The sequence below is a fragment of the Hemiscyllium ocellatum genome, assembly GCF_020745735.1.
Source record: "Hemiscyllium ocellatum isolate sHemOce1 chromosome 41 unlocalized genomic scaffold, sHemOce1.pat.X.cur. SUPER_41_unloc_9, whole genome shotgun sequence".
NCBI classification, from domain to species: Eukaryota; Metazoa; Chordata; class Chondrichthyes; order Orectolobiformes; family Hemiscylliidae; genus Hemiscyllium; species Hemiscyllium ocellatum.
In genome coordinates this window covers 412-72500 of record NW_026867579.1, presented here as the reverse complement: position 1 = coordinate 72500, position 72089 = coordinate 412, and the positions used below count along the sequence as shown (strand labels likewise).

The 72089-nt window shown below is 42.8% G+C and overlaps 1 protein-coding gene across 1 annotated transcript; it reads left to right on the top strand.

The window, feature by feature from the left end:
• Nucleotides 1-17601: 17601 nt before the first annotated feature.
• LOC132808904 (histone-lysine N-methyltransferase SETD1A-like) lies at nucleotides 17602-71661 on the top strand (the record flags this gene model as incomplete). Its single annotated transcript, XM_060822322.1, has 5 exons — nucleotides 17602-17614; nucleotides 64725-65029; nucleotides 66822-66968; nucleotides 67101-67199; nucleotides 71391-71661. Coding segments are annotated over exons 3-5 (508 nt in total), but the record flags the coding sequence as incomplete, so codon positions are not given.
• Nucleotides 71662-72089: the final 428 nt, after the last annotated feature.

Genomic DNA, 72089 nt, shown 5'->3' with positions numbered 1-72089 from the left:
ATAGTGTTACAGTGTGTAATATCACCGTACGGTGTGTTACAGTGTAGAGAGACCCCGATAGAGAGAGAGAGAGAGAGAGAGAGCCCGGTAATATTTATATATAATATAGTGTTACAGTGTGTAATATCACCGTACGGTGTGTTACAGTGTAGAGAGACCCCGATAGAGAGAGAGAGAGAGAGAGAGCCCGGTAATATTTATATATAATATAGTGTTACAGTGTGTAATATCACCGTACGGTGTGTTACAGTGTAGAGAGACCCCGAGAGAGAGAGAGAGCCCGGTAATATTTATATATAATATAGTGTTACAGTGTGTAATATCACCGTACGGTGTGTTACAGTGTAGAGAGACCCCGATAGAGAGAGAGAGAGAGAGAGCCCGGTAATATTTATATATAATATAGTGTTACAGTGTGTAATATCACCGTACGGTGTGTTACAGTGTAGAGAGACCCCGATAGAGAGAGAGAGAGAGAGAGAGAGCCCGGTAATATTTATATATAATATAGTGTTACAGTGTGTAATATCACCGTACGGTGTGTTACAGTGTAGAGAGACCCCGATAGAGAGAGAGAGAGAGAGAGAGAGAGCCCGGTAATATTTATATATAATATAGTGTTACAGTGTGTAATATCACCGTACGGTGTGTTACAGTGTAGAGAGACCCCGATAGAGAGAGAGAGAGAGAGAGAGCCCGGTAATATTTATATATAATATAGTGTTACAGTGTGTAATATCACCGTACGGTGTGTTACAGTGTAGAGAGACCCCGATATAGAGAGAGAGAGAGAGAGAGCCCGGTAATATTTATATATAATATAGTGTTACAGTGTGTAATATCACCGTACGGTGTGTTACAGTGTAGAGAGACCCCGATAGAGAGAGAGAGAGAGAGAGAGAGAGCCCGGTAATATTTATATATAATATAGTGTTACAGTGTGTAATATCACCGTACGGTGTGTTACAGTGTAGAGAGACCCCGATAGAGAGAGAGAGAGAGAGAGAGAGAGCCCGGTAATATTTATATATAATATAGTGTTACAGTGTGTAATATCACCGTACGGTGTGTTACAGTGTAGAGAGACCCCGATAGAGAGAGAGAGAGAGAGAGAGAGAGCCCGGTAATATTTATATATAATATAGTGTTACAGTGTGTAATATCACCGTACGGTGTGTTACAGTGTAGAGAGACCCCGATAGAGAGAGAGAGAGAGAGAGCCCGGTAATATTTATATATAATATAGTGTTACAGTGTGTAATATCACCGTACGGTGTGTTACAGTGTAGAGAGACCCCGATAGAGAGAGAGAGAGAGAGAGAGAGCCCGGTAATATTTATATATAATATAGTGTTACAGTGTGTAATATCACCGTACGGTGTGTTACAGTGTAGAGAGACCCCGATAGAGAGAGAGAGAGAGAGAGAGAGAGCCCGGTAATATTTATATATAATATAGTGTTACAGTGTGTAATATCACCGTACGGTGTGTTACAGTGTAGAGAGACCCCGATAGAGAGAGAGAGAGAGAGAGAGCCCGGTAATATTTATATATAATATAGTGTTACAGTGTGTAATATCACCGTACGGTGTGTTACAGTGTAGAGAGACCCCGATAGAGAGAGAGAGAGAGAGAGAGCCCGGTAATATTTATATATAATATAGTGTTACAGTGTGTAATATCACCGTACGGTGTGTTACAGTGTAGAGAGACCCCGATAGAGAGAGAGAGAGAGAGAGAGAGCCCGGTAATATTTATATATAATATAGTGTTACAGTGTGTAATATCACCGTACGGTGTGTTACAGTGTAGAGAGACCCCGATAGAGAGAGAGAGAGAGAGAGAGCCCGGTAATATTTATATATAATATAGTGTTACAGTGTGTAATATCACCGTACGGTGTGTTACAGTGTAGAGAGACCCCGATAGAGAGAGAGAGAGAGAGAGAGCCCGGTAATATTTATATATAATATAGTGTTACAGTGTGTAATATCACCGTACGGTGTGTTACAGTGTAGAGAGACCCCGATAGAGAGAGAGAGAGAGCCCGGTAATATTTATATATAATATAGTGTTACAGTGTGTAATATCACCGTACGGTGTGTTACAGTGTAGAGAGACCCCGATAGAGAGAGAGAGAGAGAGAGAGAGAGCCCGGTAATATTTATATATAATATAGTGTTACAGTGTGTAATATCACCGTACGGTGTGTTACAGTGTAGAGAGACCCCGATAGAGAGAGAGAGAGAGAGAGAGAGCCCGGTAATATTTATATATAATATAGTGTTACAGTGTGTAATATCACCGTACGGTGTGTTACAGTGTAGAGAGACCCCGATAGAGAGAGAGAGAGAGAGAGAGAGCCCGGTAATATTTATATATAATATAGTGTTACAGTGTGTAATATCACCGTACGGTGTGTTACAGTGTAGAGAGACCCCGATAGAGAGAGAGAGAGAGAGAGAGAGCCCGGTAATATTTATATATAATATAGTGTTACAGTGTGTAATATCACCGTACGGTGTGTTACAGTGTAGAGAGACCCCGATAGAGAGAGAGAGAGAGAGCCCGGTATTATTTATATATAATATAGTGTTACAGTGTGTAATATCACCGTACGGTGTGTTACAGTGTAGAGAGACCCCGATAGAGAGAGAGAGAGAGAGAGAGCCCGGTAATATTTATATATAATATAGTGTTACAGTGTGTAATATCACCGTACGGTGTGTTACAGTGTAGAGAGACCCCGATAGAGAGAGAGAGAGAGAGAGAGCCCGGTAATATTTATATATAATATAGTGTTACAGTGTGTAATATCACCGTACGGTGTGTTACAGTGTAGAGAGACCCCGATAGAGAGAGAGAGAGAGAGAGAGAGCCCGGTAATATTTATATATAATATAGTGTTACAGTGTGTAATATCACCGTACGGTGTGTTACAGTGTAGAGAGACCCCGATAGAGAGAGAGAGAGAGAGAGAGCCCGGTAATATTTATATATAATATAGTGTTACAGTGTGTAATATCACCGTACGGTGTGTTACAGTGTAGAGAGACCCCGATAGAGAGAGAGAGAGAGAGAGAGCCCGGTAATATTTATATATAATATAGTGTTACAGTGTGTAATATCACCGTACGGTGTGTTACAGTGTAGAGAGACCCCGATAGAGAGAGAGAGAGAGAGAGAGAGAGCCCGGTAATATTTATATATAATATAGTGTTACAGTGTGTAATATCACCGTACGGTGTGTTACAGTGTAGAGAGACCCCGATAGAGAGAGAGAGAGAGAGAGAGCCCGGTAATATTTATATATAATATAGTGTTACAGTGTGTAATATCACCGTACGGTGTGTTACAGTGTAGAGAGACCCCGATAGAGAGAGAGAGAGAGAGAGAGCCCGGTAATATTTATATATAATATAGTGTTACAGTGTGTAATATCACCGTACGGTGTGTTACAGTGTAGAGAGACCCCGATAGAGAGAGAGAGCCCGGTAATATTTATATATAATATAGTGTTACAGTGTGTAATATCACCGTACGGTGTGTTACAGTGTAGAGAGACCCCGATAGAGAGAGAGAGAGAGAGAGCCCGGTAATATTTATATATAATATAGTGTTACAGTGTGTAATATCACCGTACGGTGTGTTACAGTGTAGAGAGACCCCGATAGAGAGAGAGAGAGAGAGAGAGAGCCCGGTAATATATATATATAATATAGTGTTACAGTGTGTAATATCACCGTACGGTGTGTTACAGTGTAGAGAGACCCCGATAGAGAGAGAGAGAGAGAGCCCGGTAATATTTATATATAATATAGTGTTACAGTGTGTAATATCACCGTACGGTGTGTTACAGTGTAGAGAGACCCCGATAGAGAGAGAGAGAGAGAGAGCCCGGTAATATTTATATATAATATAGTGTTACAGTGTGTAATATCACCGTACGGTGTGTTACAGTGTAGAGAGACCCCGAGAGAGAGAGAGAGAGAGAGAGAGAGCCCGGTAATATTTATATATAATATAGTGTTACAGTGTGTAATATCACCGTACGGTGTGTTACAGTGTAGAGAGACCCCGATAGAGAGAGAGAGAGAGAGAGAGAGAGCCCGGTAATATTTATATATAATATAGTGTTACAGTGTGTAATATCACCGTACGGTGTGTTACAGTGTAGAGAGACCCCGATAGAGAGAGAGAGAGAGAGAGAGCCCGGTAATATTTATATATAATATAGTGTTACAGTGTGTAATATCACCGTACGGTGTGTTACAGTGTAGAGAGACCCCGATAGAGAGAGAGAGAGAGAGCCCGGTAATATTTATATATAATATAGTGTTACAGTGTGTAATATCACCGTACGGTGTGTTACAGTGTAGAGAGACCCCGATAGAGAGAGAGAGAGAGAGAGAGCCCGGTAATATTTATATATAATATAGTGTTACAGTGTGTAATATCACCGTACGGTGTGTTACAGTGTAGAGAGACCCCGATAGAGAGAGAGAGAGAGAGAGAGAGAGCCCGGTAATATTTATATATAATATAGTGTTACAGTGTGTAATATCACCGTACGGTGTGTTACAGTGTAGAGAGACCCCGATAGAGAGAGAGAGAGAGAGAGAGAGCCCGGTAATATTTATATATAATATAGTGTTACAGTGTGTAATATCACCGTACGGTGTGTTACAGTGTAGAGAGACCCCGATAGAGAGAGAGAGAGAGAGAGAGAGAGCCCGGTTATATTTATATATAATATAGTGTTACAGTGTGTAATATCACCGTACGGTGTGTTACAGTGTAGAGAGACCCCGATAGAGAGAGAGAGAGAGAGAGAGAGAGAGCCCGGTAATATTTATATATAATATAGTGTTACAGTGTGTAATATCACCGTACGGTGTGTTACAGTGTAGAGAGACCCCGATAGAGAGAGAGAGAGAGAGAGAGAGAGCCCGGTAATATTTATATATAATATAGTGTTACAGTGTGTAATATCACCGTACGGTGTGTTACAGTGTAGAGAGACCCCGATAGAGAGAGAGAGAGAGAGAGAGAGCCCGGTAATATTTATATATAATATAGTGTTACAGTGTGTAATATCACCGTACGGTGTGTTACAGTGTAGAGAGACCCCGATAGAGAGAGAGAGAGAGAGAGAGAGCCCGGTAATATTTATATATAATATAGTGTTACAGTGTGTAATATCACCGTACGGTGTGTTACAGTGTAGAGAGACCCGATAGAGAGAGAGAGAGAGAGAGAGAGCCCGGTAATATTTATATATAATATAGTGTTACAGTGTGTAATATCACCGTACGGTGTGTTACAGTGTAGAGAGACCCCGATAGAGAGAGAGAGAGAGAGAGCCCGGTAATATTTATATATAATATAGTGTTACAGTGTGTAATATCACCGTACGGTGTGTTACAGTGTAGAGAGACCCCGATAGAGAGAGAGAGAGAGAGAGAGCCCGGTAATATTTATATATAATATAGTGTTACAGTGTGTAATATCACCGTACGGTGTGTTACAGTGTAGAGAGACCCCGATAGAGAGAGAGAGAGAGAGAGAGAGCCCGGTAATATTTATATATAATATAGTGTTACAGTGTGTAATATCACCGTACGGTGTGTTACAGTGTAGAGAGACCCCGATAGAGAGAGAGAGAGAGAGAGCACGGTAATATTTATATATAATATAGTGTTACAGTGTGTAATATCACCGTACGGTGTGTTACAGTGTAGAGAGACCCCGATAGAGAGAGAGAGAGAGAGAGAGCCCGGTAATATTTATATATAATATAGTGTTACAGTGTGTAATATCACCGTACGGTGTGTTACAGTGTAGAGAGACCCCGATAGAGAGAGAGAGAGAGCCCGGTAATATTTATATATAATATAGTGTTACAGTGTGTAATATCACCGTACGGTGTGTTACAGTGTAGAGAGACCCCGATAGAGAGAGAGAGAGAGCCCGGTAATATTTATATATAATATAGTGTTACAGTGTGTAATATCACCGTACGGTGTGTTACAGTGTAGAGAGACCCCGATAGAGAGAGAGAGAGAGAGAGCCCGGTAATATTTATATATAATATAGTGTTACAGTGTGTAATATCACCGTACGGTGTGTTACAGTGTAGAGAGACCCCGATAGAGAGAGAGAGAGAGAGCCCGGTAATATTTATATATAATATAGTGTTACAGTGTGTAATATCACCGTACGGTGTGTTACAGTGTAGAGAGACCCCGATAGAGAGAGAGAGAGAGAGAGAGAGCCCGGTAATATTTATATATAATATAGTGTTACAGTGTGTAATATCACCGTACGGTGTGTTACAGTGTAGAGAGACCCCGATAGAGAGAGAGAGAGAGAGAGAGAGAGAGCCCGGTAATATTTATATATAATATAGTGTTACAGTGTGTAATATCACCGTACGGTGTGTTACAGTGTAGAGAGACCCCGATAGAGAGAGAGAGAGAGAGAGCCCGGTAATATTTATATATAATATAGTGTTACAGTGTGTAATATCACCGTACGGTGTGTTACAGTGTAGAGAGACCCCGATAGAGAGAGAGAGCCCGGTAATATTTATATATAATATAGTGTTACAGTGTGTAATATCACCGTACGGTGTGTTACAGTGTAGAGAGACCCCGATAGAGAGAGAGAGAGAGCCCGGTAATATTTATATATAATATAGTGTTACAGTGTGTAATATCACCGTACGGTGTGTTACAGTGTAGAGAGACCCCGATAGAGAGAGAGAGAGAGAGAGAGAGCCCGGTAATATTTATATATAATATAGTGTTACAGTGTGTAATATCACCGTACGGTGTGTTACAGTGTAGAGAGACCCCGATAGAGAGAGAGAGAGAGAGAGAGAGAGAGCCCGGTAATATTTATATATAATATAGTGTTACAGTGTGTAATATCACCGTACGGTGTGTTACAGTGTAGAGAGACCCCGATAGAGAGAGAGAGAGAGAGAGAGAGCCCGGTAATATTTATATATAATATAGTGTTACAGTGTGTAATATCACCGTACGGTGTGTTACAGTGTAGAGAGACCCCGATAGAGAGAGAGAGAGAGAGAGAGAGCCCGGTAATATTTATATATAATATAGTGTTACAGTGTGTAATATCACCGTACGGTGTGTTACAGTGTAGAGAGACCCCGATAGAGAGAGAGAGAGAGAGAGAGAGCCCGGTAATATTTATATATAATATAGTGTTACAGTGTGTAATATCACCGTACGGTGTGTTACAGTGTAGAGAGACCCCGATAGAGAGAGAGAGAGAGAGAGAGCCCGGTAATATTTATATATAATATAGTGTTACAGTGTGTAATATCACCGTACGGTGTGTTACAGTGTAGAGAGACCCCGAGAGAGAGAGAGAGAGAGAGAGAGAGCCCGGTAATATTTATATATAATATAGTGTTACAGTGTGTAATATCACCGTACGGTGTGTTACAGTGTAGAGAGACCCCGATAGAGAGAGAGAGAGAGAGAGAGAGAGCCCGGTAATATTTATATATAATATAGTGTTACAGTGTGTAATATCACCGTACGGTGTGTTACAGTGTAGAGAGACCCCGATAGAGAGAGAGAGAGAGAGAGAGCCCGGTAATATTTATATATAATATAGTGTTACAGTGTGTAATATCACCGTACGGTGTGTTACAGTGTAGAGAGACCCCGATAGAGAGAGAGAGAGAGAGAGAGAGCCCGGTAATATTTATATATAATATAGTGTTACAGTGTGTAATATCACCGTACGGTGTGTTACAGTGTAGAGAGACCCCGATAGAGAGAGAGAGAGAGAGAGCCCGGTAATATTTATATATAATATAGTGTTACAGTGTGTAATATCACCGTACGGTGTGTTACAGTGTAGAGAGACCCCGATAGAGAGAGAGAGAGAGAGAGAGAGCCCGGTAATATTTATATATAATATAGTGTTACAGTGTGTAATATCACCGTACGGTGTGTTACAGTGTAGAGAGACCCCGATAGAGAGAGAGAGAGAGAGAGAGGCCCGGTAATATTTATATATAATATAGTGTTACAGTGTGTAATATCACCGTACGGTGTGTTACAGTGTAGAGAGACCCCGATAGAGAGAGAGAGAGAGAGAGAGCCCGGTAATATTTATATATAATATAGTGTTACAGTGTGTAATATCACCGTACGGTGTGTTACAGTGTAGAGAGACCCCGATAGAGAGAGAGAGAGAGAGAGAGCCCGGTAATATTTATATATATATAGTGTTACAGTGTGTAATATCACCGTACGGTGTGTTACAGTGTAGAGAGACCCCGATAGAGAGAGAGAGAGAGATAGCCCGGTAATATTTATATATAATATAGTGTTACAGTGTGTAATATCACCGTACGGTGTGTTACAGTGTAGAGAGACCCCGATAGGAGAGAGAGAGAGAGAGAGAGAGCCCGGTAATATTTATATATAATATAGTGTTACAGTGTGTAATATCACCGTACGGTGTGTTACAGTGTAGAGAGACCCCGATAGAGAGAGAGAGAGAGAGAGCCCGGTAATATTTATATATAATATAGTGTTACAGTGTGTAATATCACCGTACGGTGTGTTACAGTGTAGAGAGACCCCGATAGAGAGAGAGAGAGAGAGAGCCCGGTAATATTTATATATATATAGTGTTACAGTGTGTAATATCACCGTACGGTGTGTTACAGTGTAGAGAGACCCCGATAGAGAGAGAGAGAGAGAGAGAGCCCGGTAATATTTATATATAATATAGTGTTACAGTGTGTAATATCACCGTACGGTGTGTTACAGTGTAGAGAGACCCCGATAGAGAGAGAGAGAGAGAGAGAGAGAGCCCGGTAATATTTATATATAATATAGTGTTACAGTGTGTAATATCACCGTACGGTGTGTTACAGTGTAGAGAGACCCCGATAGAGAGAGAGAGAGAGAGAGAGAGCCCGGTAATATTATATATAATATAGTGTTACAGTGTGTAATATCACCGTACGGTGTGTTACAGTGTAGAGAGACCCCCGAGAGAGAGAGAGAGAGAGAGAGAGCCCGGTAATATTTATATATAATATAGTGTTACAGTGTGTAATATCACCGTACGGTGTGTTACAGTGTAGAGAGACCCCGATAGAGAGAGAGAGAGAGAGCCCGGTAATATTTATATATAATATAGTGTTACAGTGTGTAATATCACCGTACGGTGTGTTACAGTGTAGAGAGACCCCGATAGAGAGAGAGAGAGAGAGAGAGCCCGGTAATATTTATATATAATATAGTGTTACAGTGTGTAATATCACCGTACGGTGTGTTACAGTGTAGAGAGACCCCGATAGAGAGAGAGAGAGAGAGAGAGAGAGCCCGGTAATATTTATATATAATATAGTGTTACAGTGTGTAATATCACCGTACGGTGTGTTACAGTGTAGAGAGACCCCGATAGAGAGAGAGAGAGAGAGAGAGAGAGCCCGGTAATATTTATATATAATATAGTGTTACAGTGTGTAATATCACCGTACGGTGTGTTACAGTGTAGAGAGACCCCGATAGAGAGAGAGAGAGAGAGCCCGGTAATATTTATATATAATATAGTGTTACAGTGTGTAATATCACCGTACGGTGTGTTACAGTGTAGAGAGACCCCGATAGAGAGAGAGAGAGAGAGAGAGAGAGCCCGGTAATATTTATATATAATATAGTGTTACAGTGTGTAATATCACCGTACGGTGTGTTACAGTGTAGAGAGACCCCGATAGAGAGAGAGAGAGAGAGAGAGAGCCCGGTAATATTTATATATAATATAGTGTTACAGTGTGTAATATCACCGTACGGTGTGTTACAGTGTAGAGAGACCCCGATAGAGAGAGAGAGAGAGAGAGAGAGCCCGGTAATATTTATATATAATATAGTGTTACAGTGTGTAATATCACCGTACGGTGTGTTACAGTGTAGAGAGACCCCGATAGAGAGAGAGAGAGAGAGAGAGCCCGGTAATATTTATATATAATATAGTGTTACAGTGTGTAATATCACCGTACGGTGTGTTACAGTGTAGAGAGACCCCGATAGAGAGAGAGAGAGAGAGAGCCCGGTAATATTTATATATAATATAGTGTTACAGTGTGTAATATCACCGTACGGTGTGTTACAGTGTAGAGAGACCCAGATAGAGAGAGAGAGAGAGAGAGAGCCCGGTAATATTTATATATAATATAGTGTTACAGTGTGTAATATCACCGTACGGTGTGTTACAGTGTAGAGAGACCCCGATAGAGAGAGAGAGAGAGAGAGAGAGCCCGGTAATATTTATATATAATATAGTGTTACAGTGTGTAATATCACCGTACGGTGTGTTACAGTGTAGAGAGACCCCGATAGAGAGAGAGAGAGAGAGAGCCCGGTAATATTTATATATAATATAGTGTTACAGTGTGTAATATCACCGTACGGTGTGTTACAGTGTAGAGAGACCGCGATAGAGAGAGAGAGAGAGAGAGAGCCCGGTAATATTTATATATAATATAGTGTTACAGTGTGTAATATCACCGTACGGTGTGTTACAGTGTAGAGAGACCCCGATAGAGAGAGAGAGAGCCCGGTAATATTTATATATAATATAGTGTTACAGTGTGTAATATCACCGTACGGTGTGTTACAGTGTAGAGAGACCCCGATAGAGATAGAGAGAGAGAGAGAGCCCGGTAATATTTATATATAATATAGTGTTACAGTGAGTAATATCACCGTACGGTGTGATACAGTGTAGAGAGACCCCGATAGAGAGAGAGAGAGAGAGAGAGCCCGGTAATATTTATATATAATATAGTGTTACAGTGTGTAATATCACCGTACGGTGTGTTACAGTGTAGAGAGACCCCGATAGAGAGAGAGAGAGAGAGCCCGGTAATATTTATATATAATATAGTGTTACAGTGTGTAATATCACCGTACGGTGTGTTACAGTGTAGAGAGACCCCGATAGAGAGAGAGAGGAGAGAGAGAGGAGAGCCCGGTAATATTTATATATAATATAGTGTTTCAGTGTGTAATATCACCGTACGGTGTGTTACAGTGTAGAGAGACCCCGATAGAGAGAGAGAGAGAGCGGTAATATTTATATATAATATAGTGTTACAGTGTGTAATATCACCGTACGGTGTGTTACAGTGTAGAGAGACCCCGATAGAGAGAGAGAGAGAGAGAGCCCGGTAATATTTATATATAATATAGTGTTACAGTGTGTAATATCACCGTACGGTGTGTTACAGTGTAGAGAGACCCCGATAGAGAGAGAGAGAGAGAGAGAGACCCGGTAATATTTATATATAATATAGTGTTACAGTGTGTAATATCACCGTACGGTGTGTTACAGTGTAGAGAGACCCCGATAGAGAGAGAGAGAGAGAGAGAGAGAGCCCGGTAATATTTATATATAATATAGTGTTACAGTGTGTAATATCACCGTACGGTGTGTTACAGTGTAGAGAGACCCCGATAGAGAGAGAGAGCCCGGTAATATTTATATATAATATAGTGTTACAGTGTGTAATATCACCGTACGGTGTGTTACAGTGTAGAGAGACCCCGATAGAGAGAGAGAGAGAGCCCGGTAATATTTATATATAATATAGTGTTACAGTGTGTAATATCACCGTACGGTGTGTTACAGTGTAGAGAGACCCCGATAGAGAGAGAGAGAGAGAGAGAGAGAGCCCGGTAATATTTATATATAATATAGTGTTACAGTGTGTAATATCACCGTACGGTGTGTTACAGTGTAGAGAGACCCCGATAGAGAGAGAGAGAGAGAGAGAGAGAGAGAGCCCGGTAATATTTATATATAATATAGTGTTACAGTGTGTAATATCACCGTACGGTGTGTTACAGTGTAGAGAGACCCCGATAGAGAGAGAGAGAGAGAGAGAGCCCGGTAATATTTATATATAATATAGTGTTACAGTGTGTAATATCACCGTACGGTGTGTTACAGTGTAGAGAGACCCCGATAGAGAGAGAGAGAGAGAGAGAGAGCCCGGTAATATTTATATATAATATAGTGTTACAGTGTGTAATATCACCGTACGGTGTGTTACAGTGTAGAGAGACCCCGATAGAGAGAGAGAGAGAGAGAGAGAGCCCGGTAATATTTATATATAATATAGTGTTACAGTGTGTAATATCACCGTACGGTGTGTTACAGTGTAGAGAGACCCCGATAGAGAGAGAGAGAGAGAGAGAGCCCGGTAATATTTATATATAATATAGTGTTACAGTGTGTAATATCACCGTACGGTGTGTTACAGTGTAGAGAGACCCCGATAGAGAGAGAGAGAGAGAGAGAGAGAGAGCCCGGTAATATTTATATATAATATAGTGTTACAGTGTGTAATATCACCGTACGGTGTGTTACAGTGTAGAGAGACCCCGATAGAGAGAGAGAGAGAGAGAGAGAGCCCGGTAATATTTATATATAATATAGTGTTACAGTGTGTAATATCACCGTACGGTGTGTTACAGTGTAGAGAGACCCCGATAGAGAGAGAGAGAGAGAGAGAGCCCGGTAATATTTATATATAATATAGTGTTACAGTGTGTAATATCACCGTACGGTGTGTTACAGTGTAGAGAGACCCCGATAGAGAGAGAGAGAGAGAGAGAGCCCGGTAATATTTATATATAATATAGTGTTACAGTGTGTAATATCACCGTACGGTGTGTTACAGTGTAGAGAGACCCAGATAGAGAGAGAGAGAGAGAGAGAGCCCGGTAATATTTATATATAATATAGTGTTACAGTGTGTAATATCACCGTACGGTGTGTTACAGTGTAGAGAGACCCCGATAGAGAGAGAGAGAGAGCCCGGTAATATTTATATATAATATAGTGTTACAGTGTGTAATATCACCGTACGGTGTGTTACAGTGTAGAGAGACCCCGATAGAGAGAGAGAGAGAGAGAGAGAGCCCGGTAATATTTATATATAATATAGTGTTACAGTGTGTAATATCACCGTACGGTGTGTTACAGTGTAGAGAGACCCCGATAGAGAGAGAGAGAGAGAGAGAGAGCCCGGTAATATTTATATATAATATAGTGTTACAGTGTGTAATATCACCGTACGGTGTGTTACAGTGTAGAGAGACCCCGATAGAGAGAGAGAGAGAGAGAGCCCGGTAATATTTATATATAATATAGTGTTACAGTGTGTAATATCACCGTACGGTGTGTTACAGTGTAGAGAGACCCCGATAGAGAGAGAGAGAGAGAGAGAGAGCCCGGTAATATTTATATATAATATAGTGTTACAGTGTGTAATATCACCGTACGGTGTGTTACAGTGTAGAGAGACCCCGATAGAGAGAGAGAGAGAGAGAGAGAGCCCGGTAATATTTATATATAATATAGTGTTACAGTGTGTAATATCACCGTACGGTGTGTTACAGTGTAGAGAGACCCCGATGAGAGAGAGAGAGAGAGAGAGCCCGGTAATATTTATATATAATATAGTGTTACAGTGTGTAATATCACCGTACGGTGTGTTACAGTGTAGAGAGACCCCGATAGAGAGAGAGAGAGAGAGAGAGAGCCCGGTAATATTTATATATAATATAGTGTTACAGTGTGTAATATCACCGTACGGTGTGTTACAGTGTAGAGAGACCCCGATAGAGAGAGAGAGAGCCCGGTAATATTTATATATAATATAGTGTTACAGTGTGTAATATCACCGTACGGTGTGTTACAGTGTAGAGAGACCCCGATAGAGAGAGAGAGAGAGAGCCCGGTAATATTTATATATAATATAGTGTTACAGTGTGTAATATCACCGTACGGTGTGTTACAGTGTAGAGAGACCCCGATAGAGAGAGAGAGAGAGAGAGAGAGCCCGGTAATATTTATATATAATATAGTGTTACAGTGTGTAATATCACCGTACGGTGTGTTACAGTGTAGAGAGACCCCGATAGAGAGAGAGAGAGAGAGAGCCCGGTAATATTTATATATAATATAGTGTTACAGTGTGTAATATCACCGTACGGTGTGTTACAGTGTAGAGAGACCCCGATAGAGAGAGAGAGAGAGAGAGAGCCCGGTAATATTTATATATAATATAGTGTTACAGTGTGTAATATCACCGTACGGTGTGTTACAGTGTAGAGAGACCCCGATAGAGAGAGAGAGAGAGAGAGAGAGCCCGGTAATATTTATATATAAAATAGTGTTACAGTGTGTAATATCACCGTACGGTGTGTTACAGTGTAGAGAGACCCCGATAGAGAGAGAGAGAGAGAGAGGAGAGCCCGGTAATATTTATATATAATATAGTGTTACAGTGTGTAATATCACCGTACGGTGTGTTACAGTGTAGAGAGACCCCGATAGAGAGAGAGAGAGAGAGAGAGAGCCCGGTAATATTTATATATAATATAGTGTTACAGTGTGTAATATCACCGTACGGTGTGTTACAGTGTAGAGAGACCCCGATAGAGAGAGAGAGAGAGAGAGAGAGCCCGGTAATATTTATATATAATATAGTGTTACAGTGTGTAATATCACCGTACGGTGTGTTACAGTGTAGAGAGACCCCGATAGAGAGAGAGAGAGAGAGAGAGAGAGCCCGGTAATATTTATATATAATATAGTGTTACAGTGTGTAATATCACCGTACGGTGTGTTACAGTGTAGAGAGACCCCGATAGAGAGAGAGAGAGAGAGAGAGAGAGAGCCCGGTAATATTTATATATAATATAGTGTTACAGTGTGTAATATCACCGTACGGTGTGTTACAGTGTAGAGAGACCCCGATAGAGAGAGAGAGAGAGAGAGAGAGCCCGGTAATATTTATATATAATATAGTGTTACAGTGTGTAAAATCACCGTACGGTGTGTTACAGTGTAGAGAGACCCCGATAGAGAGAGAGAGAGAGAGAGAGAGAGCCCGGTAATATTTATATATAATATAGTGTTACAGTGTGTAATATCACCGTACGGTGTGTTACAGTGTAGAGAGACCCCGATAGAGAGAGAGAGAGAGGAGCCCGGTAATATTTATATATAATATAGTGTTACAGTGTGTAATATCACCGTACGGTGTGTTACAGTGTAGAGAGACCCCGATAGAGAGAGAGAGAGCCCGGTAATATTTATATATAATATAGTGTTACAGTGTGTAATATCACCGTACGGTGTGTTACAGTGTAGAGAGACCCCGATAGAGAGAGAGAGAGAGAGAGAGCCCGGTAATATTTATATATAATATAGTGTTACAGTGTGTAATATCACCGTACGGTGTGTTACAGTGTAGAGAGACCCCGATAGAGAGAGAGAGAGAGAGAGCCCGGTAATATTTATATATAATATAGTGTTACAGTGTGTAATATCACCGTACGGTGTGTTACAGTGTAGAGAGACCCCGATAGAGAGAGAGAGAGAGAGAGAGCCCGGTAATATTTATATATAATATAGTGTTACAGTGTGTAATATCACCGTACGGTGTGTTACAGTGTAGAGAGACCCCGATAGAGAGAGAGAGAGAGAGAGAGCCCGGTAATATTTATATATAATATAGTGTTACAGTGTGTAATATCACCGTACGGTGTGATACAGTGTAGAGAGACCCCGATAGAGAGAGAGAGAGAGAGAGAGAGCCCGGTAATATTTATATATAATATAGTGTTACAGTGTGTAATATCACCGTACGGTGTGTTACAGTGTAGAGAGACCCCGATAGAGAGAGAGAGAGAGAGAGAGCCCGGTAATATTTATATATAATATAGTGTTACAGTGTGTAATATCACCGTACGGTGTGTTACAGTGTAGAGAGACCCCGATAGAGAGAGAGAGAGAGAGAGAGCGCCCGGTAATATTTATATATAATATAGTGTTACAGTGTGTAATATCACCGTACGGTGTGTTACAGTGTAGAGAGACCCCGATAGAGAGAGAGAGAGAGAGCCCGGTAATATTTATATATAATATAGTGTTACAGTGTGTAATATCACCGTACGGTGTGTTACAGTGTAGAGAGACCCCGATAGAGAGAGAGAGAGAGAGAGCCCGGTAATATTTATATATAATATAGTGTTACAGTGTGTAATATCACCGTACGGTGTGTTACAGTGTAGAGAGACCCCGATAGAGAGAGAGAGAGAGAGAGCCCGGTAATATTTATATATAATATAGTGTTACAGTGTGTAATATCACCGTACGGTGTGTTACAGTGTAGAGAGACCCCGATAGAGAGAGAGAGAGAGAGAGAGAGCCCGGTAATATTTATATATAATATAGTGTTACAGTGTGTAATATCACCGTACGGTGTGTTACAGTGTAGAGAGACCCCGATAGAGAGAGAGAGAGAGAGAGAGAGAGCCCGGTAATATTTATATATAATATAGTGTTACAGTGTGTAATATCACCGTACGGTGTGTTACAGTGTAGAGAGACCCCGATAGAGAGAGAGAGAGAGAGAGAGAGAGAGCCCGGTAATATTTATATATAATATAGTGTTACAGTGTGTAATATCACCGTACGGTGTGTTACAGTGTAGAGAGACCCCGATAGAGAGAGAGAGAGAGAGAGAGAGCCCGGTAATATTTATATATAATATAGTGTTACAGTGTGTAATATCACCGTACGGTGTGTTACAGTGTAGAGAGACCCCGATAGAGAGAGAGAGAGAGAGAGAGAGCCCGGTAATATTTATATATAATATAGTGTTACAGTGTGTAATATCACCGTACGGTGTGTTACAGTGTAGAGAGACCCCGAGAGAGAGAGAGAGAGAGAGAGAGAGAGCCCGGTAATATTTATATATAATATAGTGTTACAGTGTGTAATATCACCGTACGGTGTGTTACAGTGTAGAGAGACCCCGATAGAGAGAGAGAGAGAGAGAGAGAGAGCCCGGTAATATATATATATAATATAGTGTTACAGTGTGTAATATCACCGTACGGTGTGTTACAGTGTAGAGAGACCCCGATAGAGAGAGAGAGAGAGAGAGAGCCCGGTAATATTTATATATAATATAGTGTTACAGTGTGTAATATCACCGTACGGTGTGTTACAGTGTAGAGAGACCCCGATAGAGAGAGAGAGAGACAGAGCCCGGTAATATTTATATATAATATAGTGTTACAGTGTGTAATATCACCGTACGGTGTGTTACAGTGTAGAGAGACCCCGATAGAGAGAGAGAGAGAGAGAGAGCCCGGTAATATTTATATATAATATAGTGTTACAGTGTGTAATATCACCGTACGGTGTGTTACAGTGTAGAGAGACCCCGATAGAGAGAGAGAGAGAGAGAGCCCGGTAATATTTATATATAATATAGTGTTACAGTGTGTAATATCACCGTACGGTGTGTTACAGTGTAGAGAGACCCCGATAGAGAGAGAGAGAGAGAGAGAGCCCGGTAATATTTATATATAATATAGTGTTACAGTGTGTAATATCACCGTACGGTGTGTTACAGTGTAGAGAGACCCCGATAGAGAGAGAGAGAGAGAGAGAGAGCCCGGTAATATTTATATATAATATAGTGTTACAGTGTGTAATATCACCGTACGGTGTGTTACAGTGTAGAGAGAGCCCGGTAATATTTATATATAATATAGTGTTACAGTGTGTAATATCACCGTACGGTGTGTTACAGTGTAGAGAGACCCCGATAGAGAGAGAGAGAGCCCGGTAATATTTATATATAATATAGTGTTACAGTGTGTAATATCACCGTACGGTGTGTTACAGTGTAGAGAGACCCGATAGAGAGAGAGGGAGAGAGAGAGCCCGGTAATATTTATATATAATATAGTGTTACAGTGTGTAATATCACCGTACGGTGTGTTACAGTGTAGAGAGACCCCGATAGAGAGAGAGAGAGAGAGAGAGAGAGCCCGGTAATATTTATATATAATATAGTGTTACAGTGTTTAATATCACCGTACGGTGTGTTACAGTGTAGAGAGACCCCGATAGAGAGAGAGAGAGAGCGCCCGGTAATATTTATATATAATATAGTGTTACAGTGTGTATTATCACCGTACGGTGTGTTACAGTGTAGAGAGACCCCGATAGAGAGAGAGAGAGAGAGAGAGAGCCCGGTAATATTTATATATAATATAGTGTTACAGTGTGTAATATCACCGTACGGTGTGTTACAGTGTAGAGAGACCCCGATATAGAGAGAGAGAGAGAGAGAGAGAGCCCGGTAATATTTATATATAATATAGTGTTACAGTGTGTAATATCACCGTACGGTGTGTTACAGTGTAGAGAGACCCCGATAGAGAGAGAGAGAGAGAGCCCGGTAATATTTATATATAATATAGTGTTACAGTGTGTAATATCACCGTACGGTGTGTTACAGTGTAGAGAGACCCCGATAGAGAGAGAGAGAGAGAGAGAGCCCGGTAATATTTATATATAATATAGTGTTACAGTGTGTAATATCACCGTACGGTGTGTTACAGTGTAGAGAGACCCCGATAGAGAGAGAGAGAGAGAGAGAGAGCCCGGTAATATTTATATATAATATAGTGTTACAGTGTGTAATATCACCGTACGGTGTGTTACAGTGTAGAGAGACCCCGATAGAGAGAGAGAGAGAGAGAGAGAGCCCGGTAATATTTATATATAATATAGTGTTACAGTGTGTAATATCACCGTACGGTGTGTTACAGTGTAGAGAGACCCCGATAGAGAGAGAGAGAGAGAGAGAGAGAGCCCGGTAATATTTATATATAATATAGTGTTACAGTGTGTAATATCACCGTACGGTGTGTTACAGTGTAGAGAGACCCCGATAGAGAGAGAGAGAGAGAGAGAGAGAGCCCGGTAATATTTATATATATATAGTGTTACAGTGTGTAATATCACCGTACGGTGTGTTACAGTGTAGAGAGACCCCGATAGAGAGAGAGAGAGAGAGAGAGAGAGCCCGGTAATATTTATATATAATATAGTGTTACAGTGTGTAATATCACCGTACGGTGTGTTACAGTGTAGAGAGACCCCGATAGAGAGAGAGAGAGAGAGAGAGAGAGCCCGGTAATATTTATATATAATATAGTGTTACAGTGTGTAATATCACCGTACGGTGTGTTACAGTGTAGAGAGACCCCGATAGAGAGAGAGAGAGAGAGAGAGCCCGGTAATATTTATATATAATATAGTGTTACAGTGTGTAATATCACCGTACGGTGTGTTACAGTGTAGAGAGACCCCGATAGAGAGAGAGAGAGAGAGAGAGAGCCCGGTAATATTTATATATAATATAGTGTTACAGTGTGTAATATCACCGTACGGTGTGTTACAGTGTAGAGAGACCCCGATAGAGAGAGAGAGCCCGGTAATATTTATATATAATATAGTGTTACAGTGTGTAATATCACCGTACGGTGTGTTACAGTGTAGAGAGACCCCGATAGAGAGAGAGAGAGAGAGAGCCCGGTAATATTTATATATATATAGTGTTACAGTGTGTAATATCACCGTACGGTGTGTTACAGTGTAGAGAGACCCCGATAGAGAGAGAGAGAGAGAGAGAGAGCCCGGTAATATTTATATATAATATAGTGTTACAGTGTGTAATATCACCGTACGGTGTGTTACAGTGTAGAGAGACCCCGATAGAGAGAGAGAGAGAGAGCCCGGTAATATTTATATATAATATAGTGTTACAGTGTGTAATATCACCGTACGGTGAGTTACAGTGTAGAGAGACCCAGATAGAGAGAGAGAGAGAGAGAGCCCGGTAATATTTATATATAATATAGTGTTACAGTGTGTAATATCACCGTACGGTGTGTTACAGTGTAGAGAGACCCCGAGAGAGAGAGAGAGAGAGAGAGAGAGAGCCCGGTAATATTTATTTATAATATAGTGTTACAGTGTGTAATATCACCGTACGGTGTGTTACAGTGTAGAGAGACCCGATAGAGAGAGAGAGCGAGAGAGAGAGCCCGGTAATATTTATATATAATATAGTGTTACAGTGTGTAATATCACCGTACGGTGTGTTACAGTGTAGAGAGACCCCGATAGAGAGAGAGAGAGAGGAGAGAGAGCCCGGTAATATTTATATATAAGATAGTGTTACAGTGTGTAATATCACCGTACGGTGTGTTACAGTGGAGAGAGACCCCGATAGAGAGAGAGAGAGAGAGAGCCCGGTAATATTTATATATAATATAGTGTTACAGTGTGTAATATCACCGTACGGTGTGTTACAGTGTAGAGAGACCCCGATAGAGAGAGAGAGAGAGAGAGAGCCCGGTAATATTTATATATAATATAGTGTTACAGTGTGTAATATCACCGTACGGTGTGTTACAGTGTAGAGAGACCCCGATAGAGAGAGAGAGAGAGCCCGGTAATATTTATATATAATATAGTGTTACAGTGTGTAATATCACCGTACGGTGTGTTACAGTGTAGAGAGACCCGATAGAGAGAGAGAGAGAGAGAGAGAGAGCCCGGTAATATTTATATATAATATAGTGTTACAGTGTGTAATATCACCGTACGGTGTGTTACAGTGTAGAGAGACCCCGATAGAGAGAGAGAGAGAGAGAGAGCCCGGTAATATTTATATATAATATAGTGTTACAGTGTGTAATATCACCGTACGGTGTGTTACAGTGTAGAGAGACCCCGATAGAGAGAGAGAGAGAGAGAGAGCCCGGTAATATTTATATATAATATAGTGTTACAGTGTGTAATATCACCGTACGGTGTGTTACAGTGTAGAGAGACCCCGATAGAGAGAGAGAGAGAGAGAGCCCGGTAATATTTATATATAATATAGTGTTACAGTGTGTAATATCACCGTACGGTGTGTTACAGTGTAGAGAGACCCCGATAGAGAGAGAGAGAGAGAGAGAGCCCGGTAATATTTATATATAATATAGTGTTACAGTGTGTAATATCACCGTACGGTGTGTTACAGTGTAGAGAGACCCCGATAGAGAGAGAGAGAGAGAGAGAGAGCCCGGTAATATTTATATATAATATAGTGTTACAGTGTGTAATATCACCGTACGGTGTGTTACAGTGTAGAGAGACCCCGATAGAGAGAGAGAGAGAGAGCCCGGTAATATTTATATATAATATAGTGTTACAGTGTGTAATATCACCGTACGGTGTGTTACAGTGTAGAGAGACCCCGATAGAGAGAGAGAGAGAGAGAGCCCGGTAATATTTATATATAATATAGTGTTACAGTGTGTAATATCACCGTACGGTGTGTTACAGTGTAGAGAGACCCCGATAGAGAGAGAGAGAGAGAGAGCCCGGTAATATTTATATATAATATAGTGTTACAGTGTGTAATATCACCGTACGGTGTGTTACAGTGTAGAGAGACCCCGATAGAGAGAGAGAGAGAGAGCCCGGTAATATTTATATATAATATAGTGTTACAGTGTGTAATATCACCGTACGGTGTGTTACAGTGTAGAGAGACCCCGATAGAGAGAGAGAGAGAGAGAGAGAGAGCCCGGTAATATTTATATATAATATAGTGTTACAGTGTGTAATATCACCGTACGGTGTGTTACAGTGTAGAGAGACCCCGATAGAGAGAGAGAGAGAGAGAGAGCCCGGTAATATTTATATATAATATAGTGTTACAGTGTGTAATATCACCGTACGGTGTGTTACAGTGTAGAGAGACCCCGATAGAGAGAGAGAGAGAGAGCCCGGTAATATTTATATATAATATAGTGTTACAGTGTGTAATATCACCGTACGGTGTGTTACAGTGTAGAGAGACCCCGAGAGAGAGAGAGAGAGAGAGAGCCCGGTAATATTTATATATAATATAGTGTTACAGTGTGTAATATCACCGTACGGTGTGTTACAGTGTAGAGAGACCCCGATAGAGAGAGAGAGAGAGAGCCCGGTAATATTTATATATAATATAGTGTTACAGTGTGTAATATCACCGTACGGTGTGTTACAGTGTAGAGAGACCCCGATAGAGAGAGAGAGAGAGAGAGCCCGGTAATATTTATATATAATATAGTGTTACAGTGTGTAATATCACCGTACGGTGTGTTACAGTGTAGAGAGACCCCGATAGAGAGAGAGAGAGAGAGAGAGAGCCCGGTAATATTTATATATAATATAGTGTTACAGTGTGTAATATCACCGTACGGTGTGTTACAGTGTAGAGAGACCCCGATAGAGAGAGAGAGAGAGAGAGCCCGGTAATATTTATATATAATATAGTGTTACAGTGTGTAATATCACCGTACGGTGTGTTACAGTGTAGAGAGACCCCGATAGAGAGAGAGAGAGAGAGAGAGAGAGCCAGGTAATATTTATATATAATATAGTGTTACAGTGTGTAATATCACCGTACGGTGTGTTACAGTGTAGAGAGACCCCGATAGAGAGAGAGAGAGAGAGAGAGAGCCCGGTAATATTTATATATAATATAGTGTTACAGTGTGTAATATCACCGTACGGTGTGTTACAGTGTAGAGAGACCCCGATAGAGAGAGAGAGAGAGAGAGCCCGGTAATATTTATATATAATATAGTGTTACAGTGTGTAATATCACCGTACGGTGTGTTACAGTGTAGAGAGACCCCGATAGAGAGAGAGAGAGAGAGAGCCCGGTAATATTTATATATAATATAGTGTTACAGTGTGTAATATCACCGTACGGTGTGTTACAGTGTAGAGAGACCCCGATAGAGAGAGAGAGAGAGAGAGCCCGGTAATATTTATATATAATATAGTGTTACAGTGTGTAATATCACCGTACGGTGTGTTACAGTGTAGAGAGACCCCGATAGAGAGAGAGAGAGAGAGAGCCCGGTAATATTTATATATAATATAGTGTTACAGTGTGTAATATCACCGTACGGTGTGTTACAGTGTAGAGAGACCCCGATAGAGAGAGAGAGAGAGAGAGAGCCCGGTAATATTTATATATAATATAGTGTTACAGTGTGTAATATCACCGTACGGTGTGTTACAGTGTAGAGAGACCCCGAGAGAGAGAGAGAGAGAGAGAGCCCGGTAATATTTATATATAATATAGTGTTACAGTGTGTAATATCACCGTACGGTGTGTTACAGTGTAGAGAGACCCCGATAGAGAGAGAGAGAGAGAGAGAGAGCCCGGTAATATTTATATATAATATAGTGTTACAGTGTGTAATATCACCGTACGGTGTGTTACAGTGTAGAGAGACCCCGATAGAGAGAGAGAGAGAGAGAGAGCCCGGTAATATTTATATATAATATAGTGTTACAGTGTGTATATCACCGTACGGTGTGTTACAGTGTAGAGAGACCCCGATAGAGAGAGAGAGAGAGAGAGAGAGCCCGGTAATATTTATATATAATATAGTGTTACAGTGTGTAATATCACCGTACGGTGTGTTACAGTGTAGAGAGACCCCGATAGAGAGAGAGAGAGAGAGAGAGAGCCCGGTAATATTTATATATAATATAGTGTTACAGTGTGTAATATCACCGTACGGTGTGTTACAGTGTAGAGAGACCCCGATAGAGAGAGAGAGAGAGAGAGAGCCCGGTAATATTTATATATAATATAGTGTTACAGTGTGTAATATCACCGTACGGTGTGTTACAGTGTAGAGAGACCCCGATAGAGAGAGAGAGAGAGAGAGAGCCCGGTAATATTTATATATAATATAGTGTTACAGTGTGTAATATCACCGTACGGTGTGTTACAGTGTAGAGAGACCCCGATAGAGAGAGAGAGAGAGAGAGAGCCCGGTAATATGTATATATAATATAGTGTTACAGTGTGTAATATCACCGTACGGTGTGTTACAGTGTAGAGAGACCCCGATAGAGAGAGAGAGAGAGAGAGAGAGAGAGCCCGGTAATATTTATATATAATATAGTGTTACAGTGTGTAATATCACCGTACGGTGTGTTACAGTGTAGAGAGACCCCGATAGAGAGAGAGAGAGAGAGAGAGCCCGGTAATATTTATATATAATATAGTGTTACAGTGTGTAATATCACCGTACGGTGTGTTACAGTGTAGAGAGACCCCGATAGAGAGAGAGAGAGAGAGAGAGAGCCCGGTAATATTTATATATAATATAGTGTTACAGTGTGTAATATCACCGTACGGTGTGTTACAGTGTAGAGAGACCCCCCGAGAGAGAGAGAGAGAGAGCCCGGTAATATTTATATATAATATAGTGTTACAGTGTGTAATATCACCGTACGGTGTGTTACAGTGTAGAGAGACCCCGATAGAGAGAGAGAGAGAGAGAGGAGAGCCCGGTAATATTTATATATAATATAGTGTTACAGTGTGTAATATCACCGTACGGTGTGTTACAGTGTAGAGAGACCCCGATAGAGAGAGAGAGAGAGAGAGCCCGGTAATATTTATATATAATATAGTGTTACAGTGTGTAATATCACCGTACGGTGTGTTACAGTGTAGAGAGACCCCGATAGAGAGAGAGAGAGAGAGAGAGAGCCCGGTAATATTTATATATAATATAGTGTTACAGTGTGTAATATCACCGTTCGGTGTGTTACAGTGTAGAGAGACCCCGATAGAGAGAGAGAGAGAGAGAGAGAGAGCCCGGTAATATTTATATATAATATAGTGTTACAGTGTGTAATATCACCGTACGGTGTGTTACAGTGTAGAGAGACCCCGATAGAGAGAGAGAGAGAGAGAGCCCGGTAATATTTATATATAATATAGTGTTACAGTGTGTAATATCACCGTACGGTGTGTTACAGTGTAGAGAGACCCCGATAGAGAGAGAGAGAGAGAGAGAGCCCGGTAATATTTATATATAATATAGTGTTACAGTGTGTAATATCACCGTACGGTGTGTTACAGTGTAGAGAGACCCCGATAGAGAGAGAGAGAGAGAGAGCCCGGTAATATTTATATATAATATAGTGTTACAGTGTGTAATATCACCGTACGGTGTGTTACAGTGTAGAGAGACCCCGATAGAGAGAGAGAGAGAGAGAGAGAGCCCGGTAATATTTATATATAATATAGTGTTACAGTGTGTAATATCACCGTACGGTGTGTTACAGTGTAGAGAGACCCCGATAGAGAGAGAGAGAGAGAGAGAGAGCCCGGTAATATTTATATATAATATAGTGTTACAGTGTGTAATATCACCGTACGGTGTGTTACAGTGTAGAGAGACCCCGATAGAGAGAGAGAGAGAGAGAGCCCGGTAATATTTATATATAATATAGTGTTACAGTGTGTAATATCACCGTACGGTGTGTTACAGTGTAGAGAGACCCCGATAGAGAGAGAGAGAGAGAGAGAGGCCGGTAATATTTATATATAATATAGTGTTACAGTGTGTAATATCACCGTACGGTGTGTTACAGTGTAGAGAGACCCGATAGAGAGAGAGAGAGAGAGAGAGAGAGCCCGGTAATATTTATATATAATATAGTGTTACAGTGTGTATTATCACCGTACGGTGTGTTACAGTGTAGAGAGACCCCGATAGAGAGAGAGAGAGAGAGAGAGAGAGCCCGGTAATATTTATATATAATATAGTGTTACAGTGTGTAATATCACCGTACGGTGTGTTACAGTGTAGAGAGACCCCGATAGAGAGAGAGAGAGAGAGAGAGAGCCCGGTAATATTTATATATAATATAGTGTTACAGTGTGTAATATCACCGTACGGTGTGTTACAGTGTAGAGAGACCCCGATAGAGAGAGAGAGAGAGAGAGAGCCCGGTAATATTTATATAATATAGTGTTACAGTGTGTAATATCACCGTACGGTGTGTTACAGTGTAGAGAGACCCCGATAGAGAGAGGGAGAGAGAGAGAGAGCCCGGTAATATTTATATATAATATAGTGTTACAGTGTGTAATATCACCGTACGGTGTGTTACAGTGTAGAGAGACCCCGATAGAGAGAGAGAGAGAGAGAGAGCCCGGTAATATTTATATATAATATAGTGTTACAGTGTGTAATATCACCGTACGGTGTGTTACAGTGTAGAGAGACCCCGATAGAGAGAGAGAGAGAGAGAGAGAGAGCCCGGTAATATTTATATATAATATAGTGTTACAGTGTGTAATATCACCGTACGGTGTGTTACAGTGTAGAGAGACCCCCGATAGAGAGAGAGAGAGAGCCCGGTAATATTTATATATAATATAGTGTTACAGTGTGTAATATCACCGTACGGTGTGTTACAGTGTAGAGAGACCCCGATAGAGAGAGAGAGAGAGCCCGGTAATATTTATATATAATATAGTGTTACAGTGTGTAATATCACCGTACGGTGTGTTACAGTGTAGAGAGACCCCGATAGAGAGAGAGAGAGAGAGAGCCCGGTAATATTTATATATAATATAGTGTTACAGTGTGTAATATCACCGTACGGTGTGTTACAGTGTAGAGAGACCCCGATAGAGAGAGAGAGAGAGCCCGGTAATATTTATATATAATATAGTGTTACAGTGTGTAATATCACCGTACGGTGTGTTACAGTGTAGAGAGACCCCGATAGAGAGAGAGAGAGAGAGAGCCCGGTAATATTTATATATAATATAGTGTTACAGTGTGTAATATCACCGTACGGTGTGTTACAGTGTAGAGAGACCCCGATAGAGAGAGAGAGAGAGAGAGAGAGCCCGGTAATATTTATATATAATATAGTGTTACAGTGTGTAATATCACCGTACGGTGTGTTACAGTGTAGAGAGACCCCGATAGAGAGAGGAGAGAGAGAGCCCGGTAATATTTATATATAATATAGTGTTACAGTGTGTAATATCACCGTACGGTGTGTTACAGTGTAGAGAGACCCCGATGAGAGAGAGAGAGAGAGCCCGGTAATATTTATATATAATATAGTGTTACAGTGTGTAATATCACCGTACGGTGTGTTACAGTGTAGAGAGACCCCGATAGAGAGAGAGAGAGAGAGAGAGAGAGCCCGGTAATATTTATATATAATATAGTGTTACAGTGTGTAATATCACCGTACGGTGTGTTACAGTGTAGAGAGACCCCGATAGAGAGAGAGAGAGAGAGAGAGCCCGGTAATATTTATATATAATATAGTGTTACAGTGTGTAATATCACCGTACGGTGTGTTACAGTGTAGAGAGACCCCGATAGAGAGAGAGAGAGAGAGAGCCCGGTAATATTTATATATAATATAGTGTTACAGTGTGTAATATCACCGTACGGTGTGTTACAGTGTAGAGAGACCCCGATAGAGAGAGAGAGGAGAGAGAGAGCCCGGTAATATTATATATAATATAGTGTTACAGTGTGTAATATCACCGTACGGTGTGTTACAGTGTAGAGAGACCCCGATAGAGAGAGAGAGAGAGAGAGAGAGCCCGGTAATATTTATATATAATATAGTGTTACAGTGTGTAATATCACCGTACGGTGTGTTACAGTGTAGAGAGACCCCGATAGAGAGAGAGAGAGAGAGCCCGGTAATATTTATATATAATATAGTGTTACAGTGTGTAATATCACCGTACGGTGTGTTACAGTGTAGAGAGACCCCGATAGAGAGAGAGAGAGAGAGAGCCCGGTAATATTTATATATAATATAGTGTTACAGTGTGTAATATCACCGTACGGTGTGTTACAGTGTAGAGAGACCCCGATAGAGAGAGAGAGAGAGAGAGCCCGGTAATATTTATATATAATATAGTGTTACAGTGTGTAATATCACCGTACGGTGTGTTACAGTGTAGAGAGACCCCGATAGAGAGAGAGAGAGAGAGAGAGCCCGGTAATATTTATATATAATATAGTGTTACAGTGTGTAATATCACCGTACGGTGTGTTACAGTGTAGAGAGACCCCGATAGAGAGAGAGAGAGAGAGAGAGAGCCCGGTTATATTTATATATAATATAGTGTTACAGTGTGTAATATCACCGTACGGTGTGTTACAGTGTAGAGAGACCCCGATAGAGAGAGAGAGAGAGAGCCCGGTAATATTTATATATATATAGTGTTACAGTGTGTAATATCACCGTACGGTGTGTTACAGTGTAGAGAGACCCCGATAGAGAGAGAGAGAGAGAGAGAGAGAGCCCGGTAATATTTATATATAATATAGTGTTACAGTGTGTAATATCACCGTACGGTGTGTTACAGTGTAGAGAGACCCCGATAGAGAGAGAGAGAGAGAGAGCCCGGTAATATTTATATATAATATAGAGTTACAGTGTGTAATATCACCGTACGGTGTGTTACAGTGTAGAGAGACCCCGATAGAGAGAGAGAGAGAGAGAGAGCCCGGTAATATTTATATATAATATAGTGTTACAGTGTGTAATATCACCGTACGGTGTGTTACAGTGTAGAGAGACCCCGATAGAGAGAGAGAGAGAGAGAGAGAGCCCGGTAATATTTATATATAATATAGTGTTACAGTGTGTAATATCACCGTACGGTGTGTTACAGTGTAGAGAGACCCGATAGAGAGAGAGAGAGAGAGAGAGAGGCCCGGTAATATTTATATATAATAGAGTGTTACAGTGTGTAATATCACCGTACGGTGTGTTACAGTGTAGAGAGACCCCGATAGAGAGAGAGAGAGAGAGAGAGAGAGCCCGGTAATATTTATATATAATATAGTGTTACAGTGTGTAATATCACCGTACGGTGTGTTACAGTGTAGAGAGACCCCGATAGAGAGAGAGAGAGAGAGAGAGAGCCCGGTAATATTTATATATAATATAGTGTTACAGTGTGTAATATCACCGTACGGTGTGTTACAGTGTAGAGAGACCCCGATAGAGAGAGAGAGAGAGAGAGAGAGCCCGGTAATATTTATATATAATATAGTGTTACAGTGTGTAATATCACCGTACGGTGTGTTACAGTGTAGAGAGACCCCGATAGAGAGAGAGAGAGAGAGAGAGCCCGGTAATATTTATATATAATATAGTGTTACAGTGTGTAATATCACCGTACGGTGTGTTACAGTGTAGAGAGACCCCGATAGAGAGAGAGAGAGAGAGAGAGAGCCCGGTAATTTTATATATAATATAGTGTTACAGTGTGTAATATCACCGTACGGTGTGTTACAGTGTAGAGAGACCCCGATAGAAGAGAGAGAGAGAGAGAGAGCCCGGTAATATTTATATATAATATAGTGTTACAGTGTGTAATATCACCGTACGGTGTGTTACAGTGTAGAGAGACCCCGATAGAGAGAGAGAGAGAGAGAGAGAGAGCCCGGTAATATTTATATATAATATAGTGTTACAGTGTGTAATATCACCGTACGGTGTGTTACAGTGTAGAGAGACCCCGATAGAGAGAGAGAGAGAGAGAGCCCGGTAATATTTATATATAATATAGTGTTACAGTGTGTAATATCACCGTACGGTGTGTTACAGTGTAGAGAGACCCCGATAGAGAGAGAGAGAGAGAGAGCCCGGTAATATTTATATATAATATAGTGTTACAGTGTGTAATATCACCGTACGGTGTGTTACAGTGTAGAGAGACCCCGATAGAGAGAGAGAGAGAGAGAGAGAGAGCCCGGTAATATTTATATATAATATAGTGTTACAGTGTGTAATATCACCGTACTGTGTGTTACAGTGTAGAGAGACCCGATAGAGAGAGAGAGAGAGAGAGAGAGCCCGGTAATATTTATATATAATATAGTGTTACAGTGTGTAATATCACCGTACGGTGTGTTACAGTGTAGAGAGACCCCGAGAGAGAGAGAGAGAGAGAGAGAGCCCGGTAATATTTATATATAATATAGTGTTACAGTGTGTAATATCACCGTACGGTGTGTTACAGTGTAGAGAGACCCCGATAGAGAGAGAGAGAGAGAGAGCCCGGTAATATTTATATATAATATAGTGTTACAGTGTGTAATATCACCGTACGGTGTGTTACAGTGTAGAGAGACCCGATAGAGAGAGAGAGAGAGAGAGAGAGAGCCCGGTAATATTTATATATAATATAGTGTTACAGTGTGTAATATCACCGTACGGTGTGTTACAGTGTAGAGAGACCCCGATAGAGAGAGAGAGAGAGCCCGGTAATATTTATATATAATATAGTGTTACAGTGTGTAATATCACCGTACGGTGTGTTACAGTGTAGAGAGACCCCGATAGATAGAGAGAGAGAGGAGAGAGAGCCCGGTAATATTTATATATAATATAGTGTTACAGTGTGTAATATCACCGTACGGTGTGTTACAGTGTAGAGAGACCCCGATAGAGAGAGAGAGAGAGAGAGAGAGAGCCCGGTAATATTTATATATAATATAGTGTTACAGTGTGTAATATCACCGTACGGTGTGTTACAGTGTAGAGAGACCCCGATAGAGAGAGAGAGAGAGAGAGCCCGGTAATATTTATATATAATATAGTGTTACAGTGTGTAATATCACCGTACGGTGTGTTACAGTGTAGAGAGACCCCGATAGAGAGAGAGAGAGAGAGAGCCCGGTAATATTTATATATAATATAGTGTTACAGTGTGTAATATCACCGTACGGTGTGTTACAGTGTAGAGAGACCCCGATAGAGAGAGAGAGAGAGAGAGAGCCCGGTAATATTTATATATAATATAGTGTTACAGTGTGTAATATCACCGTACGGTGTGTTACAGTGTAGAGAGACCCCGATAGAGAGAGAGAGAGAGAGAGAGCCCGGTAATATTTATATATAATATAGTGTTACAGTGTGTAATATCACCGTACGGTGTGTTACAGTGTAGAGAGACCCCGATAGAGAGAGAGAGAGAGAGAGAGAGAGCCCGGTAATATTTATATATAATATAGTGTTACAGTGTGTAATATCACCGTACGGTGTGTTACAGTGTAGAGAGACCCCGATAGAGAGAGAGAGAGAGAGAGCCCGGTAATATTTATATATAATATAGTGTTACAGTGTGTAATATCACCGTACGGTGTGTTACAGTGTAGAGAGACCCCGATAGAGAGAGAGAGAGAGAGAGAGCCCGGTAATATATATATATAATATAGTGTTACAGTGTGTAATATCACCGTACGGTGTGTTACAGTGTAGAGAGACCCCGATAGAGAGAGAGAGAGAGAGAGAGAGAGCCCGGTAATATTTATATATAATATAGTGTTACAGTGTGTAATATCACCGTACGGTGTGTTACAGTGTAGAGAGACCCCGATAGAGAGAGAGAGAGAGAGAGAGAGCCCGGTAATATTTATATATAATATAGTGTTACAGTGTGTAATATCACCGTACGGTGTGTTACAGTGTAGAGAGACCCCCGATAGAGAGAGAGAGAGAGAGAGAGCCCGGTAATATTTATATATAATATAGTGTTACAGTGTGTAATATCACCGTACGGTGTGTTACAGTGTAGAGAGACCCCGATAGAGAGAGAGAGAGAGAGAGCCCGGTAATATTTATATATAATATAGTGTTACAGTGTGTAATATCACCGTACGGTGTGTTACAGTGTAGAGAGACCCCGATAGAGAGAGAGAGAGAGAGAGAGAGCCCGGTAATATTTATATATAATATAGTGTTACAGTGTGTAATATCACCGTACGGTGTGTTACAGTGTAGAGAGACCCCGATGGAGAGAGAGAGAGAGAGAGCCCGGTAATATTTATATATAATATAGTGTTACAGTGTGTAATATCACCGTACGGTGTGTTACAGTGTAGAGAGACCCCGATAGAGAGAGAGAGAGAGAGAGAGCCCGGTAATATTTATATATAATATAGTGTTACAGTGTGTAATATCACCGTACGGTGTGTTACAGTGTAGAGAGACCCCGATAGAGAGAGAGAGAGAGAGAGAGCCCGGTAATATTTATATATAATATAGTGTTACAGTGTGTAATATCACCGTACGGTGTGTTACAGTGTAGAGAGACCCCGATAGAGAGAGAGAGAGAGAGAGAGCCCGGTAATATTTATATATAATATAGTGTTACAGTGTGTAATATCACCGTACGGTGTGTTACAGTGTAGAGAGACCCCGATAGAGAGAGAGAGAGAGAGAGAGAGCCCGGTAATATTTATATATAATATAGTGTTACAGTGTGTAATATCACCGTACGGTGTGTTACAGTGTAGAGAGACCCCGATAGAGAGAGAGAGAGAGCCCGGTAATATTTATATATAATATAGTGTTACAGTGTGTAATATCACCGTACGGTGTGTTACAGTGTAGAGAGACCCCGATGAGAGAGAGAGAGAGAGAGAGAGCCCGGTAATATTTATATATAATATAGTGTTACAGTGTGTAATATCACCGTACGGTGTGTTACAGTGTAGAGAGACCCCGATAGAGAGAGAGAGAGAGAGAGCCCGGTAATATTTATATATAATATAGTGTTACAGTGTGTAATATCACCGTACGGTGTGTTACAGTGTAGAGAGACCCCGATAGAGAGAGAGAGAGAGAGAGAGAGCCCGGTAATATTTATATATAATATAGTGTTACAGTGTGTAATATCACCGTACGGTGTGTTACAGTGTAGAGAGACCCCGATAGAGAGAGAGAGAGAGAGAGAGCCCGGTAATATTTATATATAATATAGTGTTACAGTGTGTATATCACCGTACGGTGTGTTACAGTGTAGAGAGACCCCGATAGAGAGAGAGAGAGAGAGAGAGCCCGGTAATATTTATATATAATATAGTGTTACAGTGTGTAATATCACCGTACGGTGTGTTACAGTGTAGAGAGACCCCGATAGAGAGAGAGAGAGAGAGAGAGAGCCCGGTAATATTTATATATAATATAGTGTTACAGTGTGTAATATCACCGTACGGTGTGTTACAGTGTAGAGAGACCCCGATAGAGAGAGAGAGAGAGAGAGCCCGGTAATATTTATATATAATATAGTGTTACAGTGTGTAATATCACCGTACGGTGTGTTACAGTGTAGAGAGACCCCGATAGAGAGAGAGAGAGAGAGAGAGAGCCCGGTAATATTTATATATAATATAGTGTTACAGTGTGTAATATCACCGTACGGTGTGTTACAGTGTAGAGAGACCCCGATAGAGAGAGAGAGAGAGAGAGAGCCCGGTAATATTTATATATAATATAGTGTTACAGTGTGTAATATCACCGTACGGTGTGTTACAGTGTAGAGAGACCCCGATAGAGAGAGAGAGAGAGAGAGAGAGCCCGGTAATATTTATATATAATATAGTGTTACAGTGTGTAATATCACCGTACGGTGTGTTACAGTGTAGAGAGACCCCGATAGAGAGAGAGAGAGAGAGAGAGAGCCCGGTAATATTTATATATAATATAGTGTTACAGTGTGTAATATCACCGTACGGTGTGTTACAGTGTAGAGAGACCCCGATAGAGAGAGAGAGAGAGAGAGAGAGCCCGGTAATATTTATATATAATATAGTGTTACAGTGTGTAATATCACCGTACGGTGTGTTACAGTGTAGAGAGACCCCGATAGAGAGAGAGAGAGCCCGGTAATATTTATATATAATATAGTGTTACAGTGTGTAATATCACCGTACGGTGTGTTACAGTGTAGAGAGACCCCGATAGAGAGAGAGAGAGAGAGAGAGCCCGGTAATATTTATATATAATATAGTGTTACAGTGTGTAATATCACCGTACGGTGTGTTACAGTGTAGAGAGACCCCGATAGAGAGAGAGAGAGAGAGAGAGAGCCCGGTAATATTTATATATAATATAGTGTTACAGTGTGTAATATCACCGTACGGTGTGTTACAGTGTAGAGAGACCCCGATAGAGAGAGAGAGAGAGAGAGAGCCCGGTAATATTTATATATAATATAGTGTTACAGTGTGTAATATCACCGTACGGTGTGTTACAGTGTAGAGAGACCCCGAAGAGAGAGAGAGAGAGCCCGGTAATATTTATATATAATATAGTGTTACAGTGTGTAATATCACCGTACGGTGTGTTACAGTGTAGAGAGACCCCGATAGAGAGAGAGAGAGAGAGAGCCCGGTAATATTTATATATAATATAGTGTTACAGTGTGTAATATCACCGTACGGTGTGTTACAGTGTAGAGAGACCCCGATAGAGAGAGAGAGAGAGAGAGAGCCCGGTAATATTTATATATAATATAGTGTTACAGTGTGTAATATCACCGTACGGTGTGTTACAGTGTAGAGAGACCCCGATAGAGAGAGAGAGAGAGAGAGAGCCCGGTAATATTTATATATAATATAGTGTTACAGTGTGTAATATCACCGTACGGTGTGTTACAGTGTAGAGAGACCCCGATAGAGAGAGAGAGAGAGAGAGCCCGGTAATATTTATATATAATATAGTGTTACAGTGTGTAATATCACCGTACGGTGTGTTACAGTGTAGAGAGACCCCGATAGAGAGAGAGAGAGAGAGAGAGAGCCCGGTAATATTTATATATAATATAGTGTTACAGTGTGTAATATCACCGTACGGTGTGTTACAGTGTAGAGAGACCCCGATAGAGAGAGAGAGAGAGAGAGCCCGGTAATATTTATATATAATATAGTGTTACAGTGTGTAATATCACCGTACGGTGTGTTACAGTGTAGAGAGACCCCGATAGAGAGAGAGAGAGAGAGAGAGCCCGGTAATATTTATATATAATATAGTGTTACAGTGTGTAATATCACCGTACGGTGTGTTACAGTGTAGAGAGACCCCGATAGAGAGAGAGAGAGAGAGAGAGCCCGGTAATATTTATATATAATATAGTGTTACAGTGTGTAATATCACCGTACGGTGTGTTACAGTGTAGAGAGACCCCGATAGAGAGAGAGAGAGCCCGGTAATATTTATATATAATATAGTGTTACAGTGTGTAATATCACCGTACGGTGTGTTACAGTGTAGAGAGACCCCGATAGAGAGAGAGAGAGAGAGCCCGGTAATATTTATATATAATATAGTGTTACAGTGTGTAATATCACCGTACGGTGTGTTACAGTGTAGAGAGACCCCGATAGAGAGAGAGAGAGAGAGAGAGAGCCCGGTAATATTTATATATAATATAGTGTTACAGTGTGTAATATCACCGTACGGTGTGTTACAGTGTAGAGAGACCCCGATAGAGAGAGAGAGAGAGAGAGAGCCCGGTAATATTTATATATAATATAGTGTTACAGTGTGTAATATCACCGTACGGTGTGTTACAGTGTAGAGAGACCCCGATAGAGAGAGAGAGAGAGAGAGCCCGGTAATATTTATATATAATATAGTGTTACAGTGTGTAATATCACCGTACGGTGTGTTACAGTGTAGAGAGACCCCGATAGAGAGAGAGAGAGAGAGAGAGCCCGGTAATATTTATATATAATATAGTGTTACAGTGTGTAATATCACCGTACGGTGTGTTACAGTGTAGAGAGACCCCGATAGAGAGAGAGAGAGAGAGAGAGAGCCCGGTAATATTTATATATAATATAGTGTTACAGTGTGTAATATCACCGTACGGTGTGTTACAGTGTAGAGAGACCCCGATAGAGAGAGAGAGAGCCCGGTAATATTTATATATAATATAGTGTTACAGTGTGTAATATCACCGTACGGTGTGTTACAGTGTAGAGAGACCCCGATAGAGAGAGAGAGAGAGAGAGAGAGCCCGGTAATATTTATATATAATATAGTGTTACAGTGTGTAATATCACCGTACGGTGTGTTACAGTGTAGAGAGACCCCGATAGAGAGAGAGAGAGAGAGAGAGAGCCCGGTAATATTTATATATAATATAGTGTTACAGTGTGTAATATCACCGTACGGTGTGTTACAGTGTAGAGAGACCCCGATAGAGAGAGAGAGAGAGAGAGAGCCCGGTAATATTTATATATAATATAGTGTTACAGTGTGTAATATCACCGTACGGTGTGTTACAGTGTAGAGAGACCCCGATAGAGAGAGAGAGAGAGAGAGAGCCCGGTAATATTTATATATAATATAGTGTTACAGTGTGTAATATCACCGTACGGTGTGTTACAGTGTAGAGAGACCCCGATAGAGAGAGAGAGAGAGAGAGAGAGCCCGGTAATATTTATATATAATATAGTGTTACAGTGTGTAATATCACCGTACGGTGTGTTACAGTGTAGAGAGACCCCGATAGAGAGAGAGAGAGAGAGAGAGAGCCCGGTAATATTTATATATAATATAGTGTTACAGTGTGTAATATCACCGTACGGTGTGTTACAGTGTAGAGAGACCCCGATAGAGAGAGAGAGAGAGAGCCCGGTAATATTTATATATAATATAGTGTTACAGTGTGTAATATCACCGTACGGTGTGTTACAGTGTAGAGAGACCCCGATAGAGAGAGAGAGAGAGAGAGAGAGCCCGGTAATATTTATATATAATATAGTGTTACAGTGTGTAATATCACCGTACGGTGTGTTACAGTGTAGAGAGACCCCGATAGAGAGAGAGAGAGAGAGAGAGCCCGGTAATATTTATATATAATATAGTGTTACAGTGTGTAATATCTCCGTACGGTGTGTTACAGTGTAGAGAGACCCGATAGAGAGAGAGAGAGAGAGAGAGAGCCCGGTAATATTTATATATAATATAGTGTTACAGTGTGTAATATCACCGTACGGTGTGTTACAGTGTAGAGAGACCCCCGATAGAGAGAGAGAGAGAGAGAGAGAGCCCGGTAATATTTATATATAATATAGTGTTACAGTGTGTAATATCACCGTACGGTGTGTTACAGTGTAGAGAGACCCCGATAGAGAGAGAGAGAGAGAGAGAGAGCCCGGTAATATTTATATATAATATAGTGTTACAGTGTGTAATATCACCGTACGGTGTGTTACAGTGTAGAGAGACCCCGATAGAGAGAGAGAGAGAGAGAGCCCGGTAATATTTATATATAATATAGTGTTACAGTGTGTAATATCACCTTACGGTGTGTTACAGTGTAGAGAGACCCCGATAGAGAGAGAGAGAGAGAGAGAGAGCCCGGTAATATTTATATATAATATAGTGTTACAGTGTGTAATATCACCGTACGGTGTGTTACAGTGTAGAGAGACCCCGATAGAGAGAGAGAGAGAGAGAGCCCGGTAATATTTATATATAATATAGTGTTACAGTGTGTAATATCACCGTACGGTGTGTTACAGTGTAGAGAGACCCCGATAGAGAGAGAGAGAGAGAGAGAGAGAGCCCGGTAATATTTATATATAATATAGTGTTACAGTGTGTAATATCACCGTACGGTGTGTTACAGTGTAGAGAGACCCCGATAGAGAGAGAGAGAGAGAGAGCCCGGTAATATTTATATATAATATAGTGTTACAGTGTGTAATATCACCGTACGGTGTGTTACAGTGTAGAGAGACCCCGATAGAGAGAGAGAGAGAGAGAGAGAGAGGCCCGGTAATATTTATATATAATATAGTGTTACAGTGTGTAATATCACCGTACGGTGTGTTACAGTGTAGAGAGACCCCGATAGAGAGAGAGAGAGAGAGAGAGAGCCCGGTAATATTTATATATAATATAGTGTTACAGTGTGTAATATCACCGTACGGTGTGTTACAGTGTAGAGAGACCCCGATAGAGAGAGAGAGAGAGAGAGAGAGCCCGGTAATATTTATATATAATATAGTGTTACAGTGTGTAATATCACCGTACGGTGTGTTACAGTGTAGAGAGACCCCGATAGAGAGAGAGAGAGAGAGAGAGAGCCCGGTAATATTATATATAATATAGTGTTACAGTGTGTAATATCACCGTACGGTGTGTTACAGTGTAGAGAGACCCCGATAGAGAGAGAGAGAGAGAGAGAGCCCGGTAATATTTATATATAATATAGTGTTACAGTGTGTAATATCACCGTACGGTGTGTTACAGTGTAGAGAGACCCCGATAGAGAGAGAGAGAGAGAGAGAGCCCGGTAATATTTATATATAATATAGTGTTACAGTGTGTAATATCACCGTACGGTGTGTTACAGTGTAGAGAGACCCCGAGAGAGAGAGAGAGAGAGAGAGAGCCCGGTAATATTTATATATAATATAGTGTTACAGTGTGTAATATCACCGTACGGTGTGTTACAGTGTAGAGAGACCCCGATAGAGAGAGAGAGAGAGAGAGAGAGCCCGGTAATATTTATATATAATATAGTGTTACAGTGTGTAATATCACCGTACGGTGTGTTACAGTGTAGAGAGACCCCGATAGAGAGAGAGAGAGAGAGAGCCCGGTAATATTTATATATAATATAGTGTTACAGTGTGTAATATCACCGTACGGTGTGTTACAGTGTAGAGAGACCCCGATAGAGAGAGAGAGAGAGAGAGAGAGCCCGGTAATATTTATATATAATATAGTGTTACAGTGTGTAATATCACCGTACGGTGTGTTACAGTGTAGAGAGACCCCGATAGAGAGAGAGAGAGAGAGAGAGCCCGGTAATATTTATATATAATATAGTGTTACAGTGTGTAATATCACCGTACGGTGTGTTACAGTGTAGAGAGACCCCGATAGAGAGAGAGAGAGAGAGAGAGCCCGGTAATATTTATATATAATATAGTGTTACAGTGTGTAATATCACCGTACGGTGTGTTACAGTGTAGAGAGACCCCGATAGAGAGAGAGAGAGAGAGCCCGGTAATATTTATATATAATATAGTGTTACAGTGTGTAATATCACCGTACGGTGTGTTACAGTGTAGAGAGACCCCGATAGAGAGAGAGAGAGAGAGAGAGCCCGGTAATATTTATATATAATATAGTGTTACAGTGTGTAATATCACCGTACGGTGTGTTACAGTGTAGAGAGACCCCGATAGAGAGAGAGAGAGAGAGAGAGAGAGCCCGGTAATATTTATATATAATATAGTGTTACAGTGTGTAATATCACCGTACGGTGTGTTACAGTGTAGAGAGACCCCGAGAGAGAGAGAGAGAGAGAGAGAGAGCCCGGTAATATTTATATATAATATAGTGTTACAGTGTGTAATATCACCGTACGGTGTGTTACAGTGTAGAGAGACCCCGATAGAGAGAGAGAGAGAGAGAGAGCCCGGTAATATTTATATATAATATAGTGTTACAGTGTGTAATATCACCGTACGGTGTGTTACAGTGTAGAGAGACCCCGATAGAGAGAGAGAGAGAGAGAGAGAGAGAGCCCGGTAATATTTATATATAATATAGTGTTACAGTGTGTAATATCACCGTACGGTGTGTTACAGTGTAGAGAGACCCCGATAGAGAGAGAGAGAGAGAGAGAGAGCCCGGTAATATTTATATATAATATAGTGTTACAGTGTGTAATATCACCGTTCGGTGTGTTACAGTGTAGAGAGACCCCGAGAGAGAGAGAGAGAGAGAGAGAGAGAGCCCGGTAATATTTATATATAATATAGTGTTACAGTGTGTAATATCACCGTACGGTGTGTTACAGTGTAGAGAGACCCCGATAGAGAGAGAGAGAGAGAGAGAGCCCGGTATATTTATATATAATATAGTGTTACAGTGTGTAATATCACCGTACGGTGGGTTACAGTGTAGAGAGACCCCGATAGAGAGAGAGAGAGGAGAGAGCCCGGTAATATTTATATATAATATAGTGTTACAGTGTGTAATATCACCGTACGGTGTGTTACAGTGTAGAGAGACCCGATAGAGAGAGAGAGAGAGCCCGGTAATATTTATATATAATATAGTGTTACAGTGTGTAATATCACCGTACGGTGTGTTACAGTGTAGAGAGACCCGATAGAGAGAGAGAGAGAGAGAGAGAGCCCGGTAATATTTATATATATATAGTGTTACAGTGTGTAATATCACCGTACGGTGTGTTACAGTGTAGAGAGACCCCGATAGAGAGAGAGAGAGAGAGAGAGAGAGCCCGGTAATATTTATATATAATATAGTGTTACAGTGTGTAATATCACCGTACGGTGTGTTACAGTGTAGAGAGACCCCGATAGAGAGAGAGAGAGAGCCCGGTAATATTTATATATAATATAGTGTTACAGTGTGTAATATCACCGTACGGTGTGTTACAGTGTAGAGAGACCCCGATAGAGAGAGAGAGAGAGAGAGAGCCCGGTAATATTTATATATAATATAGTGTTACAGTGTGTAATATCACCGTACGGTGTGTTACAGTGTAGAGAGACCCCGATAGAGAGAGAGAGAGAGAGAGCCCGGTAATATTTATATATAATATAGTGTTACAGTGTGTAATATCACCGTACGGTGTGTTACAGTGTAGAGAGACCCCGATAGAGAGAGAGAGAGAGAGAGAGCCCGGTAATATTTATATATAATATAGTGTTACAGTGTGTAATATCACCGTACGGTGTGTTACAGTGTAGAGAGACCCCGATAGAGAGAGAGAGAGAGAGAGAGCCCGGTAATATTTATATATAATATAGTGTTACAGTGTGTAATATCACCGTACGGTGTGTTACAGTGTAGAGAGACCCCGATAGAGAGAGAGAGAGAGAGAGAGAGCCCGGTAATATTTATATATAATATAGTGTTACAGTGTGTAATATCACCGTACGGTGTGTTACAGTGTAGAGAGACCCCGATAGAGAGAGAGAGAGAGAGAGAGCCCGGTAATATTTATATATAATATAGTGTTACAGTGTGTAATATCACCGTACGGTGTGTTACAGTGTAGAGAGACCCCGATAGAGAGAGAGAGAGAGAGCCCGGTAATATTTATATATAATATAGTGTTACAGTGTGTAATATCACCGTACGGTGTGTTACAGTGTAGAGAGACCCCGATAGAGAGAGAGAGAGAGAGAGAGAGAGCCCGGTAATATTTATATATAATATAGTGTTACAGTGTGTAATATCACCGTACGGTGTGTTACAGTGTAGAGAGACCCCGATAGAGAGAGAGAGAGAGAGAGAGAGAGCCCGGTAATATTTATATATAATATAGTGTTACAGTGTGTAATATCACCGTACGGTGTGTTACAGTGTAGAGAGACCCCGATAGAGAGAGAGAGAGAGAGAGAGAGAGCCCGGTAATATTTATATATAATATAGTGTTACAGTGTGTAATATCACCGTACGGTGTGTTACAGTGTAGAGAGACCCCGATAGAGAGAGAGAGAGAGAGAGAGAGAGCCCGGTAATATTTATATATAATATAGTGTTACAGTGTGTAATATCACCGTACGGTGTGTTACAGTGTAGAGAGACCCCGATAGAGAGAGAGAGAGAGAGAGAGCCCGGTAATATTTATATATAATATAGTGTTACAGTGTGTAATATCACCGTACGGTGTGTTACAGTGTAGAGAGACCCCGATAGAGAGAGAGAGAGAGAGAGCCCGGTAATATTTATATATAATATAGTGTTACAGTGTGTAATATCACCGTACGGTGTGTTACAGTGTAGAGAGACCCCGATAGAGAGAGAGAGAGAGCCCGGTAATATTTATATATAATATAGTGTTACAGTGTGTAATATCACCGTACGGTGTGTTACAGTGTAGAGAGACCCCGATAGAGAGAGAGAGAGAGAGAGAGAGCCCGGTAATATTTATATATAATATAGTGTTACAGTGTGTAATATCACCGTACGGTGTGTTACAGTGTAGAGAGACCCCGATAGAGAGAGAGAGAGAGAGAGAGAGCCCGGTAATATTTATATATAATATAGTGTTACAGTGTGTAATATCACCGTACGGTGTGTTACAGTGTAGAGAGACCCCGATAGAGAGAGAGAGAGAGAGAGCGCCCGGTAATATTTATATATAATATAGTGTTACAGTGTGTAATATCACCGTACGGTGTGTTACAGTGTAGAGAGACCCCGATAGAGAGAGAGAGAGAGAGAGAGCCCGGTAATATTTATATATAATATAGTGTTACAGTGTGTAATATCACCGTACGGTGTGTTACAGTGTAGAGAGACCCCGATAGAGAGAGAGAGAGAGAGAGAGCCCGGTAATATTTATATATAATATAGTGTTACAGTGTGTAATATCACCGTACGGTGTGTTACAGTGTAGAGAGACCCCGATAGAGAGAGAGAGAGAGAGAGAGAGAGCCCGGTAATATTTATATATAATATAGTGTTACAGTGTGTAATATCACCGTACGGTGTGTTACAGTGTAGAGAGACCCCGATAGAGAGAGAGAGAGAGAGAGAGAGCCCGGTAATATTTATATATAATATAGTGTTACAGTGTGTAATATCACCGTACGGTGTGTTACAGTGTAGAGAGACCCCGATAGAGAGAGAGAGAGAGAGAGAGCCCGGTAATATTTATATATAATATAGTGTTACAGTGTGTAATATCACCGTACGGTGTGTTACAGTGTAGAGAGACCCCGATAGAGAGAGAGAGAGAGAGAGCCCGGTAATATTTATATATAATATAGTGTTACAGTGTGTAATATCACCGTACGGTGTGTTACAGTGTAGAGAGACCCCGATAGAGAGAGAGAGAGAGAGAGAGCCCGGTAATATTTATATATAATATAGTGTTACAGTGTGTAATATCACCGTACGGTGTGTTACAGTGTAGAGAGACCCCGATAGAGAGAGAGAGAGAGAGAGAGCCCGGTAATATTTATATATAATATAGTGTTACAGTGTGTAATATCACCGTACGGTGTGTTACAGTGTAGAGAGACCCCGATAGAGAGAGAGAGAGAGAGAGAGCCCGGTAATATTTATATATAATATAGTGTTACAGTGTGTAATATCACCGTACGGTGTGTTACAGTGTAGAGAGACCCCGATAGAGAGAGAGAGAGAGAGAGAGCCCGGTAATATTTATATATAATATAGTGTTACAGTGTGTAATATCACCGTACGGTGTGTTACAGTGTAGAGAGACCCCGATAGAGAGAGAGAGAGAGAGAGCCCGGTAATATTTATATATAATATAGTGTTACAGTGTGTAATATCACCGTACGGTGTGTTACAGTGTAGAGAGACCCCGATAGAGAGAGAGAGAGAGAGAGCCCGGTAATATTTATATATAATATAGTGTTACAGTGTGTAATATCACCGTACGGTGTGTTACAGTGTAGAGAGACCCCGATAGAGAGAGAGAGAGAGAGAGAGAGCCCGGTAATATTTATATATAATATAGTGTTACAGTGTGTAATATCACCGTACGGTGTGTTACAGTGTAGAGAGACCCCGATAGAGAGAGAGAGAGAGAGAGAGAGCCCGGTAATATTTATATATAATATAGTGTTACAGTGTGTAATATCACCGTACGGTGTGTTACAGTGTAGAGAGACCCCGATAGAGAGAGAGAGAGAGAGAGAGCCCGGTAATATTTATATATAATATAGTGTTACAGTGTGTAATATCACCGTACGGTGTGTTACAGTGTAGAGAGACCCCGATAGAGAGAGAGAGAGAGAGAGAGAGAGCCCGGTAATATTTATATATAATATAGTGTTACAGTGTGTAATATCACCGTACGGTGTGTTACAGTGTAGAGAGACCCCGATAGAGAGAGAGAGAGAGAGAGCCCGGTAATATTTATATATAATATAGTGTTACAGTGTGTAATATCACCGTACGGTGTGTTACAGTGTAGAGAGACCCGATAGAGAGAGAGAGAGAGAGAGAGAGCCCGGTAATATTTATATATAATATAGTGTTACAGTGTGTAATATCACCGTACGGTGTGTTACAGTGTAGAGAGACCCCCGATAGAGAGAGAGAGAGAGAGAGAGAGCCCGGTAATATTTATATATAATATAGTGTTACAGTGTGTAATATCACCGTACGGTGTGTTACAGTGTAGAGAGACCCCGATAGAGAGAGAGAGAGAGAGAGAGAGAGAGCCCGGTAATATTTATATATAATATAGTGTTACAGTGTGTAATATCACCGTACGGTGTGTTACAGTGTAGAGAGACCCCCGATAGAGAGAGAGAGAGAGAGAGCCCGGTAATATTTATATATAATATAGTGTTACAGTGTGTAATATCACCGTACGGTGTGTTACAGTGTAGAGAGACCCCGATAGAGAGAGAGAGAGAGAGAGAGAGCCCGGTAATATTTATATATAATATAGTGTTACAGTGTGTAATATCACCGTACGGTGTGTTACAGTGTAGAGAGACCCCGATAGAGAGAGAGAGAGAGAGAGAGCCCGGTAATATTTATATATAATATAGTGTTACAGTGTGTAATATCACCGTACGGTGTGTTACAGTGTAGAGAGACCCCGATAGAGAGAGAGAGAGAGAGAGCCCGGTAATATTTATATATAATATAGTGTTACAGTGTGTAATATCACCGTACGGTGTGTTACAGTGTAGAGAGACCCCGATAGAGAGAGAGAGAGAGAGAGAGAGCCCGGTAATATTTATATATAATATAGTGTTACAGTGTGTAATATCACCGTACGGTGTGTTACAGTGTAGAGAGACCCCGATAGAGAGAGAGAGAGAGAGAGAGAGAGCCCGGTAATATTTATATATAATATAGTGTTACAGTGTGTAATATCACCGTACGGTGTGTTACAGTGTAGAGAGACCCCGATAGAGAGAGAGAGAGAGCCCGGTAATATTTATATATAATATAGTGTTACAGTGTGTAATATCACCGTACGGTGTGTTACAGTGTAGAGAGACCCCGATAGAGAGAGAGAGAGAGAGAGAGAGCCCGGTAATATTTATATATAATATAGTGTTACAGTGTGTAATATCACCGTACGGTGTGTTACAGTGTAGAGAGACCCCGATAGAGAGAGAGAGAGAGAGAGAGCCCGGTAATATTTATATATAATATAGTGTTACAGTGTGTAATATCACCGTACGGTGTGTTACAGTGTAGAGAGACCCCGATAGAGAGAGAGAGAGAGAGAGCCCGGTAATATTTATATATAATATAGTGTTACAGTGTGTAATATCACCGTACGGTGTGTTACAGTGTAGAGAGACCCCGATAGAGAGAGAGAGAGAGAGAGCCCGGTAATATTTATATATAATATAGTGTTACAGTGTGTAATATCACCGTACGGTGTGTTACAGTGTAGAGAGACCCCGATAGAGAGAGAGAGAGAGAGAGAGAGCCCGGTAATATTTATATATAATATAGTGTTACAGTGTGTAATATCACCGTACGGTGTGTTACAGTGTAGAGAGACCCCGATAGAGAGAGAGAGAGAGAGCCCGGTAATATTTATATATAATATAGTGTTACAGTGTGTAATATCACCGTACGGTGTGTTACAGTGTAGAGAGACCCCGATAGAGAGAGAGAGAGAGAGAGAGAGCCCGGTAATATTTATATATAATATAGTGTTACAGTGTGTAATATCACCGTACGGTGTGTTACAGTGTAGAGAGACCCCGATAGAGAGAGAGAGAGAGAGAGAGCCCGGTAATATTTATATATAATATAGTGTTACAGTGTGTAATATCACCGTACGGTGTGTTACAGTGTAGAGAGACCCCGAGAGAGAGAGAGAGAGCCCGGTAATATTTATATATAATATAGTGTTACAGTGTGTAATATCACCGTACGGTGTGTTACAGTGTAGAGAGACCCCGATAGAGAGAGAGAGAGAGAGAGCCCGGTAATATTTATATATAATATAGTGTTACAGTGTGTAATATCACCGTACGGTGTGTTACAGTGTAGAGAGACCCCGATAGAGAGAGAGAGAGAGAGAGCCCGGTAATATTTATATATAATATAGTGTTACAGTGTGTAATATCACCGTACGGTGTGTTACAGTGTAGAGAGACCCCGATAGAGAGAGAGAGAGAGAGAGAGAGAGCCCGGTAATATTTATATATAATATAGTGTTACAGTGTGTAATATCACCGTACGGTGTGTTACAGTGTAGAGAGACCCCGATAGAGAGAGAGAGAGAGAGAGAGCCCGGTAATATTTATATATAATATAGTGTTACAGTGTGTAATATCACCGTACGGTGTGTTACAGTGTAGAGAGACCCCGATAGAGAGAGAGAGAGAGAGAGCCCGGTAATATTTATATATAATATAGTGTTACAGTGTGTAATATCACCGTACGGTGTGTTACAGTGTAGAGAGACCCCGATAGAGAGAGAGAGAGAGAGAGCCCGGTAATATTTATATATAATATAGTGTTACAGTGTGTAATATCACCGTACGGTGTGTTACAGTGTAGAGAGACCCGAGAGAGAGAGAGAGAGAGAGCCCGGTAATATTTATATATAATATAGTGTTACAGTGTGTAATATCACCGTACGGTGTGTTACAGTGTAGAGAGACCCCGATAGAGAGAGAGAGAGAGAGAGAGAGCCCGGTAATATTTATATATAATATAGTGTTACAGTGTGTAATATCACCGTACGGTGTGTTACAGTGTAGAGAGACCCCGATAGAGAGAGAGAGAGAGAGAGAGCCCGGTAATATTTATATATAATATAGTGTTACAGTGTGTAATATCACCGTACGGTGTGTTACAGTGTAGAGAGACCCCGATAGAGAGAGAGAGAGAGAGAGAGAGCCCGGTAATATTTATATATAATATAGTGTTACAGTGTGTAATATCACCGTACGGTGTGTTACAGTGTAGAGAGACCCCGATAGAGAGAGAGAGAGAGAGAGAGACCGGTAATATTTATATATAATATAGTGTTACAGTGTGTAATATCACCGTACGGTGTGTTACAGTGTAGAGAGACCCCGATAGAGAGAGAGAGAGAGAGAGCCCGGTAATATTTATATATAATATAGTGTTACAGTGTGTAATATCACCGTACGGTGTGTTACAGTGTAGAGAGACCCCGAGAGAGAGAGAGAGAGAGAGAGAGCCCGGTAATATTTATATATAATATAGTGTTACAGTGTGTAATATCACCGTACGGTGTGTTACAGTGTAGAGAGACCCCGATAGAGAGAGAGAGAGAGAGAGCCCGGTAATATTTATATATAATATAGTGTTACAGTGTGTAATATCACCGTACGGTGTGTTACAGTGTAGAGAGACCCCGATAGAGAGAGAGAGAGAGAGCCCGGTAATATTTATATATAATATAGTGTTACAGTGTGTAATATCACCGTACGGTGTGTTACAGTGTAGAGAGACCCCGATAGAGAGAGAGAGAGAGAGAGAGCCCGGTAATATTTTTATATAATATAGTGTTACAGTGTGTAATATCACCGTACGGTGTGTTACAGTGTAGAGAGACCCCGATAGAGAGAGAGAGAGAGAGAGAGCCCGGTAATATTTATATATAATATAGTGTTACAGTGTGTAATATCACCGTACGGTGTGTTACAGTGTAGAGAGACCCCGATAGAGAGAGAGAGAGAGAGAGCCCGGTAATATTTATATATAATATAGTGTTACAGTGTGTAATATCACCGTACGGTGTGTTACAGTGTAGAGAGACCCCGATAGAGAGAGAGAGAGAGAGAGAGAGAGCCCGGTAATATTTATATATAATATAGTGTTACAGTGTGTAATATCACCGTACGGTGTGTTACAGTGTAGAGAGACCCCGATAGAGAGAGATAGAGAGAGAGAGAGCCCGGTAATATTTATATATAATATAGTGTTACAGTGTGTAATATCACCGTACGGTGTGTTACAGTGTAGAGAGACCCCGATAGAGAGAGAGAGAGAGAGAGAGAGCCCGGTAATATTTATATATAATATAGTGTTACAGTGTGTAATATCACCGTACGGTGTGTTACAGTGTAGAGAGACCCCGATAGAGAGAGAGAGAGAGAGCCCGGTAATATTTATATATAATATAGTGTTACAGTGTGTAATATCACCGTACGGTGTGTTACAGTGTAGAGAGACCCCGATAGAGAGAGAGAGAGAGAGAGAGAGCCCGGTAATATTTATATATAATATAGTGTTACAGTGTGTAATATCACCGTACGGTGTGTTACAGTGTAGAGAGACCCCGATAGAGAGAGAGAGAGAGAGAGCCCGGTAATATTTATATATAATATAGTGTTACAGTGTAGAGAGACCCCGATAGAGAGAGAGAGAGAGAGAGAGCCCGGTAATATTTATATATAATATAGTGTTACAGTGTGTAATATCACCGTACGGTGTGTTACAGTGTAGAGAGACCCCGATAGAGAGAGAGAGAGAGAGAGAGCCCGGTAATATTTATATATAATATAGTGTTACAGTGTGTAATATCACCGTACGGTGTGTTACAGTGTAGAGAGACCCCGATAGAGAGAGAGAGAGAGAGAGCCCGGTAATATTTATATATAATATAGTGTTACAGTGTGTAATATCACCGTACGGTGTGTTACAGTGTAGAGAGACCCCGATAGAGAGAGAGAGAGCCCGGTAATATTTATATATAATATAGTGTTACAGTGTGTAATATCACCGTACGGTGTGTTACAGTGTAGAGAGACCCCGATAGAGAGAGAGAGAGAGAGAGAGAGAGCCCGGTAATATTTATATATAATATAGTGTTACAGTGTGTAATATCACCGTACGGTGTGTTACAGTGTAGAGAGACCCCGATAGAGAGAGAGAGAGAGAGAGAGCCCGGTAATATTTATATATAATATAGTGTTACAGTGTGTAATATCACCGTACGGTGTGTTACAGTGTAGAGAGACCCCGATAGAGAGAGAGAGAGAGAGAGAGCCCGGTAATATTTATATATAATATAGTGTTACAGTGTGTAATATCACCGTACGGTGTGTTACAGTGTAGAGAGACCCCGATAGAGAGAGAGAGAGAGAGAGAGAGCCCGGTAATATTTATATATAATATAGTGTTACAGTGTGTAATATCACCGTACGGTGTGTTACAGTGTAGAGAGACCCCGATAGAGAGAGAGAGAGAGAGAGAGAGCCCGGTAATATTTATATATAATATAGTGTTACAGTGTGTAATATCACCGTACGGTGTGTTACAGTGTAGAGAGACCCCGATAGAGAGAGAGAGAGAGAGAGCCCGGTAATATTTATATATAATATAGTGTTACAGTGTGTAATATCACCGTACGGTGTGTTACAGTGTAGAGAGACCCCGATAGAGAGAGAGAGAGAGAGAGAGCCCGGTAATATTTATATATAATATAGTGTTACAGTGTGTAATATCACCGTACGGTGTGTTACAGTGTAGAGAGACCCCGATAGAGAGAGAGAGAGAGAGAGCCCGGTAATATTTATATATAATATAGTGTTACAGTGTGTAATATCACCGTACGGTGTGTTACAGTGTAGAGAGACCCCGATAGAGAGAGAGAGAGAGAGAGAGAGCCCGGTAATATTTATATATAATATAGTGTTACAGTGTGTAATATCACCGTACGGTGTGTTACAGTGTAGAGAGACCCCGATAGAGAGAGAGAGAGAGAGAGCCCGGTAATATTTATATATAATATAGTGTTACAGTGTGTAATATCACCGTACGGTGTGTTACAGTGTAGAGAGACCCCGATAGAGAGAGAGAGAGAGAGAGAGAGCCCGGTAATATTTATATATAATATAGTGTTACAGTGTGTAATATCACCGTACGGTGTGTTACAGTGTAGAGAGACCCCCGATAGAGAGAGAGAGAGAGAGAGAGAGCCCGGTAATATTTATATATAATATAGTGTTACAGTGTGTAATATCACCGTACGGTGTGTTACAGTGTAGAGAGACCCCGATAGAGAGAGAGAGAGAGAGAGCCCGGTAATATTTATATATAATATAGTGTTACAGTGTGTAATATCACCGTACGGTGTGTTACAGTGTAGAGAGACCCCGATAGAGAGAGAGAGAGAGAGAGCCCGGTAATATTTATATATAATATAGTGTTACAGTGTGTAATATCACCGTACGGTGTGTTACAGTGTAGAGAGACCCCGATAGAGAGAGAGAGAGAGAGAGAGAGCCCGGTAATATTTATATATAATATAGTGTTACAGTGTGTAATATCACCGTACGGTGTGTTACAGTGTAGAGAGACCCCGAGAGAGAGAGAGAGAGAGAGCCCGGTAATATTTATATATAATATAGTGTTACAGTGTGTAATATCACCGTACGGTGTGTTACAGTGTAGAGAGACCCCGATAGAGAGAGAGAGAGAGAGAGAGAGAGACCGGTAATATTTATATATAATATAGTGTTACAGTGTGTAATATCACCGTACGGTGTGTTACAGTGTAGAGAGACCCCCGATAGAGAGAGAGAGAGAGAGAGCCCGGTAATATTTATATATAATATAGTGTTACAGTGTGTAATATCACCGTACGGTGTGTTACAGTGTAGAGAGACCCCGATAGAGAGAGAGAGAGAGAGAGAGAGCCCGGTAATATTTATATATAATATAGTGTTACAGTGTGTAATATCACCGTACGGTGTGTTACAGTGTAGAGAGACCCCGATAGAGAGAGAGAGAGAGAGAGAGCCCGGTAATATTTATATATAATATAGTGTTACAGTGTGTAATATCTCCGTACGGTGTGTTACAGTGTAGAGAGACCCCGATAGAGAGAGAGAGAGAGAGAGCCCGGTAATATTTATATATAATATAGTGTTACAGTGTGTAATATCACCGTACGGTGTGTTACAGTGTAGAGAGACCCCGATAGAGAGAGAGAGAGAGAGAGAGCCCGGTAATATTTATATATAATATAGTGTTACAGTGTGTAATATCACCGTACGGTGTGTTACAGTGTAGAGAGACCCCGATAGAGAGAGAGAGAGAGAGAGCCCGGTAATATTTATATATAATATAGTGTTACAGTGTGTAATATCACCGTACGGTGTGTTACAGTGTAGAGAGACCCCGATAGAGAGAGAGAGAGAGAGAGAGAGCCCGGTAATATTTATATATAATATAGTGTTACAGTGTGTAATATCACCGTACGGTGTGTTACAGTGTAGAGAGACCCCGATAGAGAGAGAGAGCCCGGTAATATTTATATATAATATAGTGTTACAGTGTGTAATATCACCGTACGGTGTGTTACAGTGTAGAGAGACCCCGATAGAGAGAGAGAGAGAGAGAGAGCCCGGTAATATTTATATATAATATAGTGTTACAGTGTGTAATATCACCGTACGGTGTGTTACAGTGTAGAGAGACCCCGATAGAGAGAGAGAGAGAGAGAGCCCGGTAATATTTATATATAATATAGTGTTACAGTGTGTAATATCACCGTACGGTGTGTTACAGTGTAGAGAGACCCCGATAGAGAGAGAGAGAGAGAGAGAGCCCGGTAATATTTATATATAATATAGTGTTACAGTGTGTAATATCACCGTACGGTGTGTTACAGTGTAGAGAGACCCCGATAGAGAGAGAGAGAGAGAGAGAGAGAGCCCGGTAATATTTATATATAATATAGTGTTACAGTGTGTAATATCACCGTACGGTGTGTTACAGTGTAGAGAGACCCCGATAGAGAGAGAGAGAGAGAGAGCCCGGTAATATTTATATATAATATAGTGTTACAGTGTGTAATATCACCGTACGGTGTGTTACAGTGTAGAGAGACCCCGATAGAGAGAGAGAGAGAGAGAGAGAGCCCGGTAATATTTATATATAATATAGTGTTACAGTGTGTAATATCACCGTACGGTGTGTTACAGTGTAGAGAGACCCCGATAGAGAGAGAGAGAGGAGAGCCCGGTAATATTTATATATAATATAGTGTTACAGTGTGTAATATCACCGTACGGTGTGTTACAGTGTAGAGAGACCCCGATAGAGAGAGAGAGAGAGAGAGAGAGAGCCCGGTAATATTTATATATAATATAGTGTTACAGTGTGTAATATCACCGTACGGTGTGTTACAGTGTAGAGAGACCCCGATAGAGAGAGAGAGAGAGCCCGGTAATATTTATATATAATATAGTGTTACAGTGTGTAATATCACCGTACGGTGTGTTACAGTGTAGAGAGACCCCGAGAGAGAGAGAGAGCCCGGTAATATTTATATATAATATAGTGTTACAGTGTGTAATATCACCGTACGGTGTGTTACAGTGTAGAGAGACCCCGATAGAGAGAGAGAGAGAGAGAGCCCGGTAATATTTATATATAATATAGTGTTACAGTGTGTAATATCACCGTACGGTGTGTTACAGTGTAGAGAGACCCCGATAGAGAGAGAGAGAGAGAGAGCCCGGTAATATTTATATATAATATAGTGTTACAGTGTGTAATATCACCGTACGGTGTGTTACAGTGTAGAGAGACCCCGATAGAGAGAGAGAGAGAGAGAGAGAGCCCGGTAATATTTATATATAATATAGTGTTACAGTGTGTAATATCACCGTACGGTGTGTTACAGTGTAGAGAGACCCCGATAGAGAGAGAGAGAGAGAGAGAGAGCCCGGTAATATTTATATATAATATAGTGTTACAGTGTGTAATATCACCGTACGGTGTGTTACAGTGTAGAGAGACCCCGATAGAGAGAGAGAGAGAGAGAGCCCGGTAATATTTATATATAATATAGTGTTACAGTGTGTAATATCACCGTACGGTGTGTTACAGTGTAGAGAGACCCCGATAGAGAGAGAGAGAGAGAGAGCCCGGTAATATTTATATATAATATAGTGTTACAGTGTGTAATATCACCGTACGGTGTGTTACAGTGTAGAGAGACCCCGAGAGAGAGAGAGAGAGAGAGAGCCCGGTAATATTTATATATAATATAGTGTTACAGTGTGTAATATCACCGTACGGTGTGTTACAGTGTAGAGAGACCCCGATAGAGAGAGAGAGAGAGAGAGAGAGCCCGGTAATATTTATATATAATATAGTGTTACAGTGTGTAATATCACCGTACGGTGTGTTACAGTGTAGAGAGACCCCGATAGAGAGAGAGAGAGAGAGAGCCCGGTAATATTTATATATAATATAGTGTTACAGTGTGTAATATCACCGTACGGTGTGTTACAGTGTAGAGAGACCCCGATAGAGAGAGAGAGAGAGAGAGAGAGCCCGGTAATATTTATATATAATATAGTGTTACAGTGTGTAATATCACCGTACGGTGTGTTACAGTGTAGAGAGACCCCGATAGAGAGAGAGAGAGAGAGAGAGAGAGCCCGGTAATATTTATATATAATATAGTGTTACAGTGTGTAATATCACCGTACGGTGTGTTACAGTGTAGAGAGACCCCGATAGAGAGAGAGAGAGAGAGAGCCCGGTAATATTTATATATAATATAGTGTTACAGTGTGTAATATCACCGTACGGTGTGTTACAGTGTAGAGAGACCCCGATAGAGAGAGAGAGAGAGAGAGAGCCCGGTAATATTTATATATAATATAGTGTTACAGTGTGTAATATCACCGTACGGTGTGTTACAGTGTAGAGAGACCCCGATAGAGAGAGAGAGAGAGAGAGAGCCCGGTAATATTTATATATAATATAGTGTTACAGTGTGTAATATCACCGTACGGTGTGTTACAGTGTAGAGAGACCCCGATAGAGAGAGAGAGAGAGAGAGAGAGAGCCCGGTAATATTTATATATAATATAGTGTTACAGTGTGTAATATCACCGTACGGTGTGTTACAGTGTAGAGAGACCCCGATAGAGAGAGAGAGAGAGAGAGAGCCCGGTAATATTTATATATAATATAGTGTTACAGTGTGTAATATCACCGTACGGTGTGTTACAGTGTAGAGAGACCCCGATAGAGAGAGAGAGAGAGAGAGAGAGCCCGGTAATATTTATATATAATATAGTGTTACAGTGTGTAATATCACCGTACGGTGTGTTACAGTGTAGAGAGACCCCGATAGAGAGAGAGAGAGAGAGCCCGGTAATATTTATATATAATATAGTGTTACAGTGTGTAATATCACCGTACGGTGTGTTACAGTGTAGAGAGACCCCGATAGAGAGAGAGAGAGAGAGAGAGAGCCCGGTAATATTTATATATAATATAGTGTTACAGTGTGTAATATCACCGTACGGTGTGTTACAGTGTAGAGAGACCCCGATAGAGAGAGAGAGAGAGAGCCCGGTAATATTTATATATAATATAGTGTTACAGTGTGTAATATCACCGTACGGTGTGTTACAGTGTAGAGAGACCCCGATAGAGAGAGAGAGAGAGAGAGAGCCCGGTAATATTTATATATAATATAGTGTTACAGTGTGTAATATCACCGTACGGTGTGTTACAGTGTAGAGAGACCCCGATAGAGAGAGAGAGAGAGAGAGAGAGCCCGGTAATATTTATATATAATATAGTGTTACAGTGTGTAATATCACCGTACGGTGTGTTACAGTGTAGAGAGACCCCGATAGAGAGAGAGAGAGAGAGAGCCCGGTAATATTTATATATAATATAGTGTTACAGTGTGTAATATCACCGTACGGTGTGTTACAGTGTAGAGAGACCCCGATAGAGAGAGAGAGAGAGAGAGCCCGGTAATATTTATATATAATATAGTGTTACAGTGTGTAATATCACCGTACGGTGTGTTACAGTGTAGAGAGACCCCGATAGAGAGAGAGAGAGAGAGAGAGAGAGCCCGGTAATATTTATATATAATATAGTGTTACAGTGTGTAATATCACCGTACGGTGTGTTACAGTGTAGAGAGACCCCGATAGAGAGAGAGAGAGAGCCCGGTAATATTTATATATAATATAGTGTTACAGTGTGTAATATCACCGTACGGTGTGTTACAGTGTAGAGAGACCCCGATAGAGAGAGAGAGAGAGAGAGAGCCCGGTAATATTTATATATAATATAGTGTTACAGTGTGTAATATCACCGTACGGTGTGTTACAGTGTAGAGAGACCCCGATAGAGAGAGAGAGAGAGAGAGAGACCGGTAATATTTATATATAATATAGTGTTACAGTGTGTAATATCACCGTACGGTGTGTTACAGTGTAGAGAGACCCCGATAGAGAGAGAGAGAGAGAGAGAGCCCGGTAATATTTATATATAATATAGTGTTACAGTGTGTAATATCACCGTACGGTGTGTTACAGTGTAGAGAGACCCCGATAGAGAGAGAGAGAGAGCCCGGTAATATTTATATATAATATAGTGTTACAGTGTGTAATATCACCGTACGGTGTGTTACAGTGTAGAGAGACCCCGATAGAGAGAGAGAGAGAGAGAGAGAGCCCGGTAATATTTATATATAATATAGTGTTACAGTGTGTAATATCACCGTACGGTGTGTTACAGTGTAGAGAGACCCCGATAGAGAGAGAGAGAGAGAGAGCCCGGTAATATTTATATATAATATAGTGTTACAGTGTGTAATATCACCGTACGGTGTGTTACAGTGTAGAGAGACCCCGATAGAGAGAGAGAGAGAGAGAGAGCCCGGTAATATTTATATATAATATAGTGTTACAGTGTGTAATATCACCGTACGGTGTGTTACAGTGTAGAGAGACCCCGATAGAGAGAGAGAGAGAGAGAGCCCGGTAATATTTATATATAATATAGTGTTACAGTGTGTAATATCACCGTACGGTGTGTTACAGTGTAGAGAGACCCCGATAGAGAGAGAGAGAGAGAGAGCCCGGTAATATTTATATATAATATAGTGTTACAGTGTGTAATATCACCGTACGGTGTGTTACAGTGTAGAGAGACCCCGATAGAGAGAGAGAGAGAGAGAGAGCCCGGTAATATTTATATATAATATAGTGTTACAGTGTGTAATATCACCGTACGGTGTGTTACAGTGTAGAGAGACCCCGATAGAGAGAGAGAGAGAGAGAGCCCGGTAATATTTATATATAATATAGTGTTACAGTGTGTAATATCACCGTACGGTGTGTTACAGTGTAGAGAGACCCCGATAGAGAGAGAGAGAGAGCCCGGTAATATTTATATATAATATAGTGTTACAGTGTGTAATATCACCGTACGGTGTGTTACAGTGTAGAGAGACCCCGATAGAGAGAGAGAGAGAGAGAGAGAGCCCGGTAATATTTATATATAATATAGTGTTACAGTGTGTAATATCACCGTACGGTGTGTTACAGTGTAGAGAGACCCCGAGAGAGAGAGAGAGAGAGAGAGCCCGGTAATATTTATATATAATATAGTGTTACAGTGTGTAATATCACCGTACGGTGTGTTACAGTGTAGAGAGACCCCGATAGAGAGAGAGAGAGAGAGAGAGAGCCCGGTAATATTTATATATAATATAGTGTTACAGTGTGTAATATCACAGTACGGTGTGTTACTGTGTAGAGAGACCCCGATAGAGAGAGAGAGAGAGAGAGCCCGGTAATATTTATATATAATATAGTGTTACAGTGTGTAATATCACCGTACGGTGTGTTACAGTGTAGAGAGACCCCGATAGAGAGAGAGAGAGAGAGAGAGAGCCCGGTAATATTTATATATAATATAGTGTTACAGTGTGTAATATCACCGTTCGGTGTGTTACAGTGTAGAGAGACCCCGATAGAGAGAGAGAGAGAGAGAGAGCCCGGTAATATTTATATATAATATAGTGTTACAGTGTGTAATATCACCGTACGGTGTGTTACAGTGTAGAGAGACCCCGATAGAGAGAGAGAGAGAGAGAGCCCGGTAATATTTATATATAATATAGTGTTACAGTGTGTAATATCACCGTACGGTGTGTTACAGTGTAGAGAGACCCCGATAGAGAGAGAGAGAGAGAGAGCCCGGTAATATTTATATATAATATAGTGTTACAGTGTGTAATATCACCGTACGGTGTGTTACAGTGTAGAGAGACCCCGATAGAGAGAGAGAGAGAGAGAGACCGGTAATATTTATATATAATATAGTGTTACAGTGTGTAATATCACCGTACGGTGTGTTACAGTGTAGAGAGACCCGATAGAGAGAGAGAGAGAGAGAGAGAGCCCGGTAATATTTATATATAATATAGTGTTACAGTGTGTAATATCACCGTACGGTGTGTTACAGTGTAGAGAGACCCCGATAGAGAGAGAGAGAGAGCCCGGTAATATTTATATATAATATAGTGTTACAGTGTGTAATATCACCGTACGGTGTGTTACAGTGTAGAGAGACCCCGATAGAGAGAGAGAGAGAGAGGAGAGCCCGGTAATATTTATATATAATATAGTGTTACAGTGTGTAATATCACCGTACGGTGTGTTACAGTGTAGAGAGACCCCGATAGAGAGAGAGAGAGAGAGAGCCCGGTAATATTTATATATAATATAGTGTTACAGTGTGTAATATCACCGTACGGTGTGTTACAGTGTAGAGAGACCCCGATAGAGAGAGAGAGAGAGAGAGAGAGCCCGGTAATATTTATATATAATATAGTGTTACAGTGTGTAATATCACCGTACGGTGTGTTACAGTGTAGAGAGACCCCGATAGAGAGAGAGAGAGAGAGCCCGGTAATATTTATATATAATATAGTGTTACAGTGTGTAATATCACCGTACGGTGTGTTACAGTGTAGAGAGACCCCGATAGAGAGAGAGAGAGAGAGAGAGAGCCCGGTAATATTTATATATAATATAGTGTTACAGTGTGTAATATCACCGTACGGTGTGTTACAGTGTAGAGAGACCCCGATAGAGAGAGAGAGAGAGAGAGAGAGCCCGGTAATATTTATATATAATATAGTGTTACAGTGTGTAATATCACCGTACGGTGTGTTACAGTGTAGAGAGACCCCGATAGAGAGAGAGAGAGAGAGAGCCCGGTAATATTTATATATAATATAGTGTTACAGTGTGTAATATCACCGTACGGTGTGTTACAGTGTAGAGAGACCCCGAGAGAGAGAGAGAGCCCGGTAATATTTATATATAATATAGTGTTACAGTGTGTAATATCACCGTACGGTGTGTTACAGTGTAGAGAGACCCCGATAGAGAGAGAGAGAGAGAGACCGGTAATATTTATATATAATATAGTGTTACAGTGTGTAATATCACCGTACGGTGTGTTACAGTGTAGAGAGACCCCGATAGAGAGAGAGAGCCCGGTAATATTTATATATAATATAGTGTTACAGTGTGTAATATCACCGTACGGTGTGTTACAGTGTAGAGAGACCCCGATAGAGAGAGAGAGAGAGAGAGAGAGAGCCCGGTAATATTTATATATAATATAGTGTTACAGTGTGTAATATCACCGTACGGTGTGTTACAGTGTAGAGAGACCCCGATAGAGAGAGAGAGAGAGAGAGCCCGGTAATATTTATATATAATATAGTGTTACAGTGTGTAATATCACCGTACGGTGTGTTACAGTGTAGAGAGACCCCGATAGAGAGAGAGAGAGAGAGAGAGAGCCCGGTAATATTTATATATAATATAGTGTTACAGTGTGTAATATCACCGTACGGTGTGTTACAGTGTAGAGAGACCCCGATAGAGAGAGAGAGAGAGAGAGCCCGGTAATATTTATATATAATATAGTGTTACAGTGTGTAATATCACCGTACGGTGTGTTACAGTGTAGAGAGACCCCGATAGAGAGAGAGAGAGAGAGAGAGCCCGGTAATATTTATATATAATATAGTGTTACAGTGTGTAATATCACCGTACGGTGTGTTACAGTGTAGAGAGACCCCGATAGAGAGAGAGAGAGAGAGAGAGAGAGAGCCCGGTAATATTTATATATAATATAGTGTTACAGTGTGTAATATCACCGTACGGTGTGTTACAGTGTAGAGAGACCCCGATAGAGAGAGAGAGAGAGAGAGAGCCCGGTAATATTTATATATAATATAGTGTTACAGTGTGTAATATCACCGTACGGTGTGTTACAGTGTAGAGAGACCCCGATAGAGAGAGAGAGAGAGAGAGAGCCCGGTAATATTTATATATAATATAGTGTTACAGTGTGTAATATCACCGTACGGTGTGTTACAGTGTAGAGAGACCCCGATAGAGAGAGAGAGAGAGAGAGAGCCCGGTAATATTTATATATAATATAGTGTTACAGTGTGTAATATCACCGTACGGTGTGTTACAGTGTAGAGAGACCCCGATAGAGAGAGAGAGAGAGAGAGAGAGAGAGCCCGGTAATATTTATATATAATATAGTGTTACAGTGTGTAATATCACCGTACGGTGTGTTACAGTGTAGAGAGACCCCGATAGAGAGAGAGAGAGAGAGAGAGAGCCCGGTAATATTTATATATAATATAGTGTTACAGTGTGTAATATCACCGTACGGTGTGTTACAGTGTAGAGAGACCCCGATAGAGAGAGAGAGAGAGCCCGGTAATATTTATATATAATATAGTGTTACAGTGTGTAATATCACCGTACGGTGTGTTACAGTGTAGAGAGACCCCGATAGAGAGAGAGAGAGAGCCCGGTAATATTTATATATAATATAGTGTTACAGTGTGTAATATCACCGTACGGTGTGTTACAGTGTAGAGAGACCCCGATAGAGAGAGAGAGAGAGAGAGAGAGCCCGGTAATATTTATATATAATATAGTGTTACAGTGTGTAATATCACCGTACGGTGTGTTACAGTGTAGAGAGACCCCGATAGAGAGAGAGAGAGAGAGAGAGAGCCCGGTAATATTTATATATAATATAGTGTTACAGTGTGTAATATCACCGTACGGTGTGTTACAGTGTAGAGAGACCGCGATAGAGAGAGAGAGAGAGAGAGAGAGCCCGGTAATATTTATATATAATATAGTGTTACAGTGTGTAATATCACCGTACGGTGTGTTACAGTGTAGAGAGACCCCGATAGAGAGAGAGAGAGAGAGAGAGAGCCCGGTAATATTTATATATAATATAGTGTTACAGTGTGTAATATCACCGTACGGTGTGTTACAGTGTAGAGAGACCCCGATAGAGAGAGAGAGAGAGAGAGAGAGCCCGGTAATATTTATATATAATATAGTGTTACAGTGTGTAATATCACCGTACGGTGTGTTACAGTGTAGAGAGACCCCGATAGAGAGAGAGAGAGAGCCCGGTAATATTTATATATAATATAGTGTTACAGTGTGTAATATCACCGTACGGTGTGTTACAGTGTAGAGAGACCCCGATAGAGAGAGAGAGAGAGAGAGAGCCCGGTAATATTTATATATAATATAGTGTTACAGTGTGTAATATCACCGTACGGTGTGTTACAGTGTAGAGAGACCCCGATAGAGAGAGAGAGAGAGAGAGAGCCCGGTAATATTTATATATAATATAGTGTTACAGTGTGTAATATCACCGTACGGTGTGTTACAGTGTAGAGAGACCCCGATAGAGAGAGAGAGAGAGAGAGAGAGCCCGGTAATATTTATATATAATATAGTGTTACAGTGTGTAATATCACCGTACGGTGTGTTACAGTGTAGAGAGACCCCGATAGAGAGAGAGAGAGAGAGAGCCCGGTAATATTTATATATAATATAGTGTTACAGTGTGTAATATCACCGTACGGTGTGTTACAGTGTAGAGAGACCCCGATAGAGAGAGAGAGAGAGCCCGGTAATATTTATATATAATATAGTGTTACAGTGTGTAATATCACCGTACGGTGTGTTACAGTGTAGAGAGACCCCGATAGAGAGAGAGAGAGAGAGAGAGAGCCCGGTAATATTTATATATAATATAGTGTTACAGTGTGTAATATCACCGTACGGTGTGTTACAGTGTAGAGAGACCCCGATAGAGAGAGAGAGAGAGAGAGCCCGGTAATATTTATATATAATATAGTGTTACAGTGTGTAATATCACCGTACGGTGTGTTACAGTGTAGAGAGACCCCGATAGAGAGAGAGAGCCCGGTAATATTTATATATAATATAGTGTTACAGTGTGTAATATCACCGTACGGTGTGTTACAGTGTAGAGAGACCCCGATAGAGAGAGAGAGAGAGAGAGCCCGGTAATATTTATATATAATATAGTGTTACAGTGTGTAATATCACCGTACGGTGTGTTACAGTGTAGAGAGACCCCGATAGAGAGAGAGAGAGAGAGAGAGCCCGGTAATATTTATATATAATATAGTGTTACAGTGTGTAATATCACCGTACGGTGTGTTACAGTGTAGAGAGACCCCGATAGAGAGAGAGAGAGAGAGAGAGAGAGCCCGGTAATATTTATATATAATATAGTGTTACAGTGTGTAATATCACCGTACGGTGTGTTACAGTGTAGAGAGACCCCGATAGAGAGAGAGAGAGAGAGCCCGGTAATATTTATATATAATATAGTGTTACAGTGTGTAATATCACCGTACGGTGTGTTACAGTGTAGAGAGACCCCGATAGAGAGAGAGAGAGAGAGGGAGAGCCCGGTAATATTTATATATAATATAGTGTTACAGTGTGTAATATCACCGTACGGTGTGTTACAGTGTAGAGAGACCCCGATAGAGAGAGAGAGAGAGAGAGAGCCCGGTAATATTTATATATAATATAGTGTTACAGTGTGTAATATCACCGTACGGTGTGTTACAGTGTAGAGAGACCGCGATAGAGAGAGAGAGAGAGAGAGAGAGCCCGGTAATATTTATATATAATATAGTGTTACAGTGTGTAATATCACCGTACGGTGTGTTACAGTGTAGAGAGACCCCGATAGAGAGAGAGAGAGAGCCCGGTAATATTTATATATAATATAGTGTTACAGTGTGTAATATCACCGTACGGTGTGTTACAGTGTAGAGAGACCCCGATAGAGAGAGAGAGAGAGAGAGCCCGGTAATATTTATATATAATATAGTGTTACAGTGTGTAATATCACCGTACGGTGTGTTACAGTGTAGAGAGACCCCGATAGAGAGAGAGAGAGAGAGAGAGAGAGCCCGGTAATATTTATATATAATATAGTGTTACAGTGTGTAATATCACCGTACGGTGTGTTACAGTGTAGAGAGACCGCGATAGAGAGAGAGAGAGAGAGAGCCCGGTAATATTTATATATAATATAGTGTTACAGTGTGTAATATCACCGTACGGTGTGTTACAGTGTAGAGAGACCCCGATAGAGAGAGAGAGAGAGAGAGAGAGAGCCCGGTAATATTTATATATAATATAGTGTTACAGTGTGTAATATCACCGTACGGTGTGTTACAGTGTAGAGAGACCCCGATAGAGAGAGAGAGAGAGAGAGAGCCCGGTAATATTTATATATAATATAGTGTTACAGTGTGTAATATCACCGTACGGTGTGTTACAGTGTAGAGAGACCGCGATAGAGAGAGAGAGAGAGAGAGAGAGCCCGGTAATATTTATATATAATATAGTGTTACAGTGTGTAATATCACCGTACGGTGTGTTACAGTGTAGAGAGACCGCGATAGAGAGAGAGAGAGAGCCCGGTAATATTTATATATAATATAGTGTTACAGTGTGTAATATCACCGTACGGTGTGTTACAGTGTAGAGAGACCCCGATAGAGAGAGAGAGAGAGAGAGAGCCCGGTAATATTTATATATAATATAGTGTTACAGTGTGTAATATCACCGTACGGTGTGTTACAGTGTAGAGAGACCCCGATAGAGAGAGAGAGAGAGAGAGAGAGAGCCCGGTAATATTTATATATAATATAGTGTTACAGTGTGTAATATCACCGTACGGTGTGTTACAGTGTAGAGAGACCGCGATAGAGAGAGAGAGAGAGCCCGGTAATATTTATATATAATATAGTGTTACAGTGTGTAATATCACCGTACGGTGTGTTACAGTGTAGAGAGACCCCGATAGAGAGAGAGAGAGAGAGAGAGCCCGGTAATATTTATATATAATATAGTGTTACAGTGTGTAATATCACCGTACGGTGTGTTACAGTGTAGAGAGACCCCGATAGAGAGAGAGAGAGCCCGGTAATATTTATATATAATATAGTGTTACAGTGTGTAATATCACCGTACGGTGTGTTACAGTGTAGAGAGACCCCGATAGAGAGATAGAGAGAGAGAGCCCGGTAATATTTATATATAATATAGTGTTACAGTGTGTAATATCACCGTACGGTGTGTTACAGTGTAGAGAGACCGCGATAGAGAGAGAGAGAGAGCCCGGTAATATTTATATATAATATAGTGTTACAGTGTGTAATATCACCGTACGGTGTGTTACAGTGTAGAGAGACCCCGATAGAGAGAGAGAGAGAGAGAGAGCCCGGTAATATTTATATATAATATAGTGTTACAGTGTGTAATATCACCGTACGGTGTGTTACAGTGTAGAGAGACCCCGATAGAGAGAGAGAGAGCCCGGTAATATTTATATATAATATAGTGTTACAGTGTGTAATATCACCGTACGGTGTGTTACAGTGTAGAGAGACCCCGATAGAGAGAGAGAGAGAGAGCCCGGTAATATTTATATATAATATAGTGTTACAGTGTGTAATATCACCGTACGGTGTGTTACAGTGTAGAGAGACCCCGATAGAGAGAGAGAGAGAGAGAGCCCGGTAATATTTATATATAATATAGTGTTACAGTGTGTAATATCACCGTACGGTGTGTTACAGTGTAGAGAGACCCCGATAGAGAGAGAGAGAGAGAGAGAGCCCGGTAATATTTATATATAATATAGTGTTACAGTGTGTAATATCACCGTACGGTGTGTTACAGTGTAGAGAGACCCCGATAGAGAGAGAGAGAGAGAGAGAGAGCCCGGTAATATTTATATATAATATAGTGTTACAGTGTGTAATATCACCGTACGGTGTGTTACAGTGTAGAGAGACCCCGATAGAGAGAGAGAGAGAGAGCCCGGTAATATTTATATATAATATAGTGTTACAGTGTGTAATATCACCGTACGGTGTGTTACAGTGTAGAGAGACCCCGATAGAGAGAGAGAGAGAGAGGGAGAGCCCGGTAATATTTATATATAATATAGTGTTACAGTGTGTAATATCACCGTACGGTGTGTTACAGTGTAGAGAGACCCCGATAGAGAGAGAGAGCCCGGTAATATTTATATATAATATAGTGTTACAGTGTGTAATATCACCGTACGGTGTGTTACAGTGTAGAGAGACCCCGATAGAGAGAGAGAGAGAGAGAGAGAGCCCGGTAATATTTATATATAATATAGTGTTACAGTGTGTAATATCACCGTACGGTGTGTTACAGTGTAGAGAGACCCCGATAGAGAGAGAGAGAGAGAGAGAGAGAGCCCGGTAATATTTATATATAATATAGTGTTACAGTGTGTAATATCACCGTACGGTGTGTTACAGTGTAGAGAGACCCCGATAGAGAGAGAGAGAGAGAGAGAGAGAGAGCCCGGTAATATTTATATATAATATAGTGTTACAGTGTGTAATATCACCGTACGGTGTGTTACAGTGTAGAGAGACCCCGATAGAGAGAGAGAGAGCCCGGTAATATTTATATATAATATAGTGTTACAGTGTGTAATATCACCGTACGGTGTGTTACAGTGTAGAGAGACCCCGATAGAGAGAGAGAGCCCGGTAATATTTATATATAATATAGTGTTACAGTGTGTAATATCACCGTACGGTGTGTTACAGTGTAGAGAGACCCCGATAGAGAGAGAGAGAGAGAGAGAGAGCCCGGTAATATTTATATATAATATAGTGTTACAGTGTGTAATATCACCATACGGTGTGTTACAGTGTAGAGAGACCCCGATAGAGAGAGAGAGAGAGAGAGAGAGCCCGGTAATATTTATATATAATATAGTGTTACAGTGTGTAATATCACCGTACGGTGTGTTACAGTGTAGAGAGACCCCGATAGAGAGAGACAGATTGATAGATACTGGGGGAGAGTGAGCGAGGGAGACTTGGGGAGAGGTGCTCTCCCTCCCACTGTTTACCCCTGTTGCCTCCATTTCTCAGTGTGTATTCACCGTCCTCCCTGTCTCTGTGTTTCCAGGTTGGATAGCGAGCTGGTGAACTGACACAGGTGGGGCCTCTCCGTTCGAAACCGCCATCTTCCAACACTTGCTGGCTCCCTCGCCCTTCTCTCTGTGTGTTCCCGAAGCAGGCTGTGTCAGTGGGAGTAGGCCCGGCCACTCTCCCGATCCCCAGGGCCCACGCCGACAGCGAGTGACCCCACCGCGGTGACGAATGAGTGACGTCGGTCTGTCCCAATGTCGCTCCGAGACGGCCGGCCCCTGATCCAATTGGCTTCCCGCTCAGACACACTGAGCAGCGACGGCCCTGCGCCACCATTGAGGCGTGAGTGTCACCCTCCCGGATTGGGAGGGAGGGGGGGTGGGGACGCCGGAATGGAAGCTGGAGCGGGAGGTGCCTGTTGGGACACTTTGCCCACCCCCGGGGTACTAGGCCCGGAATGGAGCCTGGGCTCTCCCCGTGGGTGCAGCTAATGGGGTACTAGGCCCGGAATGGAGCCTGGGCTCTCCCCGTGGGTGCAGCTAATGGGGTACTAGGCCCGGAATGGAGCCTGGGCTCTCCCCGTGGGTGCAGCTAATGGGGTACTAGGCCCGGAATGGAGCCTGGGCCCTCCCCCTGGGTGCAGGTAATGGGGTACTAGGCCCGGAATGGAGCCTGGGCTCTCCCCGTGGGTGCAGCTAATGGGGTACTAGGCCCGGAATGGAGCCTGGGCTCTCCCCGTGGGTGCAGCTAATGGGGTACTAGGCCTGGAATGGAGCCTGGGCCCTCCCCCTGGGTGCAGGTAATGGGGTTCTAGGCCTGGAATGGAGCCAGGGCTCTCCCCGTGGGTGCAGCTAATGGGGTACTAGGCCCGGAATGGAGCCTGGGCTCTCCCCGTGGGTGCAGCTAATGGGGTACTAGGCCCGGAATGGAGCCTGGGCCCTCCCCGTGGGTGCAGCTAATGGGGTACTAGGCCTGGAATGGAGCCTGGGCTCTCCCCGTGGGTGCAGCTAATGGGGTACTAGGCCCGGAATGGAGCCTGGGCCCTCCCCGTGGGTGCAGCTAATGGGGTACTAGGCCTGGAATGGAGCCTGGGCCCTCCCCGTGGTTGCTAGGGGTACTAGGCCCGGATTGGAGCCAGGGCTCTCCCCGTGGGTGCAGCTAATGGGGTACTAGGCCCGGAATGGAGCCTGGGCCCTCCCTGTGGGTGCAGGTAATGGGGTACGAGGCCCGGAATGGAGCCTGGGCCCTCTCTGTGGGTGCAGGTAATGGGGTACGAGGCCCGGAATGGAGCGTGGGCCCCTCCCCAGGGCCTTCATTGTTGCATTCAGTCCCAACAATGAAAGTGTAACCTGCTGTCTTGGCCGAAGGCCCCAGGCTATATCTCATCCTAAACATCAGGAACAAGTCTCCATCCTCCCACCTCCCCCCCCCCCCCCGGCGTCGGGAGAGGGTGAAGGGGCTGGAGGGGGTTACAGAGATAGGGAGGGTGGTGTAGGGGGTTACAGGGATAGGGAGTGGGTGTAGGGGGGTTACAGAGATAGGGAGGGGGTGTAGGGGGGTTACAGGGATAGGGAGGTGGGGTTACAGGGATAGGGAGTGGGTGTAGGGGGGTTACAGAGATAGGGAGGGGGTGTAGGGGGGTTACAGGGATAGGGAGGTGGGTGTAGGGGGTTACAGGGATAGGGAGGTGGGTGTAGGGGGTTACAGGGATAGGGAGGGGGTGTAGGGGGTTACAGAGATAGGGAGGGGTGTAGGGGGGTTACAGGGGTAGGGAGGGGGGTGTAGGGGGGTTACAGAGATAGGGAGGGGTGTAGGGGGGTTACAGGGGTAGGGAGGGGGTGTAGGGGGGTTACAGGGGTAGGGAGGGGGTGTAGGGGGGTTACAGGGGTAGGGAGGGGTGTGTAGGGGGTTACAGGGGTAGGGAGGGGGGTGTAGGGGGGTTACAGGGATAGGGAGGGGGGGTGTAGGGGGGTTACAGGGATAGGGAGGGGGGTGCTTGGTGGGGAATCCGTCAACTGCTAACTGAAGGCTCTTTTTCCCATCCCCTCTCTCTCTCTCTCTCTCTGCTCCCTCCACTCTCTCTCTCTGTCTCGCATCTCCCACTCTCTCTCATATCCCCCCCCGCCCCCCCCAGCCCGCTAGGATGAACCAGGACAGCGGTGGGGAGTGTGCCAAGGGACCGGGCGCTCCGTGGCAGAATTACAAACTGGTGGCTGACCCCACCATTCGCCGTGTGCCTCAGAAGGTCTACCGCTACGATGGTGTCCACTTCAGTGTGCCGGTACGTGGGGCGGGCAACGGCGAGGGGGGTGGGGGGAGACTCTGGGCTGTGTGTCCGTCCCTCCGTCTGGCCCCTTCGCTCGGGCGGTATCATCTCTCTCTCTCTCTCTCTCTCTCTCTCCCCTCGCTCCAGGACGCTGGATTCCCGGCCATTCGGGACGTCAGGGACCCTCGACAGCGACGGATTTGGACCAAGCACCGAGACATCTCCCTCCCGGTCCCCAAGTTCAAGGTACCTGCTCCGCGTGGACCGTTCCCCCCTACCCCCCTCCAGTATATGTGTCCCACAGAGACATACAGCACGGAATCAGACCCTTCGGCCCAACCCATCCATGCTGACCAGATATCCCTAACCTAACCCAGTCCCCGTTTGCCAGCACTTGGCCCCTCTCCCTCTAACCCCTTCCTGTTCCCCTCCCCATCCCCCTTTTCAATGTTGGCATTGCCCCAGCCCCCACCCCTTCCTCTGGCAGCTCCTCCCACACACGCACCACCCTCTGGGGGGGAAAAGTTACCCCTTTTCAATCTTTCCCCTCTCCCCCTCTAGTTCTGGACTCTCCCCCACCCCACCCCAGGGGGAAACGACCTTGTCTATTTACCCTATCCATGTCCCCCCCTCATGATGTTATAACCCTCTATAAGGTCACCCCCTCAGTCTCTGACGATCCTGGGAAAACAGCCCCAGCCTCTCCCTGTAGCTCCAACTCTTTTCCGAACCCCTTCCCAACATCCTTCCTGTCGCGGGGAGATGGGAATCGCACACAGTATTCCAAACGTGGCCTCACCGACACAGCCGCGACCCGACCTCCCAGCTCCTGTCCTCAACACTCTGACAAGTGCTGACCAGGGTGGACAACGTTGAAAAAATTGCCCAGCCCCGACAGGCTGAATTGGAAGCACTCGCTTTCGGAGCGCCGCTCCTTCCTCAGGTCCCTGGGGAGGGAATGAGCTGCCCGTTCCTGGTGGGGATCGCTGTCTCCAAGAATGAGACCGATACCAACGAGGAGTCCGTGTGAGGTCTGGTGCTGGGATGAAACGTGTCGTTGTTTCGGTGCCTCCTCGCCTTGGGCCCCAAGGAGGTAAAATGGCGTCGATGTCTCTGGCACGTGGCGTCGCTCGGAGACCCTGTGCAGCCCGAGAGGTTTCGCTCGGACTTGAGCCTGAAAACGTTGGCGTGTTGGGGTGCAAATGTGATCCCCGCGAGCGTCCCGGGCGAAGAACCGCGGTGATGGTGTCGAGGTTGAGGACGATGCGTTGTGTGGCACGGGTGCCCGGAGATCGGCAGTCGCCGCGGATGTGGCTGTGGCCGCGGGAAGGGTGTCGTCGCGAGGAGTGTTCCCGGTTCGATGGGTGCCCCCTGTCCAATGGGTTTCCAGATGCCCTTTGACACAGCCAGGGACGTTCTCTCACAGATACCACGGGGTGTCCTGGTGTGTCGGATTTGTGTACCTTCAGAGCGCAGCGGAGTCCCCGACGCGGGAAATACCTGGGATGGGAGGCACGTCGGGAACTCTGGAGGGCTGGGTCCCAAGTCCTGATCCATGTGTTCAGTGACCAGAAGACCTAGGAGTGGAAGTGAGGCCATTTGGCCCATCGAGTCCACTCCGCCATTCAATCATGGCTGATGGGTATTTCAGCTCCACTCACCCGCATCCTCCCCTTAATTCCTCGCGACATCAAGAATTTATCAATCTCTGCCTTGAAGACGTTTAGCGTCCCGGCCCCCACTGCACTCTGCGGCAATGAATTCCACAGGCCCACCACCCTCTGGCTGAAGAAACGTCTCCGCGTTTCTGTTCGGAATTGACCCCCTCTAATTCTCAGGCTGTGTCCACGGGTCCTAGTCTCCCCGCCTAACGGAGACAATTTCTGAGCGTCCACCCTTCCCAAGCCCTGTCTTATCTTGTACGTCTCTATTAAATCTCCCCTTGATCTTCTAAACTCCAATGAATACAATCCCAGGATCCTCAGCCGTTCCTCGTATGTTAGACCTGCCATTCCAGGGATCATCCGGGCGTGAATCTCTGCTGGACATGTTCCAGTGTCCTTCCTGAGGTGTGGGGACCAAAGCTGGACACAGTACTGCAAATGGGGCCTAACCAGAGCTTTATAAAGTCTCAGGAGCACAGCGGTGCTTTTATATTCCAACCCTCTTGAGATAAGTGACAACATTGCATTCGCTTTCTCCATCACGGACTCAACCTGCATGGTTACCTTCAGAGAATCCTCGACTCCCAGATCCCTTTATACTTTGGCTTCACGAATTTTCTCACCGTTTAGAAAGTAGTCCATGCTTTTATTCTTTTTGCCAAAGTGCAAGACCTCGCATTTGCTCATATTGAATTCCATCCGCCATTTCCTGGACCACTCTCCCAACCTGTCCAGATCCTTCTGTAGCCTCCCCACTTCCTCAGAACTACCTGTCTGTCCACCGTCTCATCGGCGTGCCCTTTGGTCAGTTCTGGTGAGTTCCTGGCCGTTCGGTTGTTGGCACATTCCGTCCCGAACAACGATGGCTCCTCCTTTTGCCTGCTGGGTATACCGACGCCGTTGTGATGGGTTGTTTTTCTTGCTGGCCTGGCTGCGTTGTGACGAGCTGACAGTTTTTGTGAGGACGGCGGACTCTTCTGGCATTTCCTGACTGGTTTCTGGACGCTTGGGGCTCTGAATCACCGTCTCCTTCGGTCGCTGCGCTCCGAGTCTTTCTGACGACCTTCGCCTCCCGGAGTCGCCGGAGCTCCTTCCTGTCTGCCGGCGTCGGGGGACAGGAGCTGAGCGCTCAGCTGAGAGTTCAGCCTTGTCTGATTTCTCCCCCCACCTCGGCTGTGGTGCCAGGGGTAGGCCTGGGCACGGCTGGTGGAGGTGCCAAGTCTCTCCGGTTTCTGGGCGGGCCCCTGGGCGGGGTCTCGTGACTGCGCCGCCGCCCCTCGGTGCCTGAGCTGAGGGCGTGGGCTCTGGCCTCGGTCGAAGGGTTTGCGGCCGCAGAGTCTCCCAGTGGCCTTTAGCCGGCAGTGATGTGGAGGGGCCGGTGTTGGACTGGGATGGACCAGGTTAAAAGTCACGCAGTGCCAGGTTAAACTCCAACAAGTTTATTCGGAAGCAGTAGCTTTCGGAGCACTGCCCCTCTGTCAGCTAGCGAGCTTCTCTTGGACTGTAATCGGGTATTGTCTGACTTTTACCTCGGACCGATAAAGGAAAGCATACCAAACGCTGCCTTCACTATCCTATCCACCTGCAACTCCACTTTCAAGGAGCTATGAACCTGCACTCCAAGGTCTCTGTGTTCAGCAACACTCCCCAGGACCTGACCGTTAAGTCCTGCTAAGATTTGCTTTCCCAAAATGCAGCATTGATCTGAATTAAACTCCATCTGCCCCTTCTCAGCCCATCTGGTCCAGATCCTGTTGTAATCTGAGGGAACCCTCTTCGCTGTCCACTACACCCTCCAATTTTGGGGTCATCTGCAAACTTACTAACTGTACCTCTTATGCTCGCATCCAAATCATTTATGGAAATGACAAAAAGTAGAGGGCCCAGCACCGATCCTTGTGGCACTCCACTGGTCACAGGCCTCCAGTCTGAAAAACAACCCTCTACACCACCCTCTGTCTCCTACCTTTGAGCTAGTTCTGTATCCAATGGCTAGTTCTCCCTGTATTCCCTGAGATCTAACCTTGCTAACCAGTCTCCCACGGGGAACCTTGTCGAAAGCTTTACTGAAGTCCATATAGATCACATCTACCGCTCTGTCCTCATCAATCCTCTTTGTTACTTCCTCAAAAGCACTCACTCAAGTTTGTGGGACATGATTTGGAAAGTTAGTAGCCCCGACCATAACCACCCTATTATTCTTCCCGGTAAGTGAGATCCCGTTGGGGCAGAGAGAGGGAGGGGGTGCCCACAACGCGCGGGGTTCAGGGGGAGAGGGGAAAGACTGAAAAGGGGTAACTTTTTCCCCCAGAGGGTGGTGCGTGTGTGGGACGAGCTGCCAGAGGAAGGGGTGGGGGCTGGGGCAATGCCAACATTGAAAAGGGGGATGGGGAGGGGAACAGGAAGGGTTTAGAGGGAGAGGGGCCAAGGGCTGGCAAACGGGGGACTGGGTTAGGTTAGGGATATCCGGGTCAGCATGGACGGGGTGGGGCCGAAGGGTCTGCTTCCGTGCTGTAAATCTCGGCAGATTTGTTTCTCGATTTTCCCACTGACTATCGGGGGTGAGATGGTGGGGAGGGTGAGGGTGGGGAGGGAGGGGAGGGAGGAGGAGGTGGGGGGGGGAGGTGGTGCTTCAATCCAACCCCAGGAATGCCTTTCCTGAGTAACGCTGTCCCAGAAGGGGAGACGGGATGGGACGCTGGATTTGCCCCTGGCCCGCCCCTTCCCTTTGACACGTGCCAACCCTCCCCCTTTCCCCCCCACCCCCGCACAGTTCGACGAGTACTACGTGGGCTCTGTGCCACTAAAGGAGGTGACCTTCGCCCGGCTCAACGACAACGTGAAGGAGGCGTTCCTGGCGGAGATGTGCCGCAAATTCGGTGACATCGAGGAGATCGAGATCCTGTACAACCCCAAGACCCGCAAGCACCTGGGCCTGGCCAAGGTGGTCTTCACCAGCACCCGGGGTGCCAAGGAGACGGTCAAGAACCTGCACAACACCTCGGTGATGGGCAACGTCATCCACGCCCTACTGGACATCAAAGGTAGGGGGGAGAGGTGGGGGGGGGGCTCGGGGAGAGAATCTGGCTCCCTTCACAAAGGGGACTTTTACTGCGGAGAACAGGGAGACCGCTCCTGAGCCGGGCGCCAGCTGCTCTGTCACTTCCTCTCTGTCTCTCTCGGTCTGTCTCCCCGCCCTCACCCCCCGTCTCTCTCGCTCTGTCCCCGCCCCCACCCCCCGTCTCTCGCTCTGTCTCCCCGCCCCCCCGTCTCTCGCTCTGTCTCCCCACCCTGCCGTCTCTCTCGCTCTGTCACCCCGCCCCACCCCCCATCTCTCTCGCTCTGTCTCCCCGCCCCCCCGTCTCTCGCTCTGTCTCCCCACCCCCCATCTCTCTCGCTCTGTCTCCCCGCCCCCCGTCTCTCGCTCTGTCTCCCCACCCTGCCGTCTCTCTCGCTCTGTCTCACGCCCCCC